The sequence below is a fragment of the Phyllostomus discolor genome, chromosome 8 (assembly GCF_004126475.2).
Source record: "Phyllostomus discolor isolate MPI-MPIP mPhyDis1 chromosome 8, mPhyDis1.pri.v3, whole genome shotgun sequence".
NCBI classification, from domain to species: Eukaryota; Metazoa; Chordata; class Mammalia; order Chiroptera; family Phyllostomidae; genus Phyllostomus; species Phyllostomus discolor.
This window is the reverse complement of record NC_040910.2, coordinates 58,673,872-58,725,682: the sequence shown is the minus strand read 5'-3', so window position 1 is coordinate 58,725,682 and position 51,811 is coordinate 58,673,872. Positions and strand designations below refer to the sequence as shown.

Here is a 51,811-nt window from a genome sequence, read left to right as displayed (position 1 = left end):
GTGGGACTCAGTGATGCAGTCTCCTCAGTCTCCTGAACTGGATGCTCTAGGGATGTCCCTTGTGTAGTTTCTGCGTAGGTTCTCCTGTTGTATTTGGGTCTTCATTTTTGTTGCCCTGTTCATTGGCTGAATGAGAGGTTCAACCCATACCACATCTTATACGTTATTGTACAGATGATGACAGAACAAAACAACATAGAGAACAAAAGAAAGAAACACAGAAAACAAAATTCACACAAGCAAAAAAATCAACAAAAACAGTAATGTTAATGATAAAAGAGCAAAGAATAATAAAGTGGAAAGGGACATTGAATATTATAAGAAAAAAGAATAAGATCAAATGAAAGAAAAATGATTATGAGAGGATAGAGGGAAGAATAAGAAATAGAAACATGGATCAATATAGAAAACCCTATAGACTCTGCAAAAAGCTACTCAACCTGATCAGTGAATTTGGCAAAGCAGTGAGATACAAACTCAATATTCAGAAATCAAAGGCATTTTTGTACACCAACAACAAAATACCAGAGGCACAAATCAGGGGGAAAATCCTATTTGCTATAGCAACAAGAAAAATAAAGTACCTAGGAATAAACCTTACAAAGAAGGTAAAAGACCTGTACTCACAAAACTATACAACACAGAACTAAAATTAAGGAAGACACAAATAAATGGAAGCATATGCCATGTTCATGGATTGGAAGAATTAACATCACCCAAATGACCATACAACCCAAAGAAATTTATAGATTCAATGTAATTCCTATGAAAATACCAATGGCATATTCCACAGATATAGAACAAACATTTTGAAAATTTACATGGAACCATAAGTGACTCTGAATGGCTACAGCAATTTTGAGAAAGAACAAAGTACACCACACCTGTCATCAAACTATATTGAAAGGCCATGGTAATCAAAACAGCCTAGTACTAGCATAAGAACAGACACATAGACCAACGGAACAGAATAAAGAGCCCAGAAATAAACCCAAGTCTCTATGGTCAATCAATATTTGACAAAGGGGGCAGAAGCATAAAATGGAGTAAAAATAGCCTCTTAAACAAATGGTGTTGAGACATCTGGACAGATACATGCAAAAAAAATTAAAGTTGACCACCAACTTACACCATGCACAAAATAAATTCAAGATGGATAAAAGACTTAAATATAAGTAATGATACCATGAGAATCCTAGAGGAGAAGATAGGTGGGAAAATCTCAGATATTCCATGCAGCCATATTTTCACAGATCTGCCCTTTAGAGCAAGGGACATAAAGAAAAGAATAAACAAATGGAACTTCATAAAAATGAAAAGCTTCTGCATGGGTAAAGAAAACACCAGAAAAATGAAAAGTGAGCCATCTATATGGGAAAATATATTTTCAGATGATATCTCAGACAAGGGTTTGATCTCCAAAATACATAAAGACCTCATATGCCTCCACAGCAAGAAGACAAACAACCCAATTGAAAAAGGGGCAAAGGTCCTGAACAGAACTTCTCCAAGGAGGATACACAGAGGGCCCAGAGACACATGAAAGAATGCTGAGCATCAGTAGACATCAGAGAGATGCAAATTAAAACCACAATGAGATACCACTTCTCACTGGTCAGAGTGCCAACCATTATCAAACCAACAAATGAGTGCTGGTGAGGATGTGGGGAAAGGGAACCCCAGTGCACTGTTGGTGGGAATGCAGACTGGTGCAGCCACTGTGGAAAACAGCATGGGATTTCCTCAGAAAACTAAAAATGGAACTGCCTTTTCACCCAATAATTCTACTGCTTAAATTGTACCCTAAGAACACTGACACACCAATTTAAAAGAACCTATGCACCCCAATGTTCATAGGAGCACAATTTACAATAGTTAAGTGTTGAAAGCAACATAAGTGCCCATTACTAAATGAATGGATGAAAAAAACTATAGTACATTGGGATTCTAGCCAAGATGGAGGTGTAGGTAGAAACCCTCCGCTTCCTCACACAACCAAAAGGAGAATAACAACCAATCTAAAATCAATAAACAACCAGAAGTGCCAGAAAATCAAACTGCATGGAACTCTGATAACCAAGGAATTAAAGAAAAAGTCAACCAGAGCAACGAGACCAGTAAGAACCTGTGGCAAGGTGGCAGACCACACAGGCAGGGCTCACTGAATGGGAAACTGAGACTCAGAGTTGACTGTGGAGTACAGTGGGGGTTGCCACAGTGGGAGAAACTCCCAGTCTCACACAAGAGTTTGTCGGAAAGTGGACTAGAGCCAAGCAGGCAAGCTGCATTCCTCCCTCTCTGGCCCCTCCCACACAGGCAGCGCTGCAGCACAGCAAAGAGGGTTGCCCTGCTCTGGTGAATACCTGAGGCCCCAACCCCTTATAACTTAATAGGTGTGCTGAGACAAAGAAATATGGCCCAAATGAAAGAACAGAGCTAAACTTCAGAAAGAGATATAAGTGATGAGGAGATAGCCAACCTAACTGATGGGGAATTTAAAACCCTGGTAATCAAAATGCTCACAGAACTGATTGAGCTTGGTTGAAAAATGAAAAAAAAAAAAAAAGAAAGAGAAAGAGAAAAAGAAAGAAAGATACCCAAAATGAAATAAAGCAAAATATTCAGGGAACCAACAATGGCAGGAAGGAAACCAGGACTCAAAGCAACGATTTGGAACAAAGGAAAGAAAATAAACATCCAACCGGAACAGAATGAAGAAATAAGGATTCAAAAAAGTGAAGAGAGTCTTACAAACCTCTGGGACAACCTGAAATGTTCCAATATCCAAATTATAGGGGTGCCAGAAGGAGAACAACAACAGCAAGAAATTCAAAACTTATTTGAACAAATAATGGAGAACTTCCCCAATCTGGCAAAGGAAACAGACTTCCAGGAAGCCCAGAGAGTCCCAGAGAAGTTGGACCCAAAGAGCAACACACCAAGGTACATCATCATTACGCTACCCAAGATTAAAGATAAAGAGAATCTTAGAAGCAGCAAGAGAAAAGGAGACAGTTACCTACAAAGGAGTTCCCATAAGACTGTCAGCTGATTTCCCCAAAGAGACCTTACAGGCAAGAAGTGGCTGGAAAGAAGTATTCCAAGTCATGAAAGGTAAGGACCTACATCCCAGATTGCTCTATCCAGCAAAGGTTTCATTTAGAATGGAAGGGCAGATAAAGTGCTTCTCAGATAAGGTCACGTTAAAGGAGTTATTCATCACCAAGCCCTTATTGTATGAAATGTTACAGGGACTTATCTAAGAAAAAGAAGATAAAAAACATGTATAGGAAAATGACAGCAAACTCACAGTTATTAACAACCACACCTAAAACAAAAACAAAAGCAAACTAAGCAAACAACTAGAACAGGAACAGGGCCACAGAAATGGGGATCATATAGAGGTTTAGCAACAAGGGAGTGGGAAGAGGTCAGATGGAGAAAAGGTACAGAGAATAAGTAGCATAGATGTTAGGTAGAAAATAGGGGGAGGGCAAGAATAGTATGGGAAATGTAGAAGCTAAAGAACTTGTGACACATGGACATGAACTAAAGGGGGGATGTGGGTGGGAGAGGGTGTGCAGGGTGGAGGGGAATGAAGTGGGGTAATGGGACAAGTGTAATAGCATAATCAATAAAATATATTAAATAAATAAAATCAATAAAAATTTAAAAAAGAAATGTACACTTGAAACCTGTATAATCTTGTTAATCAATGCCACCCCCAATACATTTAATAAATAAATAAATTACAAAAAGTGTGTTTTCTCCACCAGCTGCCAGCAAGTATACAATCTACACCAGGCCACGGAGTGCAAAGAAGCCCAGTGACTTTTCCTTCATCCCAGACACCTGTGCCATCTCTCTTAGTTGAAAAGCACCCATCTTACAAAGCTGGGAGAGCAGCCAACCATGGTCAAGGGTGGGGAGGGCAACTGTGTGTACTAAGCTTTCCAAATACGTTGAGGATACCACTTTGCTCCAGATAAGAACCAGGAAGAAGTAGGAACATAGGAATACCAACAATGAGGCACAGTCACAATGACGTACAGCAAGTGAGTTGTGCAGACATTTCTTGGCCACTAGGAATAAGGATTTGTGTCACTAGGGAGAAATTCACAGCTAAAGTAGGGCTTTCCTGGTTGCTGGACAGTGGGGTTTCAGTGGGTTGATAATATTTATGAAGCAAACACTCAGAAATATTCCTGTGCTGTTCTTTTCCTGGAACATGCTTCCCTTTATCAACCCACAGTTCTTTTTATTCTGAACTGAAATCCTTCCTGGTATTTGTAGACACAAGCCAACTAGCTGCTCTTTTCCGTCACTGAAAGTTGTTAGACATGCTCCAGGTCCACCACACAGTGGACGATACATTGCTTTTAAATTGCTGCTACTGAGTGCTATTCACACACTCCCATTCGACTGAGAGACTGCCATGATGAGATTATGATTTATACTGCCATTTCCAGCCAACCATGTTGAACACGGGCTGCTTCCACCTTCCAGGTGCAGAGCAATGAGATGGTGGTAAGGATAGCCAGAGAGCACGGGGACCTTTCCTGGTCCCTTGCCACTCCACGCCCTGAGCAGAAATCCAACAGGCCACAGGCCATGTCAGCGGTCATCTGCTTTAAAAGACTCTAAAAAGTCAATTTCCAGAGCAGTGCAGAGTATACCTGGCCCTTTAGTGTTAGTGTTGGTCCAAATTTGTGTGATTATTCCATCCTTTAGGCAGTAAATCAAACTCGCTTTCTGTCCTCCAGCTATTTAGAGCAAAGCCTGCTACAATTATCTTAATTGATGATATTTTATTGTTTCTAGTTTCCTACCATTTCTTGTTCTCAAGCACATAGTAAAATATGCACCAATTTTCTGCTTTATTGTTATGACTATTGGCATCATCATAGTGCAAATTGTACACACATGGGAGAAGAGTTGTAATATTAAATAACAGTTTTCTGTTAATGTGTGGGCACTGCTAATTTGCTAATGTTAGAAACAAAATTTCTTAGACAAGTCAAACTTTATTCCATGGAACAGAGATTGTGCTAGCAAGGCAACCAGAAAGGTTAGCAAAGGTGTGCCAGTGTGAAGAGGGTGTGGCGTGGAGGGTGATAGAGTTGGGAAATAGAACCCTCACAAAAGCTACCAACTGAAGAAAGGAGGAACCACTAAATCCAATCGGGGTAACAGTTCTATTGTCAGGATGACAAAAATTGCTTATTCCAATCACTTTTAGGAGGGAGCCTGGAGCAAAATGGTCTGAGAAGCTACAAATGTTGTCTCCTTACCAAGAAAATAATTGCATACAAAAATATAAATATAAACATGGTATGTGTGTGCATTGCCTCTGAGGCTGTCAACTGGCCCTCAGCTGCTTCTCAAGCCATAAACCAGGAAGAAGGCTGCTGTGCTCAGGCAGGGCCACTGAGCCCCCAGGAGCAAGCTGGGTTCCAACCAAGCCACTGATGCTGGGGCTTCTCAAGCTTCAAACCAAGTTAAAAGACAGTTTTCCCATTTCATAGTTTGGCAACAATTTTGTTTTCCTTGGCATTAGTATTATTCATGAAATTTGTTGACAACACACCAGAAAGTTAGCTGATCTATTCAGGTGTGAATTCAATAGATGCAGGTAGCCTGTCTTTTTGTCCTTAGCTGGAGGGTAACTAATTTTATGGTTTTCCCCTGCAGTGCTTAAGCCTGGGGCTTCATCTCCAGTCCCTCCCATAAATGGAAGATGCAGCATTTCCACCCACTAGTGTTCCAGACCTTGGGTGTTAAATGCCTGGGAGAACCTTATCTAAAGCTACAACCTGCAAAATCATACTCTAGTCATTCCAAAGCAGCTTCACAAGCAACCACCCAGTAAAGTTCATAACATTATCCCCACATTTACCAAGACCTAGAATAGGGGTGTCAAACTCATTTTTACTGGGGGCCACATCAGCCCCGCTGTTGCCTTCAAATGGCCGAATGTAATTTTAGGATGGTATAAATGTAACTACTGCTTAAAAGTTACCTGAGAGCTCGGTGCTGCTGCCAGGTTCTGGGCTGGATAAAACAAGGTGAAGGGCTAGATTCGGCCTGCAGGCCTTGTGGTTGCCACCTGTGACCTAGAAGTTGGATAGAGAAAGGTTGTGGGGGTTGGGCCATGAACAGAGAGAACCCAGCCTCGAAGACCTGTGTTCCAGGCCCTGTGTACAGCTAAGGAGAAAAGGCCTGTCTCTTCCTAAGCTGCTGCTCTCCTGCAGGTGCTAGGCAGCTCCTATCTCATCCAGGCTTCTAAGGGTTAATCAAACATGGATTCTAAGCTGTCCTTGAGTTTGTGACTTCATGTATGGGTCCCAGTGGTTACTTGCAATATTGGGGGGACCACCTGGTAAAATACATATTTCGTGAAATACTATGCTGTACATTGCAAACTATTACAGAATATTGTGAAATGCAAACTAATTGAAACAATTTTTAGTATTTTTTATTGATTATGCTATTACAGTTTTCCCACTTTTTCTTTCTTTATTCACCCTCCTCACTGCACACCCAAACTCTCCAGAATTCCACACCCTAAGTTCATCTCAGTGGGTTATACATATAAGTTCATTAAGTTCTCTGTTTCCTATATCATAATTTATCTCTCCATTTTTTCTTCATAAAAATGGAGTATTAATTTTTACTTTATGGTAAAATACCTACCATAATTAGTAGGTATTTTTTTAAATATATTTTATTGATTATGCTATTACAGTTTTCCCATTTCCCGCCTTCTCTCCCCTCCACCCTGTACCCACTCCCACCCACATTCCCCCCTTTAGTTCATGTCCATGTGTCATACTTATGAGTTCTTTAGCTTCTACATTTCCTGTACTATTCTTGCTCTCCCCTATCTATTTTCAACCTACATTCTATGCTACTTATTCTCTATACCTTTTCCCCCTCTCCCCCACCTCCCTGCTGCTAACCCTCCATGTACCCTCCATTTCTGTGGTTCTGTTCCTGTTCTAATTGTTTACTTAGTTTCTCTTGGTTTTGCTTTAGGTGTGGTTGTTAATATTTGTGAGTTTGCTCTCCTTTTACTATACATGTCTTTTCTTTATCTTCTTTTCTTAGATAAGTCCCTTTAGCATTTCATAAAATAAGGGCTTGGTGATGATGAACTCCTTTAACTTGACTTTATCTGAGAAGCACTTTATCTGCCCTTCCATTCTAAATGAGAGCTTTGCTGGATAGAGCAATCTGGGATGTAGGTCCTTGTCTTTCATGACTTGGAATATTTCTTTCCAGCCCCTTCTTGCCTGTAAGGTCTCTTTGGAGAAATCAGCTGACAGTCTGATGGGAACTCCTTTGTAGGTTACTGTCCCCTTATCTCTTGCTGCTTCTAGGATTCTCTCCTTCGTTTTTACCTTGGCTAATGTAATTATGATGTGCCTTGGTGTGTTTCTTCTTGGGTCCAACTTCTTTGGCGCTCTCTGAGCTTCTTGGATTTCTTGGAAGACTGTTCCCTTTGCCAGATTGGGGAAGTTCTCCTTTATTATTTGTTCAAATACGTGCTCAATTTGTTGCTTTTCCCCTTCCGATTCTGGTACCCCTATAATTCGGATATTGGAACGTTTAACGGTGTCCTGGATGCTCTTAAGCTTTTCCTCAGTTTTTTGAATTCTTATTTCATCATGCTTTCCTGCTTGGTTGATTCTATCTTCCTTCTGGTCCACTGTATTGTTTTGAGACTCAGATTCCTTCCTTTCACTATTGGCTCTCCTCTGTATGTCTTCCTGCATCTCTTTTATGGTAACCTGCATCCTTTCATCTAAATTGTGCCCAAAATCAATCAATTCCATGAGCTTTCTGATCACCAGTGTTTTGAACTGTGCATCTGATAGATTGGCTATTTCTTGGTCGCTCAAAAGGATGAGTCCTGGGGGATTGATCTGCTTTGTTGGAAACATATCTTTCCGTCTCTCCTTTTTTTTTTTTTTTTTCTTTTTCTGGTCTGGTCGCTCTTGTTACAGTGGGGGGCGGAGCCTTAGGTGTTCACCTGGGCTGGGCACCCCAGTGGCTAGATTGTGACGTTATATGTGGGGGCAGGGGCAGGAGGGAACAGTGGCGGCAGTTCCATTCTCCTAGGCCCAGACCCTTCTTTGGGATCCTGGGCCACGAGTTCTGCCCTGGTCCACAATCGCTGCCCCACTGGGTCCGCCAGCGACAGCTTGAGTACTCAGGGATCATCGCTGCATCCTTGCGCCCCGCATGGCTGTTGCGCCAATTTTGTGCCAAACTTTCCCCGACCTCCACGCGCTGTCGACCCGCGCCAGCCCCGCGCCCACCCGGCTCGTCTTCTACTACCACTGTGGATGAACGCGTCTACTTCAATTTCTTGGCTGTCCGACTTCCATTCAGATAAATCCTCTGTCGGTTCTGGGTGTTATTCTATCTGTAAATTATTGTTGTTCTAATCTTGGTTGTGCGAGGAAGTACAGTATGTCCACCAATTCCTCCATCTTGCCGGAAGTCCGAATTAGTAGGTATTTTATGCCTACTATTTATGCTTCTTCTTCCCTGCATTTTCCCCCCATTCTACCTCTTTCACCTCCCTGCTAATAACCCTCCATGTGATCCCCATTTCTATGGTTCTATTCCTGTTCTAGTAGTTGGCTTTGTTTGCTTTTGTTTTTGTTTTAGGTGCGGTTGTTGATAACTGTGAGTTTGCTGTCATTTTCCTATACATGTTTTTTATCTTCTTTTTCTTAGATAAGTCCCTGTAACATTTCATACAATAAGGGCTTGGTGATGAATAACTCCTTTAACATGACCTTATCTGAGAAGCACTTTATCTGCCCTTCCATTCTAAATGAAACCTTTGCTGGATAGAGCAATCTGGGATGTAGGTCCTTGCCTTTCATGACTTGGAATACTTCTTTCCAGCCCCTTCTTGCCTGTAAGGTCTCTTTGGGGAAATCAGCTGACAGTCTTATGGGAACTCCTTTGTAGGTAACTGTCTCCTTTTCTCTTGCTGCTTCTAAGATTCTCTTTATCTTTAATCTTGGGTAGCGTAATGATGATGTGCCTTGGTGTGTTGCTCTTTGGGTCCAACTTCTCTGGGACTCTCTGGGCTTCCTGGAAGTCTGTTTCCTTTGCCAGATTGGGGAAGTTCTCCATTATTTGTTCAAATAAGTTTTGAATTTCTTGCTGTTGTTGTTCTCCTTCTGGCACCCTTACAATTTGGATGTTGGAACGCTTAAAGTTGTCCCAGAGGTTCCTCAGCCTCCTCTCTCTCTCTCTCTCTCTCTCTCTCTCTCTCCCCCTCTCTCTCTCTCTCTCTCTCTCTCTCTCTCTCTCTCTCTCTCTCTCTCTCTCTCTCTCCCTCTAACTCTTCTTTCTTCATTCTGTTCTGGTCAAATGTTTATTGCTCCCTTTTGTTCCAAATCATTGGTTTGAGTGCCAGTTTCCTTCCCTTCACTGCTGGTTCCCTATATATTTTTCTTTATTTCACTTTGTATAGCCTTCACTTGTTCCTTTATTTTTCAGCCATATTCAGTTGTTTCTGTGAGCATCCTGATTACCAGTATTTTGAACTCTGCATCTGGTAGAATGGTTATCTCCTTGTTGCTTAGCTCTTTTTCTGGAGTTGTGATCTGTTCTTTCATTTGGGATGTATTTCTTTGTCTTGGCACGCCTGTTAGGTTGTAAGGGGCAGAGCCTCACGTATTTGCCAGGGTGTGGAAACCCACTTTGCTGCACTGTGGTGCTGTCTGTGGGGGAGGGGTCAGAGAAGGAACAATGCCACTTGCTCAGCTCTCAGCTGGCTTTCAGTCATGCCCCCACAACCCACAAGTGAATTGGGCCCTTCTAGTGCTGTTTCCTGGGTGGGTGGGCTTTTGTATGTTTTAGGACCCCGTGAGTCCCTCCACTGAACTCTCCTGTGAGACTGGCAGTTTCTCCTGCTGCCAAAACCCACACACATTTTTACAGCCAGAGGTTTTGAAGCTTTCTTTCCCCATGCTGGAACCCTGGGCTGGGTGGTCTAGCTCAATGTCCAGCTGTTCCTCTTGGCTTATCTGCATGCAAACCTGGGATCATCCAGTCCACCAGCTGACACTTTGCCGTGCATCCTCTCCACCCAGGCTGCCCTTCTCTGTCTCTCCTGCCTAGTCTGGATGGATGTTTCTTCTTTAGCTCCCTGGTTGTCGACTTATATACAGTTTAATTTTCTGGCAGTTCTTGTTGTATTTTGTTTTAAAATTGGGTATTTTCCTCCTTTTGGTTGTGTGAGGAAACGAAGCATATCTACCTATGCCTCCCTCTTGACCGAATGCCCCAATTTGGAAGTTTTAATACTCTTCACTTAATCCCAAATACCAGTGAAATCAGAGTCAAGACAATTATTTATTTTTACAATTTAAATTATATTTTACTGTTTATGCTAACGCATGTGACCCAATTTTTTCCACTTTGCTCCCCTTTACGCAGTTCCCCCTCCCTACTCCCTCAGGCAATCCCCACACCGTTGTCCCCACCCACGGCGGATGCACACAGGTTCTTTGTCTAATCCCTTTACCTTCTTTCAACCAGTCCCCACTTCCCCCTCCCCTCTTACCGCTGTCAGTCTGATCCATGTTTATGTGCCTCTGATTCTATTTTGCTTGTTAGTTTCTCTTGTTCCTTAACTTCCTGTTGTAGGTGAGATCATATGATATTTGTCTTTTTCTTTTAAAAAAATTTACTGTATTTTTTCCATTACAATTTAGCCCCCATATACATCCCTCCCCCCACAATCAGCCCACTGTTATCCATGTCCATGAGTCCTTTTTCCTTTTGCTTAATCCCTCTACACCCTAACCTCCCCGCTCATAGCTGTGAGCCTGCTCTCCATCTATGAGTCTCTATTTTGCTTGTTAGTTCAGATTGTTCATATGTGTGAAATCGTCTGGTATTTGTCTTTCTCTGACTGGCTTATTTCACTTAGCATAATGTTCTCCAGGTCCGTCTATGCTGTTGCAAAGGCTAAAATTTTCATCTTTTTTTACAGATGAGTAGTATTCCATTGTGTAAATGTACCACAGCTTTTTTTATCCACTCATCTATTGATGGGCACTTAGGCTGTTTCCAAATCTTGGCTATTGTAAATAATGCTGCTATGAACATAGGGGTGTATATATTCTTCTGAATTGGTGTTTTGGGATTCTTTGGATATATTCTCAAAAGTGGAATCACTGGGTCAAAAGGCAATTCAATTTTTAGTTTTCTGAGGAAATTCCATACTGTTTTCCACAATGGCTTGCACCAGTCTGCATTCCTATGAAGAGCGTACTAGGGTTCCCTTTTCTCCACAACCTTGTCAGCACTTGTTGTTTGTTGATTTATTAATGGTAGCCATTTTAGCAGGTGTGAAATGGTATCTCATTGTGGTTTTAATTTGCATCTGTTTGATTGCTAGTGATGTATGTCCCCCTTGGAGAAGTGTCTGTTCAGGTCCTTTGCCGATTTTTTAATTGGGTTGTTTGTCTCTCTGGTGTTGTTTTATGAGTTCTTTATATATTTTGAAGATTAAAACTTTTCAGGTGTATAATTGGCAAATATGTTCTTCCATATGGTTGGCTCGCTTGTCATTTTGGTGACGGATGGTTTCTCTAGCTGTGCAGAAGCTTTTTAATTTGATGTAGTCCCATTTGTTTACTTTTCCCTTTATTTCCCTTGTCCTAGGAGATATATCTGCAAAAGTATTGCTGGCTAAGGGAGAGGGGTGCTCAACACCCCAGTACTTGAGACAGGGACTTGTAGGGGAGGCAGTTGCTGGGGGTCCTCCAGGGAAGGCCCAAGGCCAAATTGGCCTGTGCCCTGGCCACCCCTTCCCAGCCAAAGAGTTGTTGCTGGCACTTTCAGAGGCTGTGGGCTACCAGGCACCTGATATTTTCTCTGCCTTGGTGTGGGGCATGGCTGCCTCAATCAGCGGCATCTTGAGAAGCTCCAGCAAGTCGTTGTGGCCCAAGCATGGTGCAAAGCTGCTGATGGCCTGAGCTGGTGGCACAGGGATGCCCTTTCTCCCTCCCACCCTTCCTGCTGCCACCCGAGATCCCTGCCACTGCGAGGCCCCCTGCCATGCTGCTGCCACTGGGAAGGCTGAGTTGAGTCATGTTTTGAGTTTTCTGTTGGCCACAGCCTCCATGTGCCAGAAGAGGATATGCTGCAGCTGCATGTACTCACCCCCAGCCACCTCCACCAGGCTCAGGTCGATGATGGGAGCTCAGTGCCAGCTTCACTGGTCCAAGCTCTTGCCCACTGCCTTCCTGCCTGTATGGCTCTGGCACCCAGGGCCCCACAGGCCATACTAGCCCTAAAGGTGGGTTGGGAGGGCACTGAGGGAGGGCCAGGGAGTAGGAGTTTTTGTTTTGTGGTGGGGTTTTTCTTTTTTCGTGTGTGTGTTTGTGTGTGTGTGTGTGTGTGTGTGTGTGTTTGCCTTGCTGGCCCCTTTATTCTCTGCAGTTCAATGGTTTATTTGTTCACTGATAAACTAATCACTCAAACTAAAAAGCTTAGAGTCATTCTTGCCTCCTCTTTCTACCTCATTTGTTCATTATAGGGAACCAGTCTGTGTGGCAACGGTGAATGTAGCTCAGTCCTGGTTCAGAAAACCAACAGGTGAGAAGTGGCACACAGGAGCCAGGCCCACAGATCGGCTTTCCCATGGGGAAGCAGGCCTGCATTATATCTAGGCTGCTTTGAGGCTTGCTTTTGCTGAAACTCCCTCACCCTGAGTTAAGGCGGCAAATGTTTAATGCATATCTTTGAAGTAACTTTCTAAAAACATCTGTAACTTCCTAAAGTCTGTGCTAAACCTCCCAAGGACAGAGTATAACCAGTTCAACCACTTTTTCCCTCGCATTTGCAACATCCTTTTCTTTGTTATCTGTAAAAAGTAATCACCTGTAGGAGACCATCCTGCGTGGCATGGGCCTAGCTCCCACTCGGAGATGCACAGGACCCACACCCACTGGTAGGTTCTCCCATGGGGAATCAGGCCTGCAATGTGCCTAGGCTGCTTTGAGTCTTGCTCTTGCTAAAAAACTCCCTCACCCTGAATTTACTGGACATTTACTGCAAAGTAACTTCCTAAAATCCATGCTAAACCTTCCAGGGATGAGTGTAACCGGTTCAACCAGTTTTGCCTTTTCATTTGCAAATACCCCTCTTCTGTGATGTGATTAGTGGCATTGGCTCCTTTGCTTTCTGTAAAAGGTAACTGCCTAAAGCGAACCTGTGCATAGTAAATGAGGACCATCACGTAATGTGCTGAGAAACCCAATAAAGGCTGGTCACGGCAAGGGCCAAGGCTTTTGCTCCCCTTGAGAGAAAGCCATACTGTCCCTTTTCCTCCACTGGACTCGGTAGTCCGTGTGAATGTTTCATTTCATCCATAATGGCACAGATACTGCAGGCCGGTGTCTGCATCAATCACCTAAAGCAAACCTGAGCATAACGAGTGAGAACCTTCTTTGATGTAATGCTCCCAGAAAAGCAATAAAAGCCTGTCCAGGCAAAGGTCAGGGCACTCTGTCACTCAGAGAGTGGCCATGCCGTCCCTTTTCTCCACAGGACTTCTGCAGCCCATGTGAATTTGTTCGTCGCCTCTACGACACCACGGACACCGCTGGTTGGAGTCTGCATCAGTCCATTACATCAAATAACTGATCGACTACCTATTTTATTTCCAATGTACATGAGTATATATAAATATTAAATGCACCATATGTAAATCAGTGTGGACACACATGCAAACATAATGTGTAAATACACAAATAAATTATACGTTCAAATTCTCTTTTCCCTATCACCACTGCAATTTAAACCTCATCTTTCTTTTTTTAAATATATTTTATTGATTATGCTATTACCGTTGTTCCATTTTACCCCCTTCACTCTCCTCCACCCTGCACACCCCCCTCCCAACCAAATCCCCCCCCCACACCTCCCACACGCTTTAGTTCATGTCCATGAGTCACACATATAAGTTCTTTGGCTTCTACATTTCCTATACTATTCTTACCCTCCCCCTATCTATTTTCTACCTACCGTCTATGCTACTTATTCTCTGTACCTTTTCTCCCTCTCTCACCCTCCCACTCCCCTGTTGATAACCCTCCTTGTGATCTCCATTTCTGTGGTTCTGTTCCTGTTCTAGTAGTTTGCTTTGTTTGCTTTTGTTTTTGTTTTAGGTGTGGTTGTTGATAACTGTGAGTTTGCTGTCATTTTCCTATACATGTTTTTTATCTTCTTTTTCTTAGATAAGTCCCTGTAACATTTCATACAATAAGGGCTTGGTGATGAATAACTCCTTTAACATGACCTTATCTGAGAAGCACTTTATCTGCCCTTCCATTCTAAATGAAACCTTTGCTGGATAGAGCAATCTGGGATGTAGGTCCTTGCCTTTCATGACTTGGAATACTTCTTTCCAGCCCCTTCTTGCCTGTAAGGTCTCTTTGGGGAAATCAGCTGACAGTCTTATGGGAACTCCTTTGTAGGTAACTGTCTCCTTTTCTCTTGCTGCTTCTAAGATTCTCTTTATCTTTAATCTTGGGTAGCGTAATGATGATGTGCCTTGGTGTGTTGCTCTTTGGGTCCAACTTCTCTGGGACTCTCTGGGCTTCCTGGAAGTCTGTTTCCTTTGCCAGATTGGGGAAGTTCTCCATTATTTGTTCAAATAAGTTTTGAATTTCTTGCTGTTGTTGTTCTCCTTCTGGCACCCCTATAATTTGGATATTGGAACATTTCAGGTTGTCCCAGAGGTTTGTAAGACTCTCTTCACTTTTTTGAATCCTTATTTCTTCATTCTGTTCCGGTTGGATGTTTATTTTCTTTCCTTTGTTCCAAATCGTTGCTTTGAGTCCTGGTTTCCTTCCTGCCATTGTTGGTTCCCTGAATATTTTGCTTTATTTCATTTTGGGTATCTTTCTTTCTTTTTCTCTTTCTCTTTCTTTTTTTTTTTTTTTTTTCATTTTTCAACCAAGCTCAATCAGTTCTGTGAGCATTTTGATTACCAGGGTTTTAAATTCCCCATCAGTTAGGTTGGCTATCTCCTCATCACTTATATCTCTTTCTGAAGTTTAGCTCTGTTCTTTCATTTGGGCCATATTTCTTTGTCTCAGCACACCTATTAAGTTATAAGGGGTTGGGGCCTCAGGTATTCACCAGAGCAGGGCAACCCTCTTTGCTGTGCTGCAGCGCTGCCTGTGTGGGAGGGGCCAGAGAGGGAGGAATGCAGCTTGCCTGCTTGGCTCTAGTCCACTTTCCGACAAACTCTTGTGTGAGACTGGGAGTTTCTCCCACTGTGGCAACCCCCACTGTACTCCACAGTCAACTCTGAGTCTCAGTTTCCCATTCAGTGAGCCCTGCCTGTGTGGTCTGCCACCTTGCCACAGGTTCTTACTGGTCTCGTTGCTCTGGTTGACTTTTTCTTTAATTCCTTGGTTATCAGAGTTCCATGCAGTTTGATTTTCTGGCACTTCTGGTTGTTTATTGATTTTAGATTGGTTGTTATTCTCCTTTTGGTTGTGTGAGGAAGTGGAGGGTTTCTACCTACATCTCCATCTTGACTGGAACTCTTATAAAAAAAATTTTAAAAAGCAATCCCTCCATCTTTCCAGGCTTTCACTACAAACTAAGTGGGTTTCCCCAGTATCATCTTAAAGCTCTGATGTTTCAGTTTTTCATCAAGAAAGCATCTTTGACATGGCAGGTACCAGGGACAAAGCAGCAAACAAAATATGCCAAAATATTTTTTTTAATTTAAAATAACTGCCCTTATTCTATGGTTGGAAATTTCAGTAACTGAATTACATTTGTTCATAAGTAAAACAGTAGGTAGTTGTAAGCACAGTCAACATGCCCCTAGTGTAAGGGGGAGGAGAGCAAGGAGGGTAGGATTTTCAGTCAGGGGGTCAGGGAAGGCTTTGTGGGTGTCACTGAGGCACACACCATAAGGAGGTAACCCCAAAGTCATCCAGAACAAGGTGCAGGAGATGGGCAGAAACTCAGGATGGCTGGGTTTCCCAGGATCACAGCTAGGCCAGCAGGAGCTGCCCCAGTACCAGCACCTGTGACAGTCTGCTTGTTCCCACTTCTTCGGCCACTAATCAAACTGAATTAGCTCTTTTAGAATCTTGCAGCCTTGCCGGACTCACATGATGCCTCCAGCAAATTGGGTGGCTCCCAGGATGAAGAAACTAAATGCCCCACTGTATACCCAGCCCTGAGACCTAGAGGTTCCCTTGACAAAGCAGTCTGCTTCACCCAGGGAAGGGTTGGAGGAGGCTGCGTACCTGCCTCCAGCCACGTTTTTCTTGGGCTTCTTTTCAGGCACACAGCACCCACCACCCCCTGACATGGGGACAAGGGGGTGGTGTCCTGAGCTGCACGAGGCTGGGCACAGATGGACTAAGCATGAAAGGATGGGGTCAGGGGCTGGGATGAAAGGGGGTGCAAGGGCCAGCCGACTCTGAATCTTTCCATGTGTGTCCACACACATCCACAGCTGAGGACAAGCCTGTGTGGCTCTGCACAGAAGGGAGGCAGAGAGACAGCCCCAGGACAAAGCCACTCCAAACTGATTGCCAGCCTGGAGCTGCCCAGGGATAGCTTGGCCCACCATCACCATGAGTGCAGCCTGGTTCCCACCCTCCCTGCCTGGCCTGGCATGGGCATGGTCTGGTGGATGTAAGCGCCTAGGATGGGAACCTGGAAGAGGCTCTCTCACCTCCCTGCTTGCATCAGCCCCTTCCAGAGGTGCACCCCATCCAGGAACCCAAGGGCAGACTGGCACCCAACCCTGTGTCTGGGTTCCTGGTCCAGAGTGACCTCTATCATGACACGTCTTTCAGGTTCTAAGTCTTGCTGTTTTCTTGTGTTATTTGCAGTTTTGATGTGCTTTAGTGAGAAAACAATGGAACACGGCAGAGGCTCTCGGTCCAGCCCCTTCTCTCCCTTTTTCCCAGTTGTCTGAGTACTGAGGTCTTTCAACCTGTTAAGCTTTCAGTCCTTGTGACCGTTAATGTTATGGGTCAATTCAGCTGGGCCATGGTGTCCAGATATTTGGTCAAACAACAGTCTATGTTGCTCAGAGAATGTGTGTCTGTTAGACATAATTAACACTTAACTCAGTGGATGCTGAGTAAAGCAGATTAATCTCTGTAATGAGGATGGGCCTCACCCAATCAAGTGATAGCCTTCAGAGTGAAGACTGAGATCCCCAGAGAAAAAGGGAATTCTGCCTCCAGATGGCATATGTACATAACCTGTTGTGTGTGAATATCCTATTGGTTCTTGTCTCAGGAGAACCCTGACTATACAATCTTGGCCATTGTTTTCTGGTCAGGTCCATGTCATTCTACTATCAGAGCAGGGTTTAAGTCCATCTAGGTTTGGAAATTATAAACCAGTTGATAGCCAACATATACAGTATGTCCAAATGCTTGATTGAGAAACATAATCAAAGTCTTGGTGCTATGGCCACTGTGGGGTCATGGACAATGTCCCTCCTCCACCCACGTGGTCTCAAGTTACCTGCACAGACCCATGTAAGGTTAGTCTCTGGTGGGCAGTTGCTTCTGTGTGTCTTCGCTGCTCTGGTTTTAAGTCTCATGGGGCTCGGAGAACCTTTGGTACATTTCCCAGCATGTAGCACAAATTGAATGTAAAGTTCTCTTGTTCTTGTATCATAATCCAGCCTGTGCCTCTCTACTGCCACTGTATTTCTGCCTGGTGCACTGTCTCAGGTTTTTGTGCCTAGACAAACTTCAAGTTCAGGGGCTTGACCTGGAGACCCTAGAGCAGGCTACATTTTCCCACAATAGCATCCTTTCTGGCACTTTCCTTCTTTCTTCCTTCCCTGCTGGGAAACAATGAGAAGCACATATATTGGTCTCTGCCCTCAGTTCCTGGCACAAGGCTCCTAAACCCCTCGCAATTTCTGGGGTGTTTGAAGCATCTGACACCAAGCTCCTAAATCCCTTGGAATTTCCTGGTAGGGTGCATCTTTTGTTCAAAAAAAGGGCACTGGGTGGGCTCCTGGATGAGGCTGGTCACCAGAAATACCTGCCATAATTGGCAGCCTGGAACTTTCACCCTGCCGCCCAGCCTCTGAGGGAAGGGGGCTGGAAATGGAGTTAAGGACTGATCATCCCTACATGAGAAAGCCTCCAGAAAATCCCAATAATAGGGGGCCTGGAGGCTTCTGGGAAGGTGAATGCATCTATTGTATATGACAGGAGGGTGACACACCCCAACTCCATGGGGACAGAAGCTCCTTCACTCAGGACCTTCCCAGACTCACCTCAGGTGCCGCTTCCTCTGGCTGTTCACCTTCATCCTGTATCACATCCTCTAGCGCATGATAAATCCATAAACATGTGTCCATAGCAAACAATGGAATCTAAGGAGGAGGTTGTGTGAAGCTGATTTGCAGCCAGTGGGTTGAAAGTTGTGGGCAACCTGGGCCTTACTACTTGCAATTGGTATCAGAAATGACAGTGGTCTCATGGAACTAAATTCTTAACCTGCCAACATCTGTGCCAACTCCTGTTAGTGTCCGAATAAACTGTAGGACACCCTGCTGGATAGCACAGAGAAGCTCCTGGTGACATTTTGTGATAAAAGGGTGGAGTGCGACAATCGTGTGAAAGTGAAGGAGATCCCCTGCCATTCACAGGGCTCAGTCTCTGCAGCTCTGTTTCACTGCCTTCAGGGCGCCCAGGGATGACTCACCATTGTTTGAATGCTGGCTGTGTTCCAGGCAATTTGCAGTCACATTTTCTCTCTTTTCATCCTTGTTCCTGCTGGGGATGGTGAGCGGCACTTAGTGAATCCCCCTTTGAGTATGGGTCAATCAAGAAATATATGCAAATATGTTATAAACTGAATGTTGGTGTTCCCCCTAAAAAATATGCATTAAATCCTAGCCCTCAAGGTGATGGTATGAGAGTCTTTGGAAGGTAATTAAGTCCTGAAGTCAGGGCCCTCAGGAATGGGGTTAATGCCTTATAAAAAGGCCCCGGAGAGCTCCCGCACCCTTTCCCGCAGTGAGGATGCAGCAAGAATGTCCTAGAAAGCAGCTCTCCTCATAACCCAACTGTGTCGGAGCCTTGATCTTGAACTTCAGTCTTCAGAACTGTGGGAAGTAAATGTCTGTTGTTTATAAGCCAGCAGCCTGTAGTATTTTGTTATGAAAACCCAAGTGGACTAGGTGTATACACATGTGTTTATATATTTACATGTTTCTCAATTGGTATATATGTACATCAATACCTTGATTTATATATAGTATTTTATATATACTCAATATTTATTTTACATATAAATTTCTTGTGTATATAAATTCTATATACAAAAATTCTCTCCAATATATAAATTCTAATTCTATATACAAAAATTGTCCGCATATATATACTCTATGCATAACTTCTCTCTGTAAATTTGCTACATATAATTTATATATAAATCATATGTATAAATTCTATATAAGATTAGGTACAGATATGGTCACATATATTGCAGGTGAGAGTGGAGATACCTGCTCTGTCTATGGTTAAGTTGGGTGGTGATGCACTTGCACCCAAGTGCACAAGGACTTTCTGCTGCTGCCTGAACAGCATCTGCCCTTTCTGTCATGGGCAGAGCAGCTGACTCACTCCACAGAAAAAGGCAGGACACCTGACACCTGAGCCCAGCTCAGGCAGATCATTAATAAGCCTGGACAGTGAGGGTCTTGAGTGAGCAGAGGTCTGAGGGATTCCTGTCCCTGTGGACTTGTAATGTGGGGTTACGGGCCAGGAGCAACTAATGCCCCAAAACGACCCATCAAGTAAGTTGGCCAGCTCCACCTTGAAGCTAATGAAAACACTCACACAGGATGCTCAGTGTAGCCCAGCCAGAGACAAACCTGAACTTGGCCTGATGGGCATGAAATGAGAGTGGCGGTGACACCACCCCCTGGAGACAGCACATGGATGGAGCCAGGCCCTCTGAAGGGGCCACTCGAGCATCGCAACAGCCACCCAGGTGGCATTAGGATAAAGAACCAAACAGTCCAGCTCAGAGCCAGGATTCTTGAACCCCAAATGCATGTGTACCCTCTGAGCACCCGCCTACTACCCTCATGCTGCTGCATGTAATCCTGAGAAAGGGATGGTCCCAGGACTTATGAGGTGGGGGATGGACTACCCCAACCCCACAGGTGGGTACATTCAAGCATAACCTTCCTGGTATAAAAATTTTGGCAATTCTCTATCCCAAGCACTCTCAGTCAGCAAGGGTAAGACCCCAACCATGAGGCAAAAACTGGTTTCTGAGGCTAAAAACATGCTCTGAAGGCCCAGCCTGGTGCATCTGTGGTGTGAAGTTTTCGTGGGGATGGGCAATTAGAAAAATAATGTCTAAAAGGGCTCCTCATGGGGCAGTGATAAAATAAGGGCTGAGAAGCATGGCCTTATCTGGAGACTTCTTTTCCCTGTGAGGCTAAGCTGGAATACAGCATTTCTCCAAGGGGATTCCAGGACCTCAGAGCTGTGTGAGGCCGTAAAGAACAGGGCCTCATACTGACTGCTAAGTCACTTCCATGGGAAGGAGCAAGAATTTGCAGTTCTGAGTTCTTTAATTAGTCAGTTCAGGCTGCATAACAAATACCACAGGCTGGGGGTGGGGGCCTTGAACAGCTGTCTTCCCGCCCTGGAGGCTGGAAGTCTGGGATCCAGGTGGGGGCAGGGCTATTCTCCTGTGGCCTCTCTCCTTGGTGTGTAAATGGCTGTCTCCTTCCTGTGTACTCACACGGTCATTTCTCTGGGCCTATGTCCTGATGTCCTCTTATAAAAACAGCAGTCCTATTGGATTAGGGCCTACTTTAATGTCTTCATTTCACCTTTATCACCTGTTTAAAGGTCCCATTTCCAAATACTGCCCCACCTGAGATCCTCAGGCTGGGGGTCCATCAGAGGAATTTGGGAGGACACAGTTAATTGTAACAGTTCTCAAAATGTTTCTCACACACCTAAAACTTTAAAACCTGCTCTGAGAGATGGGGAGAAAACTCATCACCTGCCAGGATGAGCAGCACAGAGGGGATAGGGCGGAAGTCCCTCATTCATCAGTGCTTATGTGGCCCCCACCTCCCATGTGGAAGGCAGAGGAATGAATAATTTACAGAAATAAAACTTGTACCAGGAGCACCCTTGGTGAACTCAACAACATCAAGGCATGAGGGCAACCTCAGAGGCATGAGGCCTTTTGGTCCAGAAAGAACCCTCTGGGAGTTCTACTGGGCTGTCATGTTTATGGGGGAAGGTTTATGAGTGTTATGGCTCTGAAGTCAGAAAGACCACTCTACCTATCGCAAGGCAAACACTATTGTAAACTTTTTTACCTCTCATTTGTTCTTCTAAAAAAAAAACCTAACCTAAAGCTAGCCTGAAAAAAAACTTTGTGTTTTTCCCATAAAAGCCTTTTCTCCCCACTCACTGTCCCCTACTAAGTCAGGTATTTGAGCCCCAAATTCTAATCACCCCTTTGAGTCACTGCTCACTGAGCCTTCCTATGAGCATATACATTGCAAACAAAATGAACTGTCTTTTATTTCACTAATCTGCCAGTTATTGGTCTAGTTAACACACCCCAGTCACTGGATATAACAGGATAAAGTTTTTCTTCCCCAAAAGAGACAAGGGAAAACCTCATGAAAATTTCCTCCACAGGTCCCCTCCACATCCAAGAAATGCTGTGCTGGTAGGAAGCCCTACTTGCATCAGCAACCCAGAAAGAGGATCCCACAGACCTGTCTCTTCCCCAGGTGCTAGATGGCCGCAGCCTGCACCTAGCCAGGGTAGTGAGTGGGAAAGAGCTCTCAGAAAAAAATAAATGTATATACTGTTAATAAATCCATAGTTATTAATAAATAATATATAATTCATGTATAATACAGAGTGGGGCAAAAGTAGGTTTACAGTTGTTTGTATGGAAAACAATACAATAACACAAGAATAAACTGTGCTCTGCATACTCACAACTGTAAACCTTCATTTGCCCCACCTGTATAAACATGAGATTAATTGTGAAGAATTGGTTTACCTGATTATAGAGGCTGAGATGGCCCAAGGTCTACCATTAGCGACGAGAAGGCCCAGGAGAGCCAGTGGTGGGTGTTCCAGTCTGAGTCAGAATGCAGAAGACCACTGTACCAGCTCCAACAGACAGACAGAATGCTTCCTTCCTCCACCATTTTGTTCCATTCAACTGATTGGACAACCCACACTGGTGGGGCCACCTGCTCAACTCAGTCCATTGATTCAAATGTTAATCTCATCAAGAAGCACACCCAGAATCATGTTTGACCAGATAGATATCTGTGCTCTCCCTGCCCAGCTGGGTTGGTCCATAGATTTAATTCTCACAGGGATCAGGTGTTCACCTCCTGGGGCCTAGTGTGTTCCTGACGCAGTGCACACAGCACTCAGTTCTGTCTCCATGTTTCCTCTGGGGTGCTCCAAGTTCAGTGGAAGTTGAACTGTCCCTAGGCCCTGGCTTTTCCACTGCTCCCCCCTCACCCACAAAATGTGCCCATGGATGCAATAAAGGTGTGCTCATCACCACATGTCTCACTCTGTTAGGGAGGCTATAACAAGAGTTCCACAGACCAGGGGGCTTATCAACTGATGTTTCTTCCTCAGTTGTAGAGCCTGGGAGTCCCGAACAAGGGGCTGGCCAACTTGATGCCTGGTGAGAGCCCACTTCTTGGTTCACAAATGGTGCCTTCGCCTGTGTCCTTATAGGGCAGATGGGGTGAAGATGCTCTCTGGGGTCTCTGTTGTGAGGGCACTAATCCTATTCATGGGGCTCCACCCTTATGACCTAATCACCACCTTCTAACACCATCCCAATGGGGATTAGGACTCAACATGTGAATTTGGGGGGCACATTCAGACCACAGCACCAGGTTACACATCAGGACTACAGAACTGAATAGTAAGGACAGCACCCCCACCCCAGAGAGCTCACAGTGAGTGATAAAATACATGCATCCATCCATCCATCCAACAAGTATTCATCAGCCCTGACCACACAGAGATGGGTTCCAGGTGACTTAAAAGATACCATATTCCTAATCTCACATGTCTCACTTTTCAATGGGAGTTGGACAAAACACACAGAAATAATAAAAGAGACAACTAATTGACAGAAATAAGTTCTGTGTGGGAAGCTGGTCTGATTGTTGTGATAAACAGACCTTGCATGGTAGGAAACATAAGCAAAGTTCTAAAGTTAGGAGCAGGCAGCACCCTGAAGTATGCCACTTTTGCACAAGGATAATTCTGAATTGAAGACACTGAAATAGTGGCAGATGCATGCATATCATCCTGATCTCTCCTTTTCTTCCTGAAAACAGGAGGTGAAGCTCCCACCTGAAAGATGCCCAGTCTGTACCAGGGAGGAAAAAAGTTCTTATCAGGGTTAGAAAGTTAAGACAGAAAAGGATTCTGTACAGACAGACCTTGGTAACATAATTCTTATCTTACTTTAGCCTCTCCATATGGTTGAGCTTTCCCACGATTGCCTTTTTTGTTCAACCTACTATAAATGCATTTTGGCCTGGTTGGTGTGGCTCAGTGGGTTGAGAGCCAGACTGTGGAACAAAGCGTTGCCAGTTCAATTCCCAGTCAGGGTACATGCCTGGGTTGCAGGCCAGGTCCCCAGTAGGGGTCGTGCGAGAGGGAACCACACATTAAAGTTCTCTTTCTTTCTCCCTCCCTTCCCCTCTCTCTAAAAATTTTTTAAATATTCTTAAAAAATGAAATTTTAAAAAAAGCATTTCGTTTAGCCACTTTTGTGGATCTTCATTTTCTTATGATTCTGTACGTGTGAAAACCTATGTGCTTTCCTCCTGTAAATCTGTCTTTTGTTGATTAAACTCTCAAGCCTAGCCAGAGACCCAAAAAGGACAGAGTTAATATTTTTTCGCTTCCTACACAAACACTGTAGTAAGTGAATGCCAGACCCAAAAGGCCTCACAGTGTATGAACCCATTTATATAAAACATCCACAAAAGGCAAATCCTGCTAACGAGTTCAGGGTCTCCTTTTTGAGGTGATGAAAATGTTTTGGAATAAGACAGACATGGTGGCTGTACAACATTGTGGCTGTGCTAAATTCCAGAATTGTCCACTTAAAATAGTTAACTTTATGTATTGTGAATTACCCAACTGAAACACACACACACTACAGCAATACCAAACTCCAGAGACCAGCCTAGGGACATTTGCAGGATGGCCAGTGTAGGGTTAGATACTTGCTAGCTCTGTTTTCCATGTACTATGACTGAGTAGCCATTCCCCATGGTGTCCCCATTGCATTTTCTGCATTTCCCACCAGCAGGCCTGAGTCCACCCACCTGAGCCTTTCCAACTCCAAGTCCTCAAAGCTGCTGACCAGCCCTGCCCAAGTATAGGGACTTCAGATGCCCCAGCTGGTCCAACTGCCTCAGCTTGTCTCCAAAGCATTTCTCCTCAGGTGTGCAATGGCCCCAGCCCATCAGAAGCTGTGGTCCTCTGGGATTCTGTGCAAGTGTGTGGCAGAGGCTTCTGATATCCCAAATCAGCCCAGACTGTCACTTTGATGAGTCACATGATACCTCTAAGCTTCTAATATGTGTGGAAGTGTCACTTCCTAATGCCCTTGGAAAAGCATAAATATTTGCAACAGCATTCTGGAAGTAGAGACCTAAAAAGTACATGGAAGGCTGTTATCACTACATTAGAATGAGGAAAAAGTGCAGAGTGCAAAATCAGAACCAGTGGCAACTGAGCAAATAGCCATGCAGAAAAAAAACTAAGGAACTATTAAAAGAAAGAAATGGTTAGCTAAAACCTGCACAGGACAGTCCAGTAGCCTGCATTTGAGACATATACAGACCCACACAGACCTTTTCGAAAGTGTCGGGTCCAGGGGCTGCCTGCAGGGTGCAGGAGGGACATCTGACTGGAGAGCAAGAACAGGTGGGGGCCTTAGGGTCACAGGAAACCAGTAGGAGGCAGGAGGGCCTAGAACTATTTTTTTAAGTCTGCTCTTTTGCATGCTGGAGCTGCCTCACATTTCTAAATTTCTTAGCTAACTCCTAGCATTGGCTAACAGGTGCCTACAGACTCAGCCTGTGTCCAAGCCTGTGTTGACCTCCCAACACAGGTCACAAGTGAGGGGAAGATTCTAGAAGATTACACCGTGTACGACCAGGGACTGGAGGTCAGCAGTACAGAGGAAAGTCGCCTGGACAGCAGTTTCTGTATTCTGCTGAAAATAGTTCTGTCCTTTCTGCACAAAAGACCATCTCAGAAGCTCACACATTTTCTGGCCTAAACTTTCTCTGCCCTCACTCTGCTCCCCTCACTCCAGTGGGGCCCCTGACCCCACAGGGGTCTCACCTCTGGGGTCACTGGTGCCAGACTTCCTTCTAGTCACAGCCATGTCTACCTCCTTAGGTTCCTCAGCTGTATGGTTTACCACACAGCATGGAAAAAGGCACCTGAATGTAGGGGAAGGTTTCCCTCAATCCTTTCGGGGTGCTGGAAAGGTCTGAAAGTTAACCTGAGACATTAACAGGAGAAAAGCCTACCAAGCTATTTAAGTTTCATGGGTCTTGGGGGCCTTCATAAGGAGATGCAGACTCAGAGACAGGCCCGAGTGTTCAGTAGTAGGCGGTGGTGGTGGACTGTGATAGGTCAACAAGCAAGGGGTAGTCAATGGGAAAGGTTGTTAGCAAGGCCTGTTAGGATTCTTGGCATCCATTTTGTGTTCACAGATACGAGTGTGCCTTACCACTGGGTATAAGAAAGGTACCTCTCACTTGAGGGTTTAGGGCCTGTTTCTGAGGAGGACAAAGTGGGGAGGGGGTTAGTGACCTTCCTGCTTATGGTGTTTCCTAAACCTCTTCAGCTTAAAATATTCAATATGCCCAGCAGCTCGATTTAGGGCAGTGTGTCCTGAACCCCATGAGCTAACAAACAAGAGTTTATATTCCAGATGGGGTATTAAAAGCATTGGTGGAAAAGGTCTATGTGAACCAGTAGGAGGGTAGAGTCCAATAGAACCCAGCACTGGGCCTAGCTTTTGCCCAGGGGCAACTTCTGTCCCGTTTATTCCAAGACAGACCCCGGCCACAGAGAGCACCCCTTGGGCGGGAACTTAAGCACCCCAGGAAGCCCATTCCATACCTCTGACACGATATGCCCATCCGTGTCCCCAATCCCACAAAGCATTACTGCAGAGGGTTGAGGTGTACAGCTGGCCACCCCAGCCCTGGTCCAGTGTCTGCTGTGCACCAACAGTGATGCATCCACTGTTCCTACTTCAGAGCCAGGGCCATTGCCAGCTCCTGAACCAACCTTGTCTCATGTACTGACCACAGCTCTTGGCACAAGGGAAGGACAGGGACGGAGGCAATGAGGAAACACATTGGCAGCTTGCTTCTGGCCATGTGGTTGACTCAAGAGTCTTTAGTATCGCAGCAGCACAGCCTGGGGATTGGGCAGGACACCCCAAGCTTGTTGAGCTCCTCCAGCTGTAGACAGCAAGACACAGGCAGCACACATCCAGCCAGCCTGCTTGCAGTGGCCTGACTCAGACCCGGCACAGGAGAGATGGCCTTTATACTCCAAGGGCACCTGCTGCATGCAGCTCCCAATGGGATGAAGGTACCCTGCATTCTGGGAGCCCTATTGGCTGTTCTGCAGTAACAAGCCCTACGGCATTTCCAATCAGACAACTTGGATAGTCTCTTCACTTGCATAGGTCCTGGCATCAGAACACACAGCACAGCGCTATCCCTGCACTCAGGGCCTGATGTCCTTTGAGATGACCATGTTCCCACAGGCCAAAGGGCTGCATGATCTTCTCTGCTTCCTAGAGGGTCGAGGAATGGGCCTTTCTGTTCTGCCACACTCCTCAGGCCTTGCTACAGCCCCACAGGGGCACTGCTTGTGCTATTTGCACACTGAGCTACCAACATCACAGGGTGTGAATGTGGGGGCCTGAAGAGTGTGGCAGAACAGAAAGGCCCATTCCTCGACCCTCTAGCAAGCAGAGATCATGCAGTCCTTTGGCCTGTGGGAACATGGTCATCTCAAAGGACATCAGATCCTGAGTGCTGGGATAGCGCTGTGCTGTGTGTTCAGGGACCTCAGCGGGGAGCCCATGGCTGGCTGGCCTTGCCCACAAGTCTTACCTTACTATTGGGTGCCAGCCAGGCACTGTCTCCAGGTCCACTGGGTCTCAGAAGGCAAAAAAGTGATGCTCCCAAGTGCTCTGGAGCCCAGCCATCAGGGTCAAGTCTTTAAAAGTGAAAAAAGGAGGTGCCTACACACAAAGGCAAGCAGGAGAGGTGGCCCATGCAGAGGGACAGATGACATTTTTTAGTCACAACAAATTCAGTGGCTGATCCAAGCTGTGGGACTGAAAACTTTCACTAGTGGGCAGTTTTGTTCTCACAAATAGGAAACCAGAGTCTTTATCTAAGAGCAACATGTTGCACTTTATGTTGATTTTATTTAAATCTGCCCACTTACACAAAAACTGTGAAAATCAAAACTAGAAACTGATGCTGTGTCCTATGAAAGTTTAATTGTGACTGGTTGTTTGTTACTTGACCATGTGTTCTATTGATGATAATATTCTGAGACATCTTCATTACTAAGTGGTTTTATAAATACTTGCAAGGCCTATCAAGTAGAAGTGGCTCACTAGCATATCCCTCCTTCAGGAACAGAGGTTTAATAAACCTCGGGACCCAAAAGATTATCTTGTAGAGAAAAAGGAACACAGGGTCTGTTTAACATTTAAGTAATCTGTCTCTAAATTAAGTGAGGTTTCTGCTAGGAAATGAGGCACCCCAGCTTTGAGCCATCTGAATGGGGGCAAGTGGTGCTTGGGGGTTCCCAAGGAGCTGCTTCACTGCTCCTCTGCACCACAGGGGACACTGGGAGAACCTCCCTGTCCCAGTCATGTCCTGAGTTACCTAGTTTGTCTGAAGCCCCTGACCCTTTCCCCGGTTCATCCCTCCCCTGAGAAACACTGGTAGCAAGAGGCTGGTCTTTGGACGAGTGTGAACAGCTGAGTGGGCATGGGGAATGCCCAGGGTGAAGGACCTCTAGGAAGCTGTCACTGGGGCTCCCACAAGGCCAGGGAAGAAAAAGGAAAGGACACTGGAATGGAGGGCAGGCAACTCAGCCTACTGAAGAGTCTCAAAGAGGGAGTCTGAAGAAAACTTACTCTCAATGTTACTACAGTCAGTGAGCACCAGGGAGTCTCCCCCATTGGCCAAGATGGCGCAAGAGGGGGTTTTCACAGAGTGAACCAAAGGTCCGAGATGGACAGGGCCCCGGTGCACCAAAAGCTAGAAAGATGAATGGATAGGGCCTCAAGTACTCCAAAAGCTAAAGATAATTGAATAGAAAGAAAGCCCTCCCCTCTCTGTCCCTGTGAGAACCACAGGGATGATCTTTTGAGACAGAAGTCCACCATTCTCCCAGGGCATGGTGCTTGATAAAACCTCCTTCTGTACGAGCACCTGCCTCACGGGTTTGGCTTTAGTTGCAGCAGGCAGCCAAACCTGTTTCCAGTAACAGTTTTTGGTGACTCCACTGGGGCCATGTAGGTCAGGGTAAGTTCCAGAGGGCCATAGCTGGGGTCCCAGCTGCCTGTGACAGGCCAACCCCAGAAGGACTATGAGGACTTCCCACAGTTGCTGAGAACCTTTCTTGGGAAATTTTCCTGCTCTCCTTCTCAAGGTGTCAGCCTACTGAAACACTTGGCTAGTGAAAAGGAAATGGGTTTCTGGAGAGTAGATGGACCCCAGGACTGGGGTCAAACCAGCATGCACACTGCGGGGTCCTAAGCCCTGCCATTTGGGCTCTGTACCACTTGGGTCCAGTTAGGATCATCTGTAGTATCAACTGGCAGGCTATCCTTGCTGGTTGGGCTTCATACCACTTGGGCTTCATGCCATTTGGGTCTAGTCAGAACCATTTGTGGTATTAGCCGGCAGGAGATAAGACTCTAGAACTTACTTGTAAGCACTCATTTGGATCAATGAACTGATGGATCCAAGTTTTGTTCATGTGTTCCCACTTTGTCTGGGGTCTTTCTATGGTTATGGTTTGGGTTTGTATTTTCATGTCCTCAGGGGTTGTTCTGTTGCAACTCTTGAAGGGAGCCCACTGGGCAGAATTTTAGCAGATTGGTCCAAGTACAGCTATGATCCAATGACTAAGAAGGAACTGGTTTTGTATTTATAACACTGCTTGGCCTAAGATATATATCTTAGATTACAGGGTGGGGGGAAATGGCCCCTAAATTGTTCCCTAAATTACTACACCACCACGTAATTGTAATTGTTTTGCCATAAGTCAGGGAAATATGATGAAATCCCTTATGTCCAGGTGTTTATGTCTTTACACCATAAGGACTCAGCAAAGGAACAATTTAATGATGCAGATAAGGGACTTGGTCTCAAAACCACTCCCTGGCATTAAGACACAGGGAGAAAAAGAAAATGAAAAATGAGTCTCTGTAATGCCCTGAACCTAGGAAACACAGGGTTAGCAGCAAGATTCCCCCTGTCACCAACCTCGCTGCTAGATACCCCTGAAACAGGGCCCAGAGGGACAACAGTCCCACCCCTATATGAGAAAGGAATGGTCTTTCCCTTGAAGACCCGGCAAAGCACCCACTCTGGCCAGGAAGCATCTCTCTCCAGATCAAGATAATTCCTTTGGAGGCAACATCCCACTGGCAGATTAAACCAGGACGGCCAGCCTGCTGGCCACTACTGGACACATACTTCAGTTTCCATGTCAGATTTACTAAATTAGAAGAATTCCAACCCCTCATACAGGGAGGATCCTCAGAGATTGGCAGATCTTTCACCTCCACCTTTTGCCACTCACCATTGAAACTGGGCAGACGTACAGGCTCTCTTTAACACCCTGCTAATGGCAGATGAAAGGCAACTAGTTATAAACAAGGCTAATGAAGAAGCTCATCGCCTCCATCAGGAGAATCTCAATGGGACCCCCAACAAAGCTGAGGCAATTTTCTTGAAAGGACCCAACTGGGACCTGAATATCAGGGACATAGGCTTCCTAGAACATTACAAAAGGCACATATTGGAAGGGGTTAAGAAAAGGGTGCCCAAAAAAAGAGCCTGAAAATAATAAAGGTGATTTAACAGAAATCAAACAAAGGCCCTTCTGAATTTTTAGAAAGAACCTATCGGGCCTATCAAAAGCATGCTGATGCTGATCCACACCACAGGCACCAGAGAATGTCCGAATGAGAAACCTGACTGTGCCCTGCATATAAAAAGGAAGCTCTCGCACGAGAAGGAGAGACAGTTCACAGAGCTAGCGTTGCTTTGCCTCCAGTCTTCAGAGGTACAGCCTGCTGTTCTGTGAGACATTCTGGAAAAAAAAAAAAAAAAATAAAAAAAAAAAGTAAAAAAAAAAAAAAAGTAAAAAAAAAATAATAATAATAAAAAAAATAATAAAAAAAAAATAAAAAGGAAGCTCCAATGTTTAGATGGGGCATTAGGAATGAATCGCTCCCAGCTGGTGGACACAGTAAAGCAGGCCACTGTTTTCTTAGTAACTGGACAGGAAAACCAGATGAAGAGGCAAGAGGCAACACCAAAAGGAAAAGAGAAAGACCCACTAGGTGCCAATCAATGTACCTATTGCAACAAGGAAGGCTACTGGAAAAAGGACTGCCCAGAACTCAAAAAGGATAGAAACCTGCATTGAGAAATGTCAAAAAGAAATGAATCTAATGACATTTGAGGAGGTCCAGGGGCACCCTTAGACACTTCCCAACCTATTACTATTTCCCTACAGGAGCCTCGGGTACAATTGACAGTGGAGAACAAGCTGATGGACTTCCTTGTACATACAGGAGCTACACACTCTGCTAAATACAAAACTAACCAAGAAAAGCTCAGCTTCAATAATGGTTACTGAAGTGACCAGACAGTTAGCAAAAGCAGGCGTTCCTCCGACTTCCAGAATGGCAGCTTGGGGATCAAAACTTCCACATAGTTTTTTCTGCATGCCAGACTGCCCCATCCCATTGTTGGGTCAAGATTTACTTTGTAAATTGCAAGCACAAACAACTTTTTCTCCTGAGAAGCAACACTTATGCTTAGGAGTCCCACCAGAACATGCTCTCCAGCTCCAGGTGTTGCCTGACTTGCCCAGAAGCACCCAGAGGTAAACTCTTCCCACCTGAGACTGACTAGCAGGTGGAACCCTAGGCAGAAAGGTTAACATTCAGCCTATAAAAACTAACCTAAAAGAAGGGGCGTGGATCCCACAGAAGAAATACCCCCTTAAAAAGGAAGCTTAGAAGAAACTGTATAAAGACGGGAGCAGCTTCATGGAGAATGGTTAACAAGCCGGGTACACAAGTTATGGTAGTCACCATAAACAAGGTAAGAGAAGCCCAGCCCTTGCCATAGGAACGTCAGCAACAAAGGCTGAACTCCTGGCCCTCACCAAAGCCTTAGAATTATCCTAGCAAAAGAATGTTAACATCAACACTAATTCTAGATATGCCTTCATGGTAGTCCATGCCCATGGGGCAACATGGAAGGGAAGAGGGCTCTTACCCTCAGGGAATAAGAATGCAAATATGCAAAAGAGATTTAAAATTGGTACAGGCAGCGTGAATCTACCAAACCAGATTGCCATAATGCACTGCCCAGGACACCAGAACAGTTCCCAAACAAACCAGGGAAACCAAACTGCCAATAAAGCAACAAGACAAGTTGCCCAAGGGCAGGAGCTTCTTAGGGCTTCAATTCCCCATGTGGACTCCCTAGAATTTAAACCCCATTACACAGAATGACATGAGAAACGGGCCTGTGAATGGGGATACTCTAACAGTGTCCCTACTTCTCTATGGAACATCAACATCCATGGTATGATCTTACTGCTTGAAGCTCTAGTGTATTCCATCCTCAAACACTTTCGTGAAGGGACCCACATTTAAAGGACCCTAATTTACACAAGACCATCCAGAGGATTATCCAAGCCTGTCAGATATGTGCCAAAAACAATCCTAAGACAGAGCATGCCAATGGGAAAGGGAATGCAATATAAAGAGACATGCCCATTTGAGGACTGGCAAGTTGGCTTTACACAGATGCCTAACATCGTAAGAACTTTAAATTTTTATTAGTTTTCAGAGACACCTTGTCTGGATGGTAGAGGTATAACCCCACTATAACCAAGAAGGCAACTGAGATAGCAAAACTTCTACCCGAAGAAATAATCCCTAGGTTTGGATTTCCTTACAGCATTCAAAGCGACAAGGGCCTGACATTCACTTCAGAAATCTCCCAGAGGGTAGGACAGGCACTACACATTCAATGGAAACTATATGCATCTTGGAGACCCCAATCTACAGGGGAGATTGATAAAATAAAGACCCTGGGGAAAATATGGCAGGGAACACATTTGAAATGGGACCAGGCCCTCCCTACTGCCTTGCTCCAGATTGGGGTGGTACTCCAATGTAGGCTTCAATGAAGCCGTTTTGAAATAGTTCATGGGACACCCTTCCAAGTTTCTCTTTTAGGAACATCTCCTTTAGATGTAGAATGTAAATTAAAAATCAAAGAATATGTACAACATTTAGGGCAAACACTAACAGCTTTGTACAAGTTTGCTCATTCCCGGTCTGTCAGACAAACCCTTATGAAAGACCTGGAAAACTGCCAATATAAGGTCTTGAACAGCAGTTAGCCAAGCAACAGACCAGTTTCTATGATGTCCTGCTGACAACACACTCTTCCCTAAAGCTCATGGGAATCAGCCCTTTGATCCACCACGCACAGATAAAGTGGGCACCACCTGAGGACTGGGATCTTGCTGCTGCTATTGATACTGCAATGGAAGGCTGGACCTGCACTCCTGAGATTTAAAATTTCTCTTTCAGAACGGGACAGTGCCTCCCAAAGGTCTCACTTTGGAAGCCCATCTGCAACACTGTCCCTTGAAATATGTACTCTACCAACTTCACTTGTTCAGCAGGGCCATCCTCTAGACACCACGTATGCCACCTTCCAAAGACAGCGACCCTTCTCCATCACATCAAGGCTTGTCTCCATTCGTAACCCACTTTTTCTTTTAGCAGATAGCAGGAATCTCTGCACCCAGGCATTGTTTAAAAAAAAAAAGAGCACTATGCCTCTTGACAGTGGGAAGAAACTATAGAAGCTGAGACCTCCATCCATTTACCTTGTAAGATTACATGTTTCTAGTTTTGAAGGGGGGAATTGTTACTGTTGGCAGTCAGGGCACCAGGGTGGTGTCTCTCCCACTGGCCAAGATGTTACAGGGTGAGGTTCTTACACTGAGCGCACCAAAGGCTAGAAAGATGAATGTATAATACCCAGAGTGAGCCAAAAGCTAGAAAGATCATTGGATTGGGTGGGGGAAAGCCCTCCCCTCCCTATTCCTGTAAGAACTGTGGGCTTGAGCAGGAAGATGACATGGCCTTCTAAAAGGGGATCCATCTTTCTCCCAGGTCACCACACCTGAATAAACCTTTCCCTTCACACCAGCACCTGAGTTTGGCTTTTGTGCAGCAGACGGCTAAACTTGTGTTTCAGTTACATCAATTTAAACCTTCTCCACTGCATAGGCAACTACCCTAATGGTTCCATTTGTCAGTTTTAAGTGTTCTTACAACAACAAACGGTCCTGTGTGTGTGCATTTTAAGTTCACATAGTGTTTTATGTTTCACTTTCTTGCTTTTATCTCAGCACGGTGCCCCCAGCCCCACCAAATGGCTGTGTTCTGTTTCCTGGGTTGGATGTTCTCCATGGCCTCCATCCCCCATCCGACCGACCACCTTCCCCAGGGAGAAACAGCTACACCACTCTGCCTGATTCCCCATCAACCACCTACACCATGTGAATTCCCTTGGGGCCTGGCGAGGGCTATGATCAGAAGAGTAGGACAGTAGGGTCCCTAGGTCCAGGATCATTATGACCTGAATCAGATGACATCTGGCAGCAGTACAAGTCCAGGGGCAGGCATGTGATTACCCTAGTTTAACATGTTTTGACCCTTTCTCCCTGGGCTCCTGGCTCCTCTTCTCACCTGCCTATCCTTTCTAGCCTGTGTTCTTTCACTGTAGCTGCTTTGGGCTCTTCTGCAAGAGTTCCCTGTATAGTCTCAGTGTAAAAGAAACCACTGCAAGTATCTTCTATTGCTCCATCCACCTGCTACTCTGGCCATGGGATCCTTGAAAAGGCATTTTCTGTAAGCCCAATCACCTCACCTGTGGAAACCATTCCACACACTAGCTTTTCCACTGGTGGCAATAAAGCAATGGCAGCATTTCCATAAAACCGCTGTGGGTATATCTCATATTCTGTGATCCAAGGGCATAGCAGAGCTGGGGGAGACACCCTAGCAATGACCAGAGAACGGTCATCTGTCCACAGGTTTGCACAGCAGCCTGCCCCACCTCCCCTGCAGGCGGCACCCCTGCCTCTAGGATCAGCTGGCAGCCCATTAGCCTATTTGTTCTCCCCACGACATACCATCACCATGAGCAGAGGCCTGGAAGTGTTTGTAGTTCATTCTCAAGCCCCAAGGGGGTTCTGGGGAACCCTGGAGCTTGCACATGGTGGGCAAAGCAAGGCCGGTCTTGAGCACTGCTTCCCCCTAACTCCCACTACATGTAAAATGACACTCAGCATTTGCCTCTGCTCCCCTTGGACTATGATCTGAAATGAAAATAGGCCCCAGTTCCTAACTATAGACAACTTTCCCATCATGCTCTTATAATGACAAGTGGAAGAGACTGTATGTCAGTACTGAATATATGAACCCCTAAATGAAAAGGCTGTCACAGAGCTCTCACTACCTACATACTCAGAGGAGCTATAAGGGACAGCCAGGCCTTGCTGGAGCCCAAGCCAGGGCTCTCTACTGGACACAAGCCAGGCAGCTCCCTCCTGGGTCCCCCAGAGTCTGGAAGAGGCCAGAGGGCACCCCTAGTATGGACCCCTGCTCTGAGGGGTCAGGATTATTTGTTAGGGTTATTTGGCCACAGTCATTTGGCTTGATGAGATGACGACCAAGTCTCTTTCTGATATACAGCCAGGCAGCTTTCCCCATCTCTGCCTACCATCCTTACATAGATAGCATGTGAGAACAGCAAAGGGGTCCACCACTGTCAGAAAGCAAGCAAGCCCTGGCAGGTGTGGCTCAGCTGATTGGAGCGTCATCCCATAGACCAAAAGGTTGCAGGTTCAATCCCTAGTTGGGGTGCATATGAGAAGGCAACAGATCCATGTTTCTCACATCAACATTTCTCTCTCCCTCCCTTCCTCTCTCTCTAAAATAAATTTTAAAAATACTCAGGAGAGTATTAGAAAAGTTTTTTTTTAAAAAAAGAGTTCATGCCAGTGGACCTCGTGTCTCTCCCCAGCCCTCCACACCACTGGACACCATACTTCTGGGCTACATCTGAGTCTCCAGAGGGGGGAAGAATGGGTAGGCCTCCAAGTGGGCATCTGGAGCTCAGTCTGCAGCAGCCTGGGCCAACTCCCTTAGCAGAGGTGGGAAGTGGGGGCCCATCAGAGAAAACCAGCTGTAGAAGCTCCTCCAGTCCCAATCATGGGGCACTGGGGCACTGGAAGAGACAAGGGGAGGAGGAATACGAGCAAACCCTGATCTGGGTTCCAGGCCACTAGCCCCCAAACTCACAAAAACTTGAGCTGATGGCATCCAACTTTGAGAAGCCTTGTCCAAAAATGACCCATTCAATCATAAAGCCGCTATTTCAGGAATCATAGTCCAAACCATCCTAAAGTCTGTCTGTGTCAATGTACTGGGATCCCTTATCCAGTCACTGTGTGGTATTTCTGTCCCTTGAACTCACTGATGCAATGACACTGCCACTAAGTCATGGATTTTGCTAAATTCATCTATAGGAGCAACTACTCAGCAGGGGAAGCCAGGAGCACAGCGAGACTGACAGCACATCCACCCTGCTCCTGAGGGACAATGACAGAGAAGTGAGCATGCCCAGCAGACACTCTGGAAGGCAAAGGGGACAGAGCTGCGAGGTGAGGTGCATAGGAGGCTGACCTCTCAGACCCATAAGAACCCGGCAGCCATTCCTACACACAGAAATCAAGCTATGGGTAGTTTATGGGGGAACTTAAAGAGGAGTGACAGGTTGACCTATCTGCCCACCCTCCCCATCTGCGCACCCTGAACCTCCCTTTCCTTGGATGATCACCCCAAATTTAATCTTAACTCCTGTGCCCAATGCTTGGGTGGGAGTCTTTGAGCCTAGTGGGAACAGGCTCATCATGGGCAGCATTTAAAAGCAGTGAGTTCCAGGTATGGACAACCCAGCCACCTGGTAGCCGTGATGACAACAGCAGCCACAGAGACCCCAGGAAGATCTGAAGAGACTCAGGAGCAGCAACAATAAGCTTTATGAAGAGAGAGAACAGGACACACTTGGGTTACGGATGCCCCCCACGACTTCAGGTCTCCACAGTGAAACTGGCTTTTATAGCCCAGAAACAAGAACATCCGAAGAAAAAAACATGGACACTGCTAAGGGGACAGCCCAAGATGGCACCTACGGTACAAAACCCAGTCTATACTCAGGTGAAGACCCTCCGGGGTCCTGAAGGAGGCGGATGGAGGAGCTGCTGGGGGCTGGGCCAGGGTTGAGCCAGCTTCCTCTGCCTGGCATCACTGCAGGGAGAAAGAGACAAGGAAAGAAAGAGAGGGAGGTAGAGGAGGGAACAGCCGTCCTGAAACCCAGACAACTACGCCCCAGTTCCACCAGCCACAGATACCTTCCCAAGGCTGAAGCCAACTCCCCCCCAATCATCACCCAAAACCACCACCCACCAGAGTTGATTAACCAGCATTCCAGGAGTGAAATCACACCTAGTCCAGAAAAGAGAAGGATGGAGGCTGCTGGCTAAGGATCAGAGGGAATGCAAAGAACCCGGAGCCTCAAGGGCTAGGCAAGGCCTCTGACATAGGGTGTGAGGACATGAAGAACGACGGTCAGATAGCCACTAGCCTCCTGGGTGGTCCCTGTGCTCCTGGACCCCTCAGCCAGCTCCTGCCTACAGAGCACTAGGGTAGCACAGGGGCCCAGTGCTTCAACATTGGGGTGCAACCCTGCCTTACAAAACATCACCAATGCCATAGAGGCTAGGGAGTCTCCTGGATCACTGATCCCTGAAATTCAACCCCAAATGGAAGCCTTCTCTTGGTTGCTCAGGGCCCTCAGGATGGGGCGGGGCCCACCTGAAGCAGCATGCTGAGGCCCAGGTTGCGGTGCCTCCGCTCGAGCTCTGACAGGGCCTGCAGGAGGGACCTGAACCTCTCTGCAGGGTCAGCATCCTCATCCTCAGGGGACCCCTCCTCTTTTTCTGCCTCCTGCAGGAAGCGCTCCTCCTCCTCCACAAAGAAAGCCCGGAGCTTCTTGTAGTCAGTCAGCGCCTTCTTTCTGCGGTCCATCACATGTCCCTGCAGAGAAAGCAGAAAAGGACACCTGTGTCCTCAGGCTTCACCCAGGACCCTAGCCCCATGCTGACCACTTCAAGGAGAAAAGGTCTGCTACACAGGGCTCAGCTGCATCCCAAGGCCCTGCCAGATAGGATCAGAGTACATACCCATGCTCCCTCATTCATGCGCACCCCAGGGCCACTCCCACTTGCCTTCCACACAGCAGCAGCAGACTCAGCCTGGCCATGCAGGTCCCGAGCATCATTCAGATCTTTTCTCATGACCTCCACAGACCCCTTGCTCTCCTGCGAAAAGATGCTGGTTACCAAGTGGGTGGCCACACCTGAAGGTCTAGGACACCCCTCCCTTAGCCCAGTCCAGGGTACACTGTAGCTCCCGAGTTCACTAAAGGTGTGACTGTCCAGAATGCCCCACTGCATGGTCAGTCCTATCCTGCCAGCCTCATGCAAACAGGCTGCAGATGCCAGAGGGTTCTTAGTGACCCCACTAAGCTTTCTCCCTGAAGAAGCCTCACAGAAAACCCCATGCCAAGAATCTAACTAGATAACTGGACATGAGTGTCCCCTCAGCTACCTGCTGTTACTGTCACAAACACAGGAATGGAGGGTGGTATCTGCCAATAGTCACCATATCCTTTTCAGGAGGAATGGCCCTGGCAGGGTCATTCTGGGAATCCCTGATGAACATGGTGGCCCCTTTAGGGTGGGCATGGCCACACCCAGTGTCTTCTTGCAAGACACTGGCACTGGCTGTGCACTGACCACGTAGGTGGAAGGACCCTCCTCCCCTCCCCACCAAGCAGGAAGAGTCCTCAGAAGGAGAGCCTAGCTAGTCTACTCTGATAAATGGTGCTGAGCGCCCACTACCCACAAAGGTGGGTTCCTAGGTCGCCAGTTAGCGGTTCCCACCCAAGGTCAGGTACCACATACAATGCAGATAAGGTACCAAAACAGAAGAATGGAAACCCAAAGAGGGCTGAAGGGATTGAGAAGGGGGGGGGGGGGGGGGGGGGGGACTGGAATACAGAGGAGCCTTAACCGCTAGACAACCTCAGAGGTGGGTTCACCCCTGGGAGGAGGCTGCCACAAGGTGACGTCATGCCCGAAGGAGGAGCGGTAGGGCCCCGGGAACTAGGCACAGGAGCGGAACTTGCAGCAGGACGCCGTTGGCAGCTGGCTAAAAGAGAAGGGCAGTCCAAAGGGGAAAGGATGGGCCTGAGGGGATGGGGGTCGGGGTATTTGGGAAGAGGGCATCAGCTGGAGGAGGGGAAGGGTTGACAGGGAGTCGTCCCCAGGAGGATGGTGAGACTCAATGCACCGTCTGGCGCGGGTCGGGAAGGGGATGGCGGCGCACAGGGCACCGCCCGCGCGCACCTTGCCGCGCAGTGCTTTCCTCCAGCGGGGCTCCCACTCGGGCGGCTCGGGCCCTGCTGCCATCCGGCAGGCGGCGCACAGCGGACCCCCATCAGCGCGACACAGCAGCTGCAGCGCAGCCTCCGAGGCCGGGCCATCGCGCGCAGGTGCTGCGGCCGCCTCCTCGAGCGCCAGCAGGCGGCGGCTGAGCGGCGGGCGGCCGGGCTCCACAGCGCGCTGCCAGCAGTCATCAGCACACTCAGGGCAGGGGAAGGGCCCATCCTCCTCCGCCCAGAAGCGCACCACGCACGCCCGGCAGAAGCGGTGGCCGCAGTCGGCGCGCACCGGCTCACGGGGCACCCGCTGGCACAGGGCGCAGGCGGCCTCGGCGGGGCCTGCAAGAAGCGCCAGGGCGGCGGCGGGGCCCTGGAGGAGGGCGCGGGCGAAGAGGCCGGCAAGTGCAGACCAGTACACGGTCGAGGATGGAAAGCCAAGACGCTGCGCTAGATGGGCCAAGGATGGCGACCAAGACGCGCGGGGCGGAGACTACGGGCGCTGCACGTACGGTCCTGGCAGCGGCGTATATCACCCGTGGGTCTTGTCAACGGGGCGCTTCATTCTCTGGCCGGTGGGCCCTCCACGTCATCGCACCAGGAAATCTTACAGCAGTTGTCACTTCCCTCGTAAATTACGTGTGGGAGAGAGAGAAAGCAACTTTTATTATTTGGAGTGCATTTAAAAGTCTTGTAAGCTGATAGGACCTGGGTGGCAAAGACCCAGCCAGGTGGGGAGAGGCGGAGAGACTGCCTTCGAGTTCCCCCAGTAGGAGACAGTTTTGCACGCCCCGCCCCGCGGGGCCTCCTCGAGGACTGTTCCCGCAGCCCCCTGCGAAGAGAAATCTATTGATTTCTTTAGGAAAAACAAAAAAGTTTTGGGGACAAGCAATCTTTTTACCCTGAACACAATCAAGCACGCAGTTAAAAAAATTACTATTACGTTATTTTAATTTTAAAAACATGAATTTACTATCCCATACAAGTGCAAAATCTCCGAGGTGTTGCTTTTCAGCTTTGTAGGTTTTGAAAAATCTGTTACAGACTTAAAAATGCACCAAGTTATAGTTGGAAATGCGACTGGTAAACCGAGGTTGTGTGGAGGAACTGTTAGAAGGAGGAAAGTCCTTCAAGGCCAGCTACCCGATTTGTAGGGCAAAATAGGAACGTAATGAAGAGAAAAGTTTTCTTTTTTTTTTTTTAAAGAAAAAAGCAATTGAACAAAGTCCATGATATCCCTGTGAGTGGGAAAAAAGTCAAGCACAATAATTAAAGACAAATAGACAAAACTAGGGAGTATCAGCCACAAATATACAAAGAGTACATCAGTTTGATACAAAATAGTACAGTAGAAAATGACCCCTGTGAGATTTATTAATTCACAAAAAAAATTATAAATACACATAAAACACACACACTCTCTGACCAGTTATTTTTATTAAGAAATAGGAACATATACTGAGGTTCTTTTTTTTTTCACTATTAAATTACCAAGATTCCCCTCCCAATTGCCAAAAAAATAAAATAAAACCTGACTTTATAGATAATGATGCTGCAGAAGCCAATCCCTAGTGGGCACTAAGCCCAGAGCCAACAGGGTCCTTGGCTTCTCACATGAACCAATCCAAAAACAAACCAAATTAGAGTTAAATTGGAAGTAAGTTTATTGGGTAGAGAGGGTAAGCAAGAAAAGCCACTCCACAGAGTAAGACTCTCTTCACAAGAGTAGGAAGAAAGACCCCAACCATCTCTAGAGGTTGAGCTTATATCTGTTTGTAATTTGTATGGAAAATTGCTGGTATAGAAAAATAGAGAGTGGAACATTTGTTGGCATTAACTTTAACCTTCACAAGGTATATTTTGTGACATTGTGTTTTCCTTTTATAATATAGGTGAACAATAAAGTATGGATGAGTAGCTATTAATCAATCTTTGCAGGAATTTCTTTTGTTCTAGAGGCTCCTCATGGTCTGCTTGCATCTCCAGTCAACTGCGCTCCATTTCAGGAAGCAGGTAGCAATCTCCTGACTTAACTTTGTTTGACTTCAATTAATTTATATAGTGCTCATGCCCCTCTCCTGTATTAATATTGCTTCTGGGAGGCAATGTAGCAATTTTGTATTAAGAACCTTCAGATTTTCATAATCTTTGAAACTGCTTTTCTCAAAATGCACTATAAAAATAACCCAAAATGGAAATAAAGACTTTCATGGTTTGCTTTGGGAAAATGCTTGTTATATCAGTATGTAAAAACCAAAAATGTTAAAGTTCCAATAATAGGGGAGTGGTTCAGTCATCACAATCACCATCAATTTGAAAACATGCACAGGAGAGCTGGGAAATGAAAAACAGTAGGCATTGTTACATAGCTGTCCCTGATTCTGCTCCTGATTCCAGTGTGTGGGTTTTCTGCACACCAAGCAACTTTCCAACACCAGCTGGGTGACTTACAATTTAACTCAGTTTTGACATTACCTACCCAGAGATGGCATCAGGCCCCACAGTCCTATAAGACTGCCCCACCCCTTCACATGTCACCTGTTCTTTTGACCATCCAGCTATAGAGTGGGGTTTTCTATGAATCTCCCCTTGGGTTCAATTAAGTCTCCAAAGCAGCTGGTAAAACTCAATAAATCAATTTACTTACCAGAACACCAGCTTAATATAAAGGATATGACTCAGGAAGAGCTGAGTGAAAGAGATGCACAGGGCCAACTATGTTTGAAGGTGTGGGAAGTTTCCATGCCCTCTCCCTGTGGGTATACTACTCTCCCAGAACCTCCATGCTTTCACCATCCAGAAGCTCTCCAAACCCTGTCTTTTGGGGATTTTATGGAAGCATCATTACATAGCCATGATTGATTAAATCATTGACCATTGGTGATTGATTCAATCTCTAGCTCCCCACCTCAAACTGGCCTCACCCAGTACCCTGAATCACCAACCTCCTTCTCCCTTGTCCTCAGTACACTGAGATGCTGGTCAGCATCCAGTACTCTTAGGAGCAAGGTCCTGAGTCCATTGATTACAGAGAAAAAGTTTTCAATCAAGGTAAAGATAATGTTTTGGCCTCAGTTGTGTTTTTGCTCCAGACCCAAAAAAGCAGAATGATCCCACGAAACAAATCCTTGCAAACTCAGAACAACTCCATGGCTGACATCAGGACCAGATGCAATGATCAATTATAAACCAATTACTCTAGCACCAACCAATTAGTGTAGATCGTAACCCTGACTCCTTTAGTCATCATGATGAATACTTTTTTCCCTATATAATCCATCCCCTGGAAACCATCAAGAGCCAGGTCTTTGAACATTAATTAGCTCACCTGTGACTCTGAGCATGGCACCATCTCCTTATAATAAATCCTTCCTTTCTTGGCTGCAAACTCCTGTTCACGTCTTATTGGCCTTTGATGCATGCAGGAAAATGGACCCCTTTAATCTGGTAATGCTAGCTTTCTTTGAAATACTGTACAGAGACGTCAGAGCTGACTTTAGAGCTGTCCTTAAGACCTGAAGAAATGATTTATTATCCTTACTTTACCTCCAACCAATCAGCTCCCAACATGACCTAAACTAGTGGTGTCTTGTGATTTTGCCCTATATAATCTGTAACCCACACACAATCATGGAGTCAGGTCTTTTAGAGCACTAGCTCCCTGTCTCTGGATTGGCCAATTTAATGTTAAACTTTTTCCTTTATACACTGCAAACCCTTGCTCATGCATTTCTTTTGGCCTGTGTGCACAGATAGATAGACTCATACTGAAATTTGGTATCACTACTAAGAGGTCAACTTGAAATCATTGTGGTTGTGATATTGTGATGATATTGTGATTTATAATATAAAAATATATTTGGTCTTTGTTTCAAATATAGCTCTTAAAACCCTTGGAATTTTCTGTGATAAGAGCCATAAACGTATCTTTTGTTATGTGAATGAGGTAACTCTGTAAATCCCCTAAGGATGGGGCTGGTCATCAGGGGAACCAACCAGTGATTAGAGGGTTGGAAATTTCAATCCCATCCACTTTCCTAAAAGGAGGGGAGAAGGGCTGGAGGTTAAATCTATCACCAATGGCAGGTGATTTAATCAATCATGCCTGTATAATGAAACATCTGTGAAAACCCAAAAGGCCACAGTTTGGAGAGCTTCTGGGTCAGTGCACACGTGGAGGTGCCAGAAGAGTGGTGGGCTCAGAGAGCAGGGAAGCCCCTTGTTCTTTTCCCATGCCTGGCCTTGTGAATCTCTTCCATCTGGCTGTTCCTGAGTTATGTTCTTATAATAAATTGGAAATCTAGTGATATCTTTTATGAGTTCTGTGAGCCACTCTGGCTAATTAGTTAAACCTGTAGAGGTGGTCGTGGGAACCTCTGGTTTACAGCTAGTTGGACAGAAACATCGGGAGGACAAACTCGATTTGCCATTGGTGTCTGAAGTAGGAACAGTCGTGTGTGCCTGAGCCCTTTACTACTGAAACGGGGTGCAGGGCAAGAGGTCCCCAAGACCCCCATAGCCCTTTGCTGGGGTATGGGGGGGAAAGGCAATACAGCTTAAAATACTTTTCATAACAAAGGCAAGATAACAGCTGTGCTACCACATAGGAGCAAAAGGTGTGTGTGTGTGTGACCTTAATGGCATAACCTGACTCATGATGTAGCCAAGGGAGTTGAAAGCCCCTGGATCACTGAGTCACCCTTGCCCTGACTAAAGGTGGCGGCCAAGGGAAGGTAGAACAATACAGGGAAGCTGGCAAAAGCATCTCATTGTGGGAGAAGTCAGAGGTGAGGTCACAGAGATGAAGTCAGGATTTAAACTAAGGGTGGCTAAGGGCAGGCAGCCATGAGAAGAGCTATGTTGACAGTAGTGAGATAGGAGATGGTATGAGGTTTGGGAAGGGCATAGTGAGTGGGGAGCCATGAGGAAGGAGAGCGATGATGTAGCACCCATGTGAAGGGAGAAGTAAGCAAGTAGCTATGTAGTTTGTAGTCAGGTTCCTACCATGCAGCCTGGTGTAGTGAGGAAGGAGACATGAGGCTGCTCTGATCATTCCTGCTCTGACTCCAAAGCCAGTAAGAGTTTTGCCTTGCAAGACACTGACTCTGGGGACTCAGGACCTATGGAAAGGCCCTTCTCTCAGGAATTGTGCCTTTCCTGGGCTTCACCATGATGCAGTAATGCAGCACATGTATTCTTGAACTAGTACATGGAGGCTGAGGACGACATATCACAGATCCTGAAGGAGAGAGTTGCTCTGTGAGGATGGCAAATTTGATACCTTTGCAAAGGGAATGAGAACTATTCACACAGCCAGCTTAAATTCAGACAAGGAAATGGGGAACTTCTGGTTTGGGGGCTTTTGGCTTATAGCCTTTTGGGGAGCAAGGGAAGTACTAGGTCTCAGGGAAGAAGAGGGCTCCAAGCATCAGTGCTTTCAGCACCCCCAAGGTTGGGATATTGTAAATAAAAGCCTGTTCCTTCCACCATTAATTGTTGGGTTGTTCACCAAAGTGCCACATGAATGGGCCCCCGTCTACTTGGTTACACTATCTCCAGGTGGTATCTCCAGATCAGAATTGAGTTAATTGCTTGGTGTTGAGGGGAAAAAAAACAGACACTTCAGAATTGGTGTCAGAATCAAATTAGCATTCCTGCAAATTTCCCATGTGCAAACAAAGATAAAAATGGGGTCACAGAGTATTAAAGCTGAGATGTGTTTCAGGATGGTTCAGTTCAGCCTGTGTCTTACCCAAAAGAAATCTGAAAGACACACTCTCAGCATGATACCCCCACAAACTGCAAGCCTGCCTTAAATAAAAGCTCTTTATTTTCATACACATTTTTCTGCTTCATGAAAAATTGTTGTCTCACTATGGGGCTGAAAAGGGAAAAAATCAGGATAGGAATATTGGTGACTATACCAACAAATTGAAAGTATTAAAAGAAAAAGTTGGGTAGAAAATAAAAATTGCAATTATATTATTAGTGGTGGAAATAATTTTCCAGAATTTTCTATGTTTTCAGAATAATACACTTGAAAATTTGTTTTTAAACCTGTATTCATTCCTAATACATGTATTTAAAGCTACATGAACTTTTAAGTACAGATAAGCTCAATCACATATATTTTGTAGGTTGTATACTTTTAATTACATTCTCAATATTTTTAATTCCTCATACGATTTATTTTAACCCAAATATTATACTATTTTGTTGTATGTTGGGAACCACCCTGCCTGGTTTCAGAAGCTGTAACCCCCCATGGCTAAGGCTGAGTAAGAGACCTTGGGACCATAAGCCACTAAGGAGACAAAGCTTATCTTCCTGGTAGGGGCACTGCCTGTGTCCTCTTTTACTTCACCCAGTTTGGCCCTGGGTGGATGACTGGTTAGCCAATGACTAGTAAGAGTCCTCAAGGGAGGGACGACCTAAGACAGGCATGGTCACAAAGGAGCCTTCAGGGAAGGACTTGGGGGGCTATAGAAAAAGGAAGTGATGGACCCTCACCCCTCTGCTTTGACATAGCTTGAGTCCTCATTCTGACTGTGAAAAGTCTCCGAATCTCTTGGCTGCCTTACCTCCCCTGCCTGACTTAAGCCTGAAACAAGCCAGAGGGTGGTGCCACCCTGGGCAGGAAGAGGCAGTTCCCCAGGGCAATCAGGTCTAAGAAAGAATGCATAAAATCCTCTGAAAACTGTTTTGTTAAGAATGCCCTCAGTTTTCTGATAAGGGTCTAAGCATGAAATGAGTTTGTTTCCCAAAGTTTTATAGCCCTTTAGCTAACTGACCCTGACTAAGAATAAGCTCTCATAGTTCTTTGTATGTTATCCATTGTTTGATCCTTACTGCCTGACAATGACTGATGAGCTTTAACTGTATTCCTGTGCAAACTGAGTGCAATAAAAGCCCATTAAGGAAAAGGCCCCTGGCCCTTCTCCTTTGAGAGATCAACCTCCTTTCCTCCCCAGGCAGATCATGTCTTGGTAGACTTATTCATCCATGGCTGATGGGGCGCACTCTACAAGTGGAGCACCCCCACCACAGTTGTGTATCATTTTCTTTTAAAATACATAGAATCTATAGCTAAATTTAGTAAGTAATTTGTAACTTTACTACTACCTATGAAGAATGTAATGGTTATATTGACTAATTCAACAAGTCCTGCTCTAGGACTGAATGCATGGACTGAATGGATTCTTGTAAATGTTTTCCATGTGTTCTCTGTTTGCTGGTTGTAGTTCCAAAGTCTTGAGATTATTCATTGTGTTACTCAGTTCTTCAATGTCTGCTTATTTGTCCTTGATTCCTCAATATTTGTGCGACAGGTGTTGAAATCTGCAACAATGCTGATCTACCTGTTTCCACGTGTGCTGCAATCAGCTGGTTTATTTTAAGGTGCTATAAAGTGCATGTATGCCAAAGATGTTCATGTTGACTCAACCTAGTGTTCATTCTACCAGGATATAATATCCTCCTCTTTCTTATGACCATTCCTACCCTAAATTCTACTTTGTTTGATGTTAAGATATAAATATGATAGAAAATAAAAAAATACCAGAAATACATAGAAGTGAGTTATATTGAAATTAGTACCTGTTGAACATGTGTGGAACCCAAATAAATCATACTTAAAAGAAAATGTTTCTTTCAATTCACATGTTGGGATTAAAAAAGGGAGGCAGTAACCATTTCCTATGGGTTGAATTGCATTCAGAACAAAGATAAATTTAAGCTTTGAAGTCCCGCTCCCAGGAATATGTCGATATGACATTATTTGGAAGAGCGTTTTTGAAGACGTAATAAAGACAAGGGTGGTCCCTAATCCAATAACTGGTGTCCTTATAAAAAGAGGGAATTTTGGATGCAAACACAGGGAGAGGCCACATGGAGATGGAGGCATAGGCAAGGCATGTGTCCACAAGGTGAGGACCACCAGGGACCACTGTCAAAATCCCACAGCTGAAGAAGGCAAGAAGGACCCTCCTCTGGTGACTTGAGAGGGACCAGAGCCCTGCAGACACCTTGATTTCAGACTTCACATCTCCAGAGCCAAAAGGGAATAAATGTCTGTTATTTTAAGGCACCCAATTGGTGATTTTTTACACACCATTCAACTCAATACATTAATGAACTAACAGAGTAAACCTAGGTAAACATGAAGAAAAATAAATATAAGAGCAGGAATCGATTAAGTAAAGAAAAAAGAAGGCAAACAAAATGGAAACCTGGATCTTTGAAAAAATTGCTAAGGTACCTAGACCTCTCTGGCCAACCTATTTAAAAGTTTCTTTTAAATAGAGTAAGAGAAATACATTATAGATCAAACTTTTGATGCGGACCCCGGCTTGTGGGGTCCACGTCATTATGGATGAAAATGAGATATTCACATGGATTACCAAATCTGGTGGAGGAAAAGGAACTGCATGACTTTTCTCCCAAGGGCAGCAGAAGCCTTGGCCCTTGCTCCAATGAGCTTTTATTGTCTTACTGGGCACATTACAAGAAGGTCCTCATTAACTATGGACAGGCTTACTTTAGGTGGTTACCTTTATAGAAAACAAAGGAGAGGATGCTGGTAATCACATCACAGAAGAGGGATATTTGCAAATGAAAAGGCAAAAGTAGTTCAACCAGTTACACTCATCCTTGGAAGGTTTAGCATGGTTTTTAGGAAGTTGCTTTGCAGTAAATGCCCTCAATTCAGGGTGAGGGAGTTTTACCAAAAAACAAGACTCATAACGGCCTAAATACATTGCAGGCCTGATTCCCCAAAGGAAAATCTATCCTTGGGCATGGGTCCTGTACATCTCCCCGTGGGAGCTGGGCCCCTGCCATGCAGAGTGGCCTCCCACAACTTTCATGACCTATGACCATATTCATTCAGAAAAAAAGTCTTTTATAAGTTGCAGCATTCACTGTGATTATTAACAAACAAGAAAATGTCAGCAACTGAGCTATAGAATGAAACTTTCTTAAATTGTAAAGATTACATACTAAAGGAGAAATAACTGTGGATATAACAAAAAATTAAGTAAGAGATTTATGAACTACATGGTATTTAAAAGCCAATATGAAGCAAGTAAACTTCTAGATCATATAAGAGCCCAAAATTTGTGTAAGGAAATGGAGAGGTCAAACCAATGAATACATATCAAGTCCATTGATGTGGAAGTTTAAAAGACTTTCCACCTCCAAAAGTATGGGATTAAACACCATGAAGGTAACAGATAAAAATGTAAGAGAACTTGTTACCTAGAGATGAAGAACAACTTCTTAAACAAAACTAGAAAGCACTAAATGTAAGTCAAAATGTTGAATGGAGATTACAGCAGAATTAAGAATGTCCATTTGTAGGAGGGTGCAGCCAGAGGGTCCCCAAAAGAAGCATTTGTAATTTAGTTCAGAACTCAAGGTGTCCAGGAAATATTAGAAAAATATATAGAATGTCCTCACCCTCCACCCCAGGGGAAGGGACAAATGGAGCAGGGCCATTGAGAGCTGTTTTGCATAGCAACAGCCTTGCAGCTACCCTCTGGTGTGGTCATTTAGCATACCTATAACCTTTAACTGGTTGCATAGATATGTTAAATAGCTGTGACCAGCTCTGAGCCAGGGTAATGGAAGTAACTTCCCCACCAAGATGTAACTGGGGGGCAGGGCCCCCAAGTTACAGCGCCTTCGTGGGAGCTCAGAGAAGACTGGTTCCAGGACATGGGGCCACGCCTGCCCAGACTCATGATGGCAGCCCAGTGAAGCTGGAAGGATATGAGTTCTGGAACGTGAGGCCGAGTGTGGGAGGAGTCGGAAATGGGGCTGTAGGGGAAGATTGGCACAGGGATTTAAAACCCAGACTTGGCGGCCACTGAAGGGAGAACCATGCAGCTGTGGCAATGCAGGGAGGATCACAGCCACTGAGGAGAGAACCATGCAGCTTTAGCAGAGTGGGGACTCCCGCAGCCGTGCAGACACTGTCCGCGATGCAGCCGCCTGCGGCTCCTCTACCGCCTGACTCCGAGCCCGGCCAGCTCTGCAGCCTCGGCCACGAGAAGGGGCCACCAGTAAGTGACTCCAGAGCACCAGGTCACTGCTCTGGCCAGGACACGATGAGCTCCACGCTAGCCCTCTCGGTGGTGCTGCTGCTGCCGCCATCACTCTCCCAGAAAGGGGGATCACTGCCCCCCCGCACCCTGCAGCCATGGGAAGAATCACCACGTGGCTTTAGCTGGAGATCTGGCAACACAACCAATGGTGCTGGGAACTAAGGAAGGCCTGCCAGCTGAGCACAAATTACTAGGGAAAACCGAGAGCTGCCTAAGCCATGGACTTCTATTTCTTTTCCTGAGATATGATACCCCAGACTGGGCAAAGGGGGGAAGGAAGGACTGTGTGTTTGTAGGTGTTTCAAGGGACTTTGGGATTTTAACAAAGACATTAAGTCATTACTTTTAGCCTGTATAACTTGAATAAATAACTCTTCTTTTTCACCAATCTCTAGCATGGAGAGCTCTAATTCTCTGGCTTAGGGAAAGGTGAACATGGTACAGGGGGATCCCAGGAGAAATGAGGATCAATTCGGTAGCATTGTGGGACCCTCTTCCCTGGTGGCCAATCGGGGAGGATCATGGGAAACCACATGCTCAGTAGCTTTAAAGTAATGCAATTACTTGTATATACTCAGTAAAAGCTCACCAAAACTAGCCAGGAAGGATCCACCCTGTAAGAATAAAGTCCCGCCCTGGCTGGCGTAGCTCAGTGGATTGAGCGCGGGCTGGGAACCAAAGTGTCCCGGGTTCGATTCCCAGCCAGGGCACATTCCTGGGTTGCAGGCCAGAACCCCCAGCAACCGCACATTGATGTTTCTCTCTCTCTCTCTCTCTATCTCCTTCCATTCCCTCTCTAAAAATAAATAAATAAAAATCTTAAAAAAAAAAAAAAAAGAATAAAGTCCCTCCAGCCCATGAGGTCAATCTCTGCTTGGAGTTGGCCTGCTCCCATGTTCTCTTCTGTGAACTCTGGGTGTTCGGTTCAATTCTTTGTCCCGATCACTAAGAACCTGGTTACCTGTGCCCACCTGTGACAATGGGGTCCAGAACTCAAGGTGTCCAGGAAATATTAGAAAGATATATAGGATGTCCTTACCCTCCACCACAGGTGTGAGTTGGGGGAAGGGGCACAAGGAGCAGGACCATTGAGAGCTGTTTTGCATAGCAACAGCTTTGCAGCTAACCTCTGGCCTGGTCGTTTAGCATATCTATAACCTTTAACTGGTTGCATAGATATGTTAAATAGCTGTGGCCATGCTCTGAGACAGGGGGATAGAAGGAACTTCCCCCCAAGATGTGACTGGGAGGCAACTCCCCGTAGTTACAGCACCTGCGTGAGAGCTTGGAGATGATTGGCTCCACGACATGGGGCCACCCCTGCACAGACTCATGGATGGCAGCCCAGTAAAGCTGGAAGGATATTTAACCCAGACTTGGCAGCCACTGGAGAGAGAACCATGCGGTTTTGGCTGAGTGAAGACTCCTGCAGCCATTGAAGAGAGGGAGCCACATGGCTGCAGCCATGTAAGGAGAGGACCATGCAGCTGTGGCAGTGAGGAAGAACCACGTGGCTTTGGCCAGAGTGAGGAGGACCCCCCCCCCCAGCCATGAAAAGAATCACCACTTGGCTTTAGCAGAGAACCACCACGAGGCTTTAGCTGGAGATCCCAGCAACACAGCTGATGACGCTGGGAACCGAGGAAGGCCTACCAGCCGAGCATGGATTACTGGGAAAAATTGGGAGCTGCCTGAGCCACGGACTTCTATTTCTTTTCCTGAGATACAGTACCCCAGACTGGGTAAAGGAGGGGAAGGAAGGACTGTGTGTGCTTGTGGGTGTTTTAAGGGACTTTGGGATTTTGATGAAGACATTAAGTTATTACTTTTATGACATTAAGTCATTACTGTATAACTTGAATAAATAACTCCTTTCTTTTTCACCAATCTCTAACATGGAGAGCTATAATTCTCTGGTGAAGGGAAAGGTGAACCTAGTACAGGGAGACCCCAGGAGAAGGGGTGGTAGCTTTAAAGTAATACTCAGGAAGTATTACTTTACATACTTGTACATACTCAGTAAAATCCCACCAAAACTAACCAGGAAGGATCTGCCCTATAAGAGTAGAGTCCCTCCAGCCCATGAGGTCAATCTCTGCTTGGAGTTGGCCTGCTCCCATGTTCTCTGCTATAAACTTTGGGTGTTCGGTTCAATTCTTTGTCCCAATCATTAAGAACCTGGTTACCTGTGCCCACCTGTGACACATTCACTAAAAGATAAAGTTGACAAACTTAACACAGATTGGAGGCAGTATATGAATTATCTAGAACCAAGAAGAGATTAACATCGAAAAAATACCAGAAACTTTGGCAAATCAAGGCAGTAACAACAATGGAAAAATAGACAAAGGCTATGACTTTAATTGTAGACTTGGGGATCCAAAATGTAATGGACCTATGTGACTATGTCACAGGTGTGAGCAGGTAACCAGGTTCTTAGTGATCAAGGACAAAGAATTGAACCGAACACACAAAGTTTATAGCATAAAGAAAGAGGGAAGATTTATTAAGTGATAGTACACTCCATAGGACATGGGAGTGGGCCAACTCTGAGCAGAGAAGGGCCCCGTGGGCTGGGGGGATTCTATTCTTATAGGGCAGAAGCTCCCTGGTGGGCTTTTCCTGCACTGGTACAAGGAATTGGATTCCAAAGCTACTGCGCATGTGTGGTTTCGCATGATTTTCTTGATTGGCTATTGGAGAAGGGAGT

General features: G+C 45.7%; 1 protein-coding gene and 1 long non-coding RNA gene across 2 annotated transcripts; both read right to left on the bottom strand.

The window, feature by feature from the left end:
- Nucleotides 1-24,041: 24,041 nt before the first annotated feature.
- On the bottom strand, nucleotides 24,042-30,386 carry LOC118502055. The gene is made up of 2 exons (XR_004904730.1): nucleotides 27,248-30,386; nucleotides 24,042-25,549 (listed from the first exon to the last, which is right to left on the bottom strand). It is a non-coding gene; the product is annotated as an uncharacterized LOC118502055 (long non-coding RNA).
- A 6,118-nt stretch (nucleotides 30,387-36,504) lies between these two features.
- RNF187 (ring finger protein 187) lies at nucleotides 36,505-49,150 on the bottom strand. Its single transcript, XM_036034502.1, has 5 exons — nucleotides 49,004-49,150; nucleotides 38,967-39,491; nucleotides 37,785-37,877; nucleotides 37,372-37,593; nucleotides 36,505-36,804 (listed from the first exon to the last, which is right to left on the bottom strand). Exons 1-5 carry the CDS (start codon nucleotides 49,148-49,150, stop codon nucleotides 36,802-36,804), a joined length of 990 nt encoding a protein of 329 aa, XP_035890395.1. The 3' UTR covers nucleotides 36,505-36,801.
- Between the last annotated feature and the right edge of the window lie 2,661 nt (nucleotides 49,151-51,811).

What these genes read in the sequence shown, in the direction of transcription:
- RNF187 (XM_036034502.1), bottom strand. Translation starts at nt 49,150, where the DNA reads ATGGCGGCAGCAGCAGCACCACCGAGAGGGCTAGCGTGGAGCTCATCG. An exon ending in GCCGGGCTCGGAGTCAGGCG is followed by an intron (nt 39,492 to 49,003) that starts GTAGAGGAGCCG and finishes CAGCGCCCGTAG; the next exon opens with TCTCCGCCCCGCGCGTCTTG. An exon ending in CTGCTGCTGCTGTGTGGAAG is followed by an intron (nt 37,594 to 37,784) that starts GCAAGTGGGAGT and finishes CTTTCTCTGCAG; the next exon opens with GGACATGTGATGGACCGCAG.